Source organism: Xenopus laevis, chromosome 9_10S (assembly GCF_017654675.1).
Source record: "Xenopus laevis strain J_2021 chromosome 9_10S, Xenopus_laevis_v10.1, whole genome shotgun sequence".
NCBI lineage: Eukaryota > Metazoa > Chordata > Amphibia > Anura > Pipidae > Xenopus > Xenopus laevis.
In genome coordinates, this window is record NC_054388.1 from 12,709,301 (window position 1) to 12,770,248 (window position 60,948).

At 41.4% G+C, this 60,948-nt stretch overlaps 2 protein-coding genes across 3 annotated transcripts; both read left to right on the forward strand.

Annotated features, from left to right (window-relative positions):
* The first annotated feature begins 26,932 nt into the window (after nt 1-26,932).
* Nucleotides 26,933-32,266, forward strand: pck1.S (phosphoenolpyruvate carboxykinase 1 S homeolog). The gene is given in 10 exon segments (NM_001086477.1): nt 26,933-27,010; nt 27,820-28,060; nt 28,352-28,533; nt 28,630-28,833; nt 29,122-29,309; nt 29,516-29,678; nt 29,843-30,067; nt 30,231-30,362; nt 30,744-30,839; nt 31,116-32,266. Coding segments are annotated over 9 exon segments (1,869 nt in total). The 5' UTR covers nt 26,933-27,010; nt 27,820-27,836; the 3' UTR covers nt 31,571-32,266.
* A 9,123-nt stretch (nt 32,267-41,389) lies between these two features.
* Nucleotides 41,390-53,348, forward strand: spire1.S (spire-type actin nucleation factor 1 S homeolog). Of its 2 annotated transcripts, none has more exons than XM_041577791.1 (16): nt 41,390-41,756; nt 42,597-42,628; nt 43,005-43,187; nt 43,318-43,443; nt 44,536-44,601; nt 44,700-44,858; nt 46,553-46,630; nt 46,785-46,920; nt 47,938-48,068; nt 48,195-48,273; nt 49,293-49,435; nt 50,564-50,686; nt 51,010-51,077; nt 51,688-51,715; nt 51,959-52,101; nt 52,366-53,348. In XM_041577791.1, the coding sequence occupies exons 1-16, from the start codon at nt 41,504-41,506 to the stop codon at nt 52,553-52,555; spliced, it is 1,938 nt and encodes a 645-aa protein (XP_041433725.1). In that variant the 5' UTR covers nt 41,390-41,503; the 3' UTR covers nt 52,556-53,348.
* Nucleotides 53,349-60,948: the final 7,600 nt, after the last annotated feature.

A 60,948-nucleotide genomic window follows, 5' to 3' on the forward strand; every position in this document is an offset into this window, starting at 1 on the left:
GATAAACCTCACTTTCTCATTGATTTTTCCACAACGCCTAAGCTGAGCTTCCTACCAACAGCCCAAAGCTCACTGAGCATGTGCAGTGCCACTGACTTCTAAAAAAGAAAGATGAGCAGCTGCTGAGGGCAACACTGAAGGCCTGGATCATTACTGTTACAAAACTGCTGCACCTGAAGAGTAACTTGCGTCCTGGGCTGGCTTTCAAGAGTCGGAATAAGCAGTTTAGAAAGAGACAGGTGCTGCTTTCAATAGCAATTTGCACATAACCTTATAACCAGTAACAATTAGTAATTAATATTTCTCCTTTTTTTTATTCTCATTGTGTAAGATCCCCTTTAAATGCTAATAGTTCATTCATCCTTTCTTACCCCCATTACACAACTGCAAAGTCCCAGTCATCTTGCTAATGAGCTTGTGTGTGACTGTAATGCCTAAATAAAATAATCCACAGGCATTGACTTGCACCCGCTACCAGATAAATCGAAACCCCCTCTCCTGGCTCATGCTCTGCAATTAGCACCATGCAAGGGTTTAATTTTCACTTCTCTGCCACCTGAATGAGCGTCAGCTACTTTTGTACAAGCGTCTGCTCTGATGTGTGTAATTAGGGCCATTAAACCTGATACTGCTAGGGGGCCCCCCGAGGAGGGAATTGTGTCCTGAGAATAAATCCGTGAGCGATGAGTATTATTTTCCTGTATACACAAATAGAGAATAAGTGTGATTGGGAAAAATAAACCATAATAATAGATATAATGACTATAAGGCGTATACCTGTAGTAAGAGGCAGAATGTCAACAGATAATGACCTTTATCCTTTAAAGGATAAGTACACCTTTAAAATAAGTGCATGTAAAATTAATGAGGAGGCTATTCTAAGCACTTTTGTAATGTACATTCATTATTTATTTATTTTTAATTCCAAGATATTAAGGGACACATGTACTGTTAATATGAATGCATTTTGTTCCAGGAGCACCACCTGCTGGTCAGTTTCTGACCACCAAGTAGTCAAGGACGTTGTCAGGAGAAAGAAAGAGGCTGCTCTGATGTTCTGCTTAGGAAAGATTTGAGAACGGTTTCTAATTTAATATAGAGGGGAAAAGCCTTGCTCTACGAGGGAGGGGGCTATATTATATATATGGGAATACTCTTCCAATAAATATATGTAAAAGTATAAAGAAACCGGTTATCCAGAAAGCCCCGAATTACTCCCATAGACTTCATTTTATCCAAATAATCCAGATTTTTCCAAATGATTTCCTTTTTCTCCGTAATAATAAAACAGTAGCTTTTACTTGATCCCAAACTAAGATATAATTAATCCCTAATGAAAGCAAAACCAGCCTATTGGGTTTATTTCATATTTAAATGATTTTCTAGCAAGGTATGAAGATCTAAATTATGGAAAGATCCGTTATCCAGAAAACCCCATTCTGGATAACAAGTCCCATACCTGTAGTATATAATGGTTCTTCTGGCACTGAAAGGGGTCATATGGGACTGAGTGTCCCTTGGGGTGCCCTTTAAAGGAGAAGGAAAGGCTACAATTAAGTTAGCTTTATCAGAAAGGTCTATATAAATATACCAGTAAACCCTCAAAGTATTGCTGCTCTGAGTCCTCTGTCAAAAGAAACACTGAATTTCTTTCCTTCTATTGTGTACTCATGGGCTTCTGTATTAGACTTCCTATTTTCAGCTTAAATGTCTAGGGCTACGGCTTGCACATGCTCAGTTTGCTCCTCGGTCCCTTTTCCCCCTCCCTCCTCTTCTTGCTGTAATCTGAGCCCAGAACTATGAGTGAGCAGGGAGAGACTCTGGCAGGAAGTGATGTCACACCAAACTAATATGGCAGCTGCTTTCAAAAACAAACAGAAAGCTTCTAGGTATGGTAAAGCATTCTGCAGAATAAATATAGTGTTATAGCTTGCACTATTGTGGCTAATCTATTGGCAATAAACTGTCTCTGTAGCTTTGCTGCTCCGTTGAATCAGGACACAGCCCAGCTCATATCGTAACTCCTCTGTCCCTGTTGGGATTTAAAGGGCATCTGTGTAATATGGATTCATATTAAAAGGAATGTATACCTTTATATTCTTTTCACAGCTCTCACTCATTCTGACCTTTTCCCTTCTCATTAAATTAAATTTCTGCCTACTGTGGCCAGCGGGCAACATGAACAGCAGGTGTTGTTTTAAAGTGCTAATATCTTGAAAACTAGAAACAGATTTATGGAAGTTGCAAAAGTGCTCATTTTACATTACATTTGTTTTGAGGATTTACATTTCCTTGAAAACCGATGAAGAAAATGAAAACCACTCAAGTGCACAGAAAAGCTTTGAGCCAGTTTTATGTCCTCTTTAAATAATGCCAGATTCTTATGAGCATCACTAAACACGACTGCAGGAGATAAAACGTTACATTAAGGACAGATTTTCTAGTTGCTCATTGAACAGTTGCAGTTGTTCTGATATAGTTGCCCGACACTAATTCATGTCGGGATCTCTATAACCCTCCTGTTAAGTACAACCATAATGAAGCTGAAAGCTTAAAGGTCCAGGCCAGAGAAGAATACGGAATGGTTATTGGTTTAAAATGTATTTGAATAAAAATATGAAGCTGCTTCAGATTTTTCAATTTATCCTGAATTGTTGCTGCTCTAAGGCTGATCTGTCGGATGACTTTTCATAGGGCTGCCGTGCTTTGTTGGCTCAGTCTCTCAGACCAGTGACCAATCCCTGATTTTGTAATGTCTGTTACCGTAATTGAGCAATTCGGTTTTCTGCATTTCTCTATCTCTGATTTAATTCCATAATCTGCTCTTCAGTATCTGTAACTTCTATGTAACGGTGTCATCTCTTCTATCATCTCCTCCTGCATTCCTATATCTCCTACTTAATACCTTCATCTCCTTCTTAGTTGCTTATCTCCTACTTAACTCCATCACCTCCTGCTCCACAGTTCCTTCATCTCCTTCTCAATTATAATCTCCTCCTCATTTCCTCTGTATCCTTTTCCGGTATGTCCTCTGCCATTGATCCATCTACATTCCTCCATCTCTTCCTCTGCTATGTCACTCCTTTTTTTCCATGTTCTCCTTTATTCTTCTATTTCCTCCTCTGTTCCCCTGTATCCTTCTCTCTTCCTCTATGTCCTCTTCCATTCCTTCATCTCTTCCTCATTCTTCCATGTCCTCCCCCATTCTTCAACCTCCCCCTCTGTTCTCCTGTTTTACATCTCCATACTGCCTTCATTTCCAAAGGGTGAAGACAAACAGAGATACTAGAAGCAACGACTTATCATGGCTACAAAATAGACAGTAGGGATAACTGGCTGTACTAAAACAGTTCTCAGTATTAGCAGAGGCAGTTCTCAGTATTGTCTATGGCAGGGTATTTTGTAGCAACAAAAAGTAGTTGTTGCTAGTAGCTCCAGCGCTACTTTTTTATGTCCTCCTCATTTCCTACATCTCCATCTGCTCCTTTGCCCATTGTGGGTCTCATCTACAGTGCTGCGCAATATGTTGGTACTCTATAAATACATGTTTATAATAATAATCTACTTTTCTAAACATCATCAGTAATTCACCTTTGTGTTCACTTTGACCTTCTATCAATGTTCCTCTAAGCCAACTACTGTGTGAACACACACAAAATTTGAGGCCAGTGCACTCAACCAAGTGTGGTGCTAACAAAGATTTTTTTGTACTTATTCTGGGCCACTCACCTCTCTGCACATGCAGGGAGATCATTAGGATATGGACTGTTGGAATCCCCTTAATCTTGAGATGTTCTTTAGCAGACATTCTAAAAGTAAGGCTAGCAGTATAGGGTAAGCTACATCAGAGACTTTATTTCTACTGTGGCCCTGGATCTTGTAGCTCGTTAAGGTGGCGATAGACACACAGATAATATTGTACAAAACAATTATTCGTATGTTATTCGGTGTGTGTATGGTGGGAAAAGAGCCTACAGATATCGGCAGAAGACTTGGATATCGGTCAGCTCATCGTTTGGGATGGACGGAAAATTTTGATCAGGTGCCTTTGAAGGCATCCAAACATCGGCCATTGTTTTAGTGCTGAGTGGTCAGATACAGGTAGAATTCTATTGTATCTATCTGTATATCTGACAGTTCCAAGAAAGATCGTAATTGTTACGTCTATGGCCACCTTAAGTCTTTCCCTGCCTTCTTACAGCGCCCCCTATAGGCTTTTCTGTATATATTTTCTTTCATTATGTAAGAAACAGTTTTGGGTGAGGTTCCCCTTAAACCACTACTAACCCTAGCTCATACATAGTTCAATTTCCAGTTTTTAAAAAAAAAAAAAAAAAAAAACTATTTTCGGCAAAAGATCTAATTTAGTGACACATTTAATTCAGCCCCTCTCCAATTTATCTCCCAGTCTTGTATTCAGATTGCTGTGTGGTTCTTGGGGGCAGATTTACAAAGGGTCGAATATCGAGGGTTAATTAACCCTCGATATTCGACTGCTGAATGTAAATCCTTCGACTTTGAATATCGAAGTCGAAGGATTTACCGCAAATAAATCAAACGAAAAATCGAAAAAAACGATTAAATCCTTCGAATCGTTGTATTTGAAGGATTTTAATCCATCGATCGAACGATTTTTCTTCGACCTAAAAATTGCTAGAAAGCCTATAGGGACCTTCCCCATAGGCTAACATTGCACCTCGGTAGGTTTTAGGTGGAGAAGTAGGGGGTCGAAGTTTTTTTTAAAGAGACAGTACTTCGACTATCGAATGGTCGAATAGTCGAACGATTTATAGTTCGATTCGAAGTCGTAGTCGAAGGTCGAAGTAGCCAATTCGATGGTCGAAGTAGCCAAAAAAAATCATTCGAAATTCAAAGTTTTTTTTATTCTATTCCTTCACTCGAGCTAAGTAAATGGGCCCCTTAGTGTCGGTGGCCCTAGCAGCTGGATGACTGGTTCAATTTTAAGCAGGAGAGATGCCTAACAATGACAAATATCCAAAGCAGAGGTTACAGTTATGTGATTGCTATAGATCCAGGGCCATTAAGAAAGAAACTCTGCATTATTCTCCATGTTTCAGGGATCACATTGCCTTACTATACACAGTATTCTGTAATGACAGCCCTTTCCCCTAGAAAAGACATTCATTTTTTACTTTCCCTCTGTAAACAGATGTTATTTGGTGGTCTCTGTTAAGAGACAGGGGCTCGGAGCAGTCACCCCTAATTGCACTGGCCCTGAAAGCCATCTGTGTATATAGAGCAGACTCATCCCTCGCTGCCTTTTCTCCTTCAGATAATCCTCAGATTTACTGATGTCTCCTAATATGGTCAGGCACTTACCTAAACCCTGAGGGGGGACAGAGCTTTATGAATGAGCTGTGCATGACTCCAGAGCATGAAACTGCTCAGAAATCTCATTAAACCTTGGCACAGGGCGCCCATGAACTTAAATAAACAGAGAAAGATCCTTCCATCGGCCATAAATAACATGGGGAGAATTAAAGAAAAACAGCTGGAAATTTGCCTTGGTTTCTTCTGAAACCACCTAGGAAGGAGCAAGGTAATGGAACGAGGTCCCAGCATGCCCTGCAGAACCCAAAGACACTAGTCAATCTAGTTATAGAACACTGTTCCATTGCTTGTTTAGTAGTCTTGGGGTTAAAGGGCTCTAGAAAAACCCTCAAGCATTGCCAATAATAGACCACCCCCCTATAATACTTATTATTAGGCCTCCTAACCAATCTCATAGTTACCAGCATGGCAGCAACCATTGTTGTACAAGGGGCCCAATCAATATTTTATTGTTCCATATGGCACAGGGGTCCCAAAATGTTTTACGCGATAGCCGACATTGCACCCATTATAAAATCCTTCCTAAGGGCAGGGGCACACGAAGCTACTGGGGTAGATTAGTCTCCCAGCAACAAATCGCCTCTTTTTCAGGCGACTAATCTCCCCGAACTGCCTTCCCGTTGACTAGAATCTAAATCACCTGCGGGATGGCACTCGGAGTGCTTAATTTTACAAAGTCGCCCGAAGTTGCCTCAGGGCAGAAACACACGTTTCGGGGAGATTAGTCGCCCAGCGACAAATTGCTTCTTTTTTGTGCGACTAATCTCCGTGCAATGCCTTCCTGTCAGCTAGAATCCAAATTGCTGGCGAGATAGCACTCCGAGTGCTTGGTTTTCTGAAGTCGCCCGAAGTTTCCTTGTGAGGCAACTGCGGGCGACCTCGGAAAACCAAGCTCTCCGGCGATTTAGATTCTAGCCGGTGGGAAGGCAGTTCGGAGAGATTATTAACCCGAAGAAGAGGCGATTTGTCGCCGGGCGACTAAATTTCCCCGAATCTCCACTTGTGTCTCTGACCTTATGGCTCTTTTAACCCTGCACCCAGCCCATAGCCGGACAGGTTTTTATATATATAGGGTGGGTTAAGAGTATTTAAACAGGGAGAGGACAGATAACACTCAGCTAACAAAAGTAACAAGGGGTTACTACAACAAGGCAAGGTAATTAGCCAAATCTTTTAACCCCTTCCTAGTTCTCTATGGAGGTGACTAGCAGGCAAAAAACCTGTGCAGGGGTGTTAAAGGGCTTGTTCACCTGTGAATTAATAGATAGAATGATATAGGGTGTGATATTCTGAGACAATTTCAATTGGTGTTTATTTGTGGTTTCTGAGATATTGATATAAGAGACTGGAATATGAGGCCTGGATAGAAAGAGGAGTAGCAATAACAATACATTTGTAGCCTTACAGTGCATTTGTTTTTAGATGGGGTCAGTGACCCCGCATTTGAAAACTGGAAAGAGTCAGAAGAAGAAGGCAAATAAAAGACCTATAAAAAAAAAGTAATGAAGGCCAATTGAAAAGTTGCCTAGAATTAGCAATTCTATAAGATAACTTAAAGGTGAACCATCTCTTTCATTGAGAAATTATATATGTACTCCCATGTACTGGCACTGCCTTATGGTTTGCTGCTTGCAACTCCTTTTTAATCTATAGTATAAGACATATTGTCTATTTTGTAGCTGTGACTAGTAGCTGCTACTAGTAGCTCTGTGTGTCTTCACCCTTAGGGCAGAGACACACGTGGAGATTCAGGGAGATTTAGTCGCCCGGTGACAAATCGGCTCTTCTCCCTGAACTGCCTTCCCGCTGGCTAGACTCTAAATCCCCGGCAGGAAGGCACTCGAAACGCTTTGTTTTCCGAAGTCGCCCAAAGCTTCCTAGTGAGGCAACTTCAGGCGACTTTAGAAAATAAAGCAATCCCAGTGCCATGCCCGAAAAAGAGGTGATTTGTCGCCGGCGACTAATCTCCCCGAATCTCTACATGTGTCTCTGTTCTTAGGGCAAACGCTACTGACTGCCAATGAACTGACTGAGGTATTAGGGCAGTGGCTGGCGGGAAGATTTGTCGCCCCCCCAATAAAACTGCACAACTGCGGGTGACAAATTTAGAGAAAATGCCTCTCCATTGGAAATGTGATGGGCGAATCTGTGGCGTTTCGCTTCGCCGAAAAATCCGCAAAACGACGCCGGCGTCCTTTTTTTTATGCCAGCGCACATTCGCTGGTGAATTTTTATGCCGGTTGCGCGAATTTATTCGCTGGTGGCGAATCGCCTGAGTTCGCCCATCATTAGAAATAACTGAAATTGCTGGGGGTTGTTCCGACTTCACGATATGTAGGTTTTTCCACCGGCAATTTTGAATTCTTTCCAATGAGGAGACATTTTCAGAAGATTTGTCACCCACAGTTCTGCATAAATAATCCCATGTGACAAATCTCCCCTGCCGGCCACTGCCTTTAGCAGATTAATCAATGGAATTATTTATATGAACTGCTGCTGTTTATATTGGCATCTATTTACTGATTTATATCAGTATCCCCTACAAGAACTGCTCAGCAGCGGAATAACTGGTTATTGGGCCCCACAACAACATAATTGGGTCCCTAAACTCTGAGAATAAAACATTCTCCATTAACATATCTATTAATGTCACACTGCAGCAGTTGTAGGGTCGGTTTCCTCTATAGTAATAGCCCTGCTTTTCAGTAAAATGATCAGAAAGGTGTGGTGTCATTCAGATGAGATATATGTGTATAATTCATCCAAGTTAAAAATAATAATAATAATATTAGCTAATTATACTGAGATCTGTGGTTTGTATAACGGCGCCATCTAGTGGCTCGATTACAAAAGGAACGGAAAGGGCAATTAAATTGACACAATTCACCATGATTTTAATCCACGGGGCAATATTATTTCCGAGAAATGATACTAGGGGCAAATGTATTTTTATTGCCTGCAAATGGAAAGGGTTGGAACTCCCAGCGCCCACTGACAGCTTTGGATTATACTGGTCAGACCTTGAGTTATAAATGATAGTGTGAACTTCAAGTACAGACGAGCCTTAAACCTTTTCAAAAGAATTTGGTTGGCCTTTAAATAATAAATCAGTTTTTCTGTGCATGGGAGTGGGGGGTCCCATATAATTGTATTGCCAGCACTAGCCACAAGATGCACACCTCTAAAATCACTGGACATTCAGCTGCTGTGCCTTGGAGTGAACTATACAGAAATATACACCTGCCATGGAATTCCATGTGGCTCTGCTGATACATAGCAAATGGGATAGAAGAATACAAGGTCCAATGCAGGGAGACCAATGCATTTGAGTTGAAGAGGTTAATGGGTCTCTCTTACAGAAAGTAAAATGGATCACTTATAACTGACTTATATCCCAGAGAAGAGAACTGTATATTGGTGAACTTTGAAAGAAACTGGAATAACATGGAGTGATAAAAAAGAGCAAACGTACTGATCCCAACAGAACTTGAGGCTCCCATGTAAAAGGGACTTGCTGTCCTGCCACAAACTAAAAGTTAATTTAGCCAGTGTTTCCCCTTTAACCTCTTGCAGCCGACTAATGAAATGACGTCTGTTTTATTCTGTTGGGTCTCCCGTGGAATGTCTTTCATGTTGTCTTCTTTGCTTGTAAATCTCAATTTCTGTTGACCTTTTTGTTGCTATAAACCATTTTATTTTCTTTCTCTGCTTTGTCTCTGATCTGTGTCAGCACCCAAGTGCCTCCTACTTAGTCTCAGCCCAGTCTGGAATTATTTATTACAGTGAATAACAGTTACAGTGACCCTGTTATATTTTCATGGGTACTGAGGGCACAAATAAGCACTCACCCCAAATCTCCCCCTAACTGGCCTTCAGGCTGGGCCCCCTTAGCTCATAAGAAGGTTACAGATTTATAGAAACATTGGGGTAACAGTCATCCTGCTATAGTTCCAGGGGTACCGAGGGTACAAATAAGCACTCACCCCAAATCTCACACTAACTGGCCTTCAGGCTGGGCCCCCTTAGCTCATAACAAGGTTACATATATATAGAAACATTGGGGTAACAGTCACCCTGCTATAGTTCCAGGGGTACCCAGGGCACAAATAAGCAGTCACCCCAAATCTCATACTAACTGACCTTCAGACTGGGCCCCCTTAGCTCATAACAAGATTACAGATATATAGAAACACTGGGGTAACAGTCACCCTGCTATAATTCCAGGGGTACCAGGGCACAAATATATAGACACATTGGGGTAGCTACGACATATTATAAAACTAGTGAAATGAAAGTGCAGACCAATGGGAATGTATCTGCTTGTCAAGTCTCCCAAATATTTGTAGAACTTTATTTAAGAACAGTTTGAAATAAAACCTATAGGTGTTTAACAATGAAAATGTTTCAGAAACCAATAGGGGAAGAAATCCTGGCACAGACAAAGGACTCCCTCTAGTAATGAGCAAGAAGCCACATTAATAGTCTGATGTCAGGCAGTTAGGGAAAGGGCAGCCCATAGGGACTTGAAGGCTAATCTGCTATTGATTATATGAGTATAGCCTTAATAGCCTTTATAGAGTTTAAACAGTAATATGATATTCCTCCCAAGCCACAGTTCAAGGGCACATGCTGTATTATTAATTCATTTTGCATCGATTTATCTTCGACAAAAAAAAAGAGCAGCTGCAAAAGCAGATACTCATCACTAGGGGGCGACATCCTCATAAAAACATTAAATTCAGCAGATGACCAGAGTGAAATTGTAGGAGCAATGCTGGGCAGCCAGTACACCTGGAAGGGGAACCAGCAGGGGTGGTCTCTCCTAAGCGGCCACTAGGGGGCATCATAAATAGAGTGAGGGTAGGTAAAGGCTCTGGGGAGTTTATTTAGCAAGTTACCATTAGGGGGAGACTTTTTTAATATCTGTTCATGTGCATTTCCACTGGCTTCAGGCTGTTTTTAAAGACTAAATAATAATGTGCTGGGATAATAAGAACGTGTCACCCTTTAGGGGAGAGTAACCGAAGCAGTGTTTTTCTTCTTTCATTTACAGAAGATCAGAGAGGTAAAGGTGAGGAGCCTAAAGGGAGCTAAGAAACCAACATGGTGCCTCATTATTATGCACACAGTGATCTGCCGTTAAAGGATAAGGAAACCTTAAAAAAACTGAATGTAAAATTGCTCAGGGTGCTTTTCTAAACCCTTTTGCAGTTTATGATTATTATTTGTTTCTATTTCAGAGCTATTTATGTTTTTTTAATTTGCAGTTCCTATAATTCAGTGATCCCCAACCAGTGGCTCATGACCAACATGTTTCTCACCAACCCCATCGATGTTGATCTCAGTGGCCTCAAAACAGGTGCTTCTTTTTTCCAATTCCAGGCTTGGAGGCAAGTTTTGTTTGCATAAAACAAAGTAGATCCTCCTGTAGGCTGTCAGTACATCAAATAGCCAACCACAGCCCTTATTGTCTGTCTGTCTGTCTATCTATCTATCTATCTATCTATCCATCTATCCATTATTTATCTATCATTTATCTATCCATCTATCTATCATCTATCTATCTATCTATCTATCTATCTATCTATTTATCTATGTATCTTTGTATCTATCCAGACATCTATCATCTATCTATCTATCTATCTATCTATCTATCTATTTATCTATGTGTCTATCCAGCCATCTATCATCTATCTATCTGTCTATCTATCTATCTATCTATCTATCTATCTATATATCTATCTAATTATCTATCTATGTATCTGTCTATCTATCATCTATCTATCTATTTATTATTTATCTATGTATCTTTGTATCTATCCAGACATCTATCTATCTATCTATCTATCTATCTAATTATCTATCTATCTAATTATCTATCTATTTATCATTTATCTATCTATCTATCTATCTATCTATCTATCTATCTATCTATCTATCTATCCATCCATCTATCTAATTATCTATCCAGACATCTATCTATCTATCCCATCTATCTATCTATCTATCTATCTATCTATCTATCTATCTATCTATCTATCTATCTATCTATCTATCTATCTATCCATCTATCCATTATTTATCTATCATTTATCTATCCATCTATCTATCATCTATCTATCTATCTATCTATCTATCTATTTATCTATGTATCTTTGTATCTATCCAGACATCTATCATCTATCTATCTATTTATCTATGTGTCTATCCAGCCATCTATCATCTATCTATCTATATATCTATCTAATTATCCATCTATCTATCTATCTATCTATCTATCTATCTATCTATCTATCTATCTATCTATCTATCTATCTATCTATCCCATCTATTACTATCTATATCATTCTAGCCTGGGAGTCACAGAGCTAAGGGAAAGGCTGGGAGTTGCAGACGTGATCTCATGTTAGTGTTACACGTTTAGGAAGGAGCAGATCTGTACTGACAGGTGAAGGCCTCCTACTCTCTCTAGGAATGCTGGCCATCTGGTTCATCACTGGACATCTTCCCCATTGTTTGTCAAAAAGTGAATAGAATATAATGTATAAATATCAGTGTAACCCTGTGCAGCCCTGCAAGGGAACACCTCTGATTAATTAACTAACAAGTCTGATCTAATTACAGTATGTGATTAGAGACAATGAGCCCAAAAACAAGCTCTAGGGGAATGTGGCACAGACACTGCTGGCAGCACTCGATTTTATATTGAAAGGATCTGACTAATGATGCCAGTTGGTTGGGTCAGTGGAGCTCAGTTACTGAGCTGTTAGTTAATAAAGTGAGGATGTGTCTGTAGGGAAGGGAAGTTCTGGAACATGAGTTGTTTATCTAATGAAGTGGAACAAACCTGAGACACAAATATACACGTTTATAGGCCGAGCTTCATGCTTGTATTCTCTGACCCGACCCTGAATGGCAAGAGCGAGGCTTATTATTGCTCATACTGTAGCACTCATTTATCAACAAAGAGCAAAAAAAATACACATTTTTCTACTGCCGCCTGAAGCACCAGCCCCCCCCCCCTCTCCTGCTCTGAGCTTAAAAACTCAGTTTAAAGGGGGGGCGCATCACTAGCGCAGTCAACGCAACAATGCGCTTTGCACTAGCAGGGCCGAATTTCAAGGTTAAAACCCGGAAATTTCGCTCTTAAAGTTGCAAGAGTTGCCACCTGATCGAAAGTTCTCACCTTGTCTCATGGCAGTTGCTGCCCTGCTGTGTTAGACCCAAGATCTTGGTGCAGATATCAGAAGAGCCGTTAGTAAACGGAGCACAAGTGGGTGCAGGTGGCATGTGCTTGGGATTGGGCAGGACATGGGTATACACTTCTATGCTCCTTCAGTTGCGTTCGCTTTAAGTGGCACAACATTGAGTGCCTAGAAACTCAAAAGGTGCTCAAGGCACAATTTAGGAACAGGGCACCCTTGCCCCAGCACCAGCATAGATGAGAGTAGGGGAAAGTGCATTGCGCATGGCATATTCACTGGCACAAATATTCTTCCTTCAGGACACAGAGTTTGCTGCTCCTTCTATAAGAAAAAGTATTGCACCCTCTAACCATAGTTAGATATACTTTTATAATAATACATCATTAAAAACAATATGGCATCTCCCACCCACACAGATATTCAGAGAAGGTTTGTGTAGATGTTATACTTCTCTGTGACCAATGGCCTTTCATCTGGGATTCTTTTGCCTCAATAACACTTTGTTGTTTTGGCCTTTAACCCCCTTGCTCAGGTACCATCATGTCTTGTGCGTAGGGTTGCCACCCAGCCGGTATTTTACTGGCCTAGCTGGTAAAACACCTGCCAAGGCCGGGGTCGGTATTACAAATTTACCGGCAATATAGTTTGTAATACCCTTAACAAAACCCCTTGGCCCACCCCCAATCCTCTGGAAACATAATTGTTCATCTCCTTCTAGTGATGTGACATGGCCCCACCCCTTTTACATCACACCCGCCCCTTTTCATCACGGCCCACCCCTTTTGTTCACGCCCCCACCACCGGCTGGTAGAAAATTTATGAAAAGTTTGCAATAGGGATGCACCGAATCCACTATTTTTGATTCGGCTGAACCCCCGAATCCTTCAGGACAGATTCGGTCGAATACCGAACCGAATCCGAATCCTAATTTGCATATGTAAATCAGGGGTGGGAAGGGGAAAACATTTTTTACTTCTTTGTTTTGTGACAAAAAGTCACAAAACATATGCATATGCAAATTAGGATTCGGATTCGGCCGGGCAGAAGGATTCAGCCGAATCCAAATCTTGCTGAAAAAGGCAGAATCCTGGCTGAATCCTGAACCAAATCCTGGATTCGGTGCATCCCTAGTTTGCAACCTACGTCATGTTCAGCTAAAAGTCCCTTATTTATCATCTGTCCAGAAAAGAAACATTTGCTAATAAAAAGCAGATCATTAGAGGGGGAAGTGGAGAACTTGCCACCAGCCACAAAGAAAAGAGCAAAGGCCTAACACACAAGATTTACTTGATCCGATTTTTGTTCATGGCAATTGGACTGGATGGTATAGAGGGGGATTATACCCCTAGAAACTTAAACTGCAAAATTATACAGTAAGTATGAAAGTATTATTATTATTATTATTAACATGTATTTATATAGCGCCAACATATTGCGTAGCACTGTAAAGTAATGTGATTATACAACTAAATCACATGAATTATAGAACATATGGAGTTACATAAATCACAATCAATACCGGTACAAAAGGTGAGAAAGGCCCTAAGCAAAAGGTACAGGTAACGATTCATTATCTGGAAACCCGTTATCCAGAAAGCTCCAAATTACGGAAAGGCCCATCTCTCATAGACGAAATTTCAGCCAAATAATATAAATTTTTTAAAACAATTTCCTATTTCTCTGTAATAATAAAACAGTACCTTGTACTTGATCCCCACTAAGATATAATTAATTCTTATTGGAGGGAAAATCAGCCTATTGGGTTTATTTAATGTTTACATGATTTTCTAGTAGACTAAAAAAGATCCGAATTACAGAAAGATCCGTTATCCAGAAAGCCCCAGGTCCCGAGCATTCTGGCTAAAAGGTCCTATACCTGTATCTTCATTTTAAGGGTCATATTCACTAAAGGGCGATGTGACCGCTTTCAGGCACTTTGCCAATCTACTAACAGGCGTAACTTCGCTAACAAAAGAAACTGACGCTAGCGGCCATTCACACTCTATCGCCAGGCGAATTTTCACTTTGCCGAATGGACGTTACTCCGCAAATTCACTAAGATGCGGATTTTACTGAATGTTACGTTACCTTTTTCTCCAGACTTATACGCTGATATATTTCCCTTTTTTCAGAGTGATAGCCTGCAAAAGTCTGTAAAATTATTTTTGGGTAACCGGGTTCCTTCATACAATTTTTAACATATGGAACATAAACTATACAGTGGGCTTATGTGTAGGGCATTATAACAACTCTATTTTCTTTATTAAGGTTCCCTGGACTTGTGTAATGTAATGTATTTGCTGCAACATATACGTCCATTTAACTTTATAATTAGCGAAAAATTCGCCAGTGTTCACTGCCCTGGACGCAACTTCATTTTAGTAAATTAGCGTTGTCGGAGTGAATTTTCGCCTGGCGAAGTGTGGCGTTGGGTACGAAGCCTTCGTTGGCGAATTTTCACCCTTTAGTGAATGTGCCCCTCCCCAAATGGCTGATCTGTTGCTTTAACCTTCCATCAGTGCAACGCTGTATATCTGTTGTGAGACTACACTTTATATTGGATCATAAGAGCTGACATAAACTCTTTATTATGTTCAAAGGTAAAAAAGGAAAATGTTGCTGCTGCAAATGCTCCCAGGGGCCGATTATATAACGATCAGCAAAACAACCCCCCTTTGTTCCAATAAGGCAGGTAAAATAAAAAATAGGGCAATAAAGAGAAAGCCACATACCTTTACTGTTCTGCATAAACTGATAATGTGTCAATAATACAGTCTCTGCTTCCCCAGCTCTGTATGTAATAAAAGTTTTATTGCAGAAATGTTTCGCTCCAGGCTATGAGCTGCGGTGCCTAATCGATTGGGGGTGGGGCCTGTATAATTGACACAAGGAGAATGTGCAGGTAGGTACAGGTGCACAACTATACACTCGGGTAGGTGGGACAGACGTCACTTAATTTAGATAACTGGCCAAACTATTGATTGATGCTATTTCCCCTTTAAATCGATTAAATAAACGATACCGCCAGTGTACAGCCAGATTAAAGGGATAGTTGACCTTTAAATAAACTTTTTAATATTATGTAGATATTGCCATTCTGAAACAATTCTCAATTAGTCTTCGTTTTACTTTTTTTTTTACTAGTTACTTTACTATTTGTTCAGCAGCTCTCCATTTGGTATTTCAGCAGCTCTCTGGGTTACTAGGGTCTTATTTACCGTAGCAACCAGGCAGCGACAATAACAATAAGACTGTAGCCTCACGTCGCATTCCTTTTTGGCTGGCGGGGGGTCAGTGACCCCCATTTGAAAGGCAAATAATTCAAAAATGATTTAAAAAAAAACAAAAAAACAATTGCAAAGTTGCTATGAATAGGACAGCATTCTATAACATACTTTGCATTACATTAACATCAGACCTGCCAGTAAGGTTGCCACCTTTTCTGGAAAAAAATACCGGCCTTTACTATATATTTATCTTTTTTCTCTATTAATAACATTGGGATCAACCATCATTTTTACTGCCCAGGTGGCAACCCTACCTGCCAGCGATATAATCAGTGGTTTAGTCCAGGTACTTCCCACACTCCAAAAACATACAGGACTTTAGATTGTAAGCTCCACTGGGGCAGGGACTGAAGGGAATGATGTAGAATGATGTTCAGCTAAAAGCCCCTTATTTATTATCTGTCCAGAAAAAAAAAAGTACAGGTAAAAGATCCATTATCCGGAAACCTATTATCCAGAAGGCTCCAAATTACTGAAAGGCCGTCTCTCATAGACTCCATTTTATCCAAATAATCCAAATTTTTAAAAACAATTTCCTATTTCTCTGTAATAATAAAACGGTACTTGTACTTGATCCCCAATTAAGATATAATTAATACTTATTGGAGGGAAAATCAGCCTATTGGGTATATTTAATCATGTTTACATGATTTTCTAGTAGACTAAAGGTATGAAGATCCAAATTACAGAAAGATCCGTTATCCGGAAAGCCCCAGGTCCCGAGCATTCTGGATAAAAGGTCCAATACCTGTATCTTCATTTTAAGATTCACAACAGGGCGAAGTGACTAATGCTGGCGAATTTTACCACTTTCAGGCACTTTGCCAACTTACAGGCACAGACGTAACTTCGCTAGCGAAAGAGACAAACTCTAGCGGTCATTCGCACTCTATCACCAGGCGAATGTTCGCTCTGGCGAATGGACGTTACTCCGCAAATTCACTAAGATGCGGATTTTAGTGAACGTTCGCCAGACTTGCCTTCGCCAGCTCAGGCCAGGCGAAGTGCATTGGAGTGCATAGATCTTCCTCAATTTTTAGTTGAAAATTTTACTAAGTCCCAAAAAACTGTGGTGTCTTTTCCTTTTTTCCTTTTTTCAGGCTGGAAAAGTCTTTAAAATTATTTTTGGGTAACCGGGTTCCCCCTGAACGTAATGATGTATAATCACTGTACAGCACTGCGGGAGATGTTGGCGCCATATAAATAACTAATGAGTAAATCCCCTTCCTATTACATCCTACTCTTCCCCATCCTCTTCTATACTCCCCCCCCTTCCCCTTCCATCCTGCTCCCCCTTCCTATTCCAACCTACTCTCCCCACTCCCCTTCCTTATCTATCCCACTATCCTCCTCCTTTCTCTTCTAGCCTACTCTAACCTTCGACCATCCTTCTCTCGCCCATCCTTGTCTATCATACTCTTCCCTTTCTCTTCTATTCTACTCTACCTCTTCCTCTTCTATCATACTATCTTCCTTGAACATCTATTCTACTCTCCCCCTTTAACATCTACTCTACTCCTCCCTTCCATTTCTACCCTACTTTCCCCCTCCTTGTCTATCCTACTATCCCCTTCCATCCTCCCCTCCCCCTCCTCTTCTATCCTACTCTCCCAGTTCCTCTTCTAGTCTACTCTCCCCCTTTTTATTCAATCCTACTCTCCCCTTCCTCTTCCATTCCACTCTTCCATTTCCTCTTCTATATTATTATCCCCCTACCTCTTCCATCCTTCTCCCCCCTTTCTCTTCTGTTCTACTCTCCCTCTTTCTCCTCTTTCCTACTCTGTATATAAAAGAGTAAATGTTGTAAATGCCTCTTTTCCAGGGTAAAAATGCCAATTGTACAGTAGCTTAGATGGTCCATTCTCCCTTCTCTTAATATAATTGTTTCTTATTGACCCTTTTCAATATCCTCAAGTCTGTTCTGTACAGTAGGGGCCAGGTACTAAGGTCTAGTCAATCTATTATTCCTAGGCTGCCTCTAAGCACGTTAAATCCTATTGGTCTTGTGCAGTTGCCAATCAGTCACTGAGAACTACAAGTCCTGTGGAATATCATAGAACATTATCAATGAACCTTCAAATGAAAGGGAATTTATTTATCTGTGTATCATATCGAATACACATAACAGACAGCCTAATCTACACGGAACAGCCAGGAGTGGCAGTTATGAGATTTACTTACATAAAAAGTGACATGAACTTTTTGGTACATAATATGAACTTGGCCAATTAAGTTAATTACCAATAAACCATAGAGGATATGAAAAATACATACCAAGATATAATATGCTATGAAATATTCTTGGCTCTACCATGGGCTATAAAAAGGGGAAATAGACTAAAATAAGTTGAATAGACTGTGTAAAAGATCTTTGTGTGTATAAAGGGGAACTGCACCCAGCACCCTAGGGATGCAGAAATCCTGGATTCAGTTTGGGATCCGGCTAAACCCAACCATTTTTTTAGCAGGATATGGATTTGGTTGAATTCAAGAGCCAGGCCCAATGGAATCCAAACCCTTTATAAAGCACAATGAGCAAACGTGTACAGTCAATTTCTGGTGGCGTTTCGGCAGCGGATTCATTTCGGTATTAGTCCAAATTCATTAAATATGATTTGGGGATGTGGACGAATGCTGAATTAGAGGGTTTGGTGCATCACTAGTAATGAATTTATACCGGGAATCTTCTGATTTGAGGTAGCGTTCTCCATTTCTAAACTGAATTATCCTATCTCTGTCTTTGATGTATTAGCCATTAATCTTCCCAGGTCTGCTGGAGTCAAATTGTTCAAATACAGGATTTTTCACTGGTCTTCACATTGGGGTAACAGAGTGACTGTTACCCCAAAGTGCTTATTTGTGCCCTGGGTACCCCTGGAACTATAGCAGGGTGACTGTTACCCCAATGTTTCTATATATCTGTAACCTTGTTATGAGCTAAGGGGGCCCAGCCTGAAGACCAGGTAGGGGGAGATTTGGGGTGAGTGCTTATTTGTGCCCTGGGTACCCCTGGAACTATAGCAGGGTGACTGTTACCCCAATGTTTCTATATATCTGTAACCTTGTTATGAGCTAAGGGGGCCCAGCCTGAAGGCCAGTTAGGGGGAGATTTGGGGTGAGGGCTTATTTGTGCCCTGGGTACCCCTGGAACTATAGCAGGGTGACTGTTACCCCAATGTTTCTATATATCTGTAACCTTGTTATGAGCTAAGGGGCCCAGCCTGAAGGCCAGTTAGGGGGAGATTTGGGGTGAATACTTATTTGTGCCCTGGGTACCCCTGGAATTATAGCAGGGTGACTGTTACCCCAATGTTTCTATATATCTGTAACATTGTTATGAGCTAAGGGGCCCCAGTCTGAAGGCCAGTTACGAGGAGATTTGGGGTGAGTGCTTATTTGTACCCTGGGTACCCCTGGAACTATAGTAGGGTGACTGTTACCCCAATGTTTCTATATATCTGTAACCTTGTTATGAGCTAAGGGGGCCCAGACTGAAGGCCAGTTAGGGGGAGATTTGGGGTGAGTGCTTATTTGTGCCCTGGGTACCCCTGGAACTATAGCAGGGTGACTGTTACCCCAATGACCTTGTGCTTCAGGAAAGCTACAATCTGCGCTGCAGTCTGTAGAGATAAGCAATGGGAACAACCTGTATGTCTATGTGGGGAGAGGAGGTTCCTAGGGAAGGGAACAGCTGTTTGAGAGGAGACGGATCCCAGCAGCCAATGAACAGAGACTCAGTCCGATTTAATGATTTACCTTAATTAAACTCCATAGTGTCATTACTTAATAGTGATTATTATATGGTCGTAACTAGGGAACCTACCCTGCGGCTGCACGTGGCCCAGGAGAAAATGGCCTAGTGAGGTCCTAAGTAATTTGTAGCTTCAGTGTAAACTGGATAATTTCTAAAAATGTGGTAGCCTAAAATAACAATTGCATGTTTATGAAGTTGTATTTTTTCTGGTTCCAAGGTCACTGTATATATAAAAATAAATCTACAGTTCACACATTAAGCTATGCCCTCACACTGTACTAAGGGAATCAATATGGCACCTCCTTCCCATATGTATAAATACAAATATACAGAGAAGGAATGTTCTGGGCACACAATAAGCTATACCCTCATACTGTACTGTCTAAGGAAAACAATATGGCACCTCCTTCCCATATGTATAAATACAAATATACAGAGAAGGAATGTTCTGGGCACACAATAAGCTATACCCTCATAGTGTACTGTCTAAGGGAATCAATATGGCACCTCCTTCCCATATGTATAAATACAAATATACAGAGAAGGAATGTTCTGGGCACACAATAAGCTATACCCTCATACTGTACTGTCTAAGGGAAACACTATGGCATCTCTCACTCATATGTATAAATACAAATATACAGAGAAGGAATGTTCTGGGCACACAATAAGCTATACCCTCATACTGTACTGTACTAAGGGAATCAATATGGCACCTCCTTCCCATATGTATAAATACAAATATACAGAGAAGGAATGTTCTGGGCACACAATAAGCTATACCCTCATACTGTACTGTCTAAGGAAAACAATATGGCACCTCCTTCCCATATGTATAAATACAAATATACAGAGAAGGAATGTTCTGGGCACACAATAAGCTATACCCTCATACTGTACTGTCTAAGGAAAACAATATGGCACCTCCTTCCCATATGTATAAATACAAATATACAGAGAAGGAATGTTCTGGGCACACAATAAGCTATACCCTCATAGTGTACTGTCTAAGGGAATCAATATGGCACCTCCTTCCCATATGTATAAATACAAATATACAGAGAAGGAATGTTCTGGGCACACAATAAGCTATACCCTCATACTGTACTGTCTAAGGGAAACACTATGGCATCTCTCACTCATATGTATAAATACAAATATACAGAGAAGGAATGTTCTGGGCACACAATAAGCTATACCCTCATACTGTACTGTCTAAGGGAAACACTATGGCATCTCTCACTCATATGTATAAATACAAATATACAGAGAAGGAATGTTCTGGGCACACAATAAGCTATACCCTCATACTGTACTGTCTAAGGGAAACACTATGGCATCTCTCACTCATATGTATAAATACAAATATACAGAGAAGGAATGTTCTGGGCACACAATAAGCTATACCCTCATACTGTACTGTCTAAGGGAAACACTATGGCATCTCTCACTCATATGTATAAATACAAATATACAGAAAAGGAATGATGTTTTGGGCACACAATAAGCTATACCCTCATACTGTACTGTCTAAGGGAAACAATATGGCACCTCCTTCCCATATGTATAAATACAAATATACAGAGAAGGAATGTTCTGGGCACACAATAAGCTATACCCTCATACTGTACTGTCTAAGGGAAATAATATGGCACCTCCTTCCCATATGTATAAATACAAATATACAGAGAAGGAATGTTCTGGGCACACAATAAGCTATACCCTCATACTGTACTGTCTAAGGGAAACACTATGGCATCTCTCACTCATATGTATAAGTACAACTATACAGAGAAGGAATGTTCTGGGCACACATACATGATTACACTTCACTTTGTATGTTAGTTCTATTTCTGCCAAATCCAATGTAATGTTCCTGTTCAATATAATTAACCGCTTATTTAGTGGCTGATGGGTTAACTCTTGGCTCGCGTCACACCTGTTTCTTTTTCCACCCTTTCACCTACTTTCATTGCCCAGGAGCCACAACAACTAAAAGTTCTTTTAAAGAAAAACACGGCCTTCAGTGCCGCACTGTCCCGGAAAACAACACATCTTGTTGTCTTATTCCCACTGCCCAGAGGCACAGGGGCAAACACCTATTTTTGTGGGACTTTGGACACTAGCAGCACAAATATTTAAATGTGGCAAAGAAAAGAGCATTGGGTTCATAATAATCCAGAGAATTGTCCAAAGTTCTGCAAGTCTATAGTGTAATCAAGGGCAAATTCTACAAAATTTGCTGATTTTGGCTATCATGGTATGCTGGAAATTATATCTCAGCTAAAGGACTGAAAGTTGGGTAGCTTTACAGCTTAACACTATAACCCCCATTATACTGTACATATCTGCCCTAGAACAGTCAACCAACAACTGTCTTATCGAGTGCAGCAAATTACACATTTGCTATTTGGATCACAAAGGCAATAGATGAGCTTTGTTTGCTGGGCTGACTCCGACCTGCAGGGTACCTTCACGTAAATAAGGGTGTGCCCCAAAATCTCTGTTGATGTGTAAGAGATCTGTAATAAGTAGCGTTCTAGTCCTACCATAGACATAAAGAGGGATGAGATGGTGATCGGATGATTATCTTATATTAGAGGACACAGAAGGGGAACCCACAAACAAGATGATGGAAATAAGGCTGATTATATGACCCGTCCCCACGACCATGACACCTGACAAGTATTACTAGTGAGCCCCTTTATTCTAAATCCATTTATTGAACATGGCCCCAGCATTTCTGTCTCCGCACCTTAGTTTTATTGGTTTTGGGTTTGTAGGCTCATATTTTACTTATACCCCTGCTCATTTCAAATACAAACAGCATTTTACATCACAGTGGCCCCGGCATTTCTTAACACAGTGGCCCAGCTTTTTATAACACAGTGGCCCCAGCATTTTATGACACAGTGGCCCCAGCATTTCATAACATAATGGCCCCAGTATTTTATGACACAGTGGCCCCAGCGTTTCATAACACAACGGACCCAGTATTTTATGACACAGTGGCCCTAGCATTTTATAAAACAGTGGCCCCAGCATTTTATGACACAGTGGCCCCAGCATTTCATAACACAACGGCCCCAGTATTTTATGACACAGTGGCCCCGACATTTCATAACACAACGGACCCAGTATTTTATGACACAGTGGCCCTAGCATTTTATAAAACAGTGGCCCCAGCATTTTATGACACAGTGGTCCCAGCATTTCATAACACAGTGGCCCCAGCATTTCATAACACAGTGGCCCCAGCATTTTATGACACAGTGGCCCTAGCATTTTATAACACAGTGGCCCCAGCATTTTATGACACAGTGGCCCCAGCATTTCATAACACAATGGCCCCAGTATTTTATAACACAGTGACCCCAGCATTTTATGACACAGCGGCCCCAACATTTCATAACACAGTGGCCCCAGCATTTTATGACACAGTGGCCCCAGTATTTCATAACACAGTGGCCCCAGCATTTTATGACACAGTCCTAGTATTATATGAAACACTGTCTAATTATTATGTGAAGCTGAGTGACCTTAGCAACTCATGGCCCAGTAATCCCACTGATTTATAACACAGTGGCCCCAGCTTTTGATGGCACAGTAATCCCTGTCATTTCATGGCACAGTCAACCCAATATTTCATGGCAATCTGATCCCTTAATAACATGGCACAGTGACCCCAGCATTTCATGACTCAGTGCCCCATCATTTTATGGCACAGAAAGACCTTGGCATTTCATGGAGAGAGGCCCCAGCAAAATATGAAGCAGTGGTCTCTAAATTACATTACAACCTGGTCTCAACATTTTATGGCACAATGCCCCCTTTTACTTGGGAGCACTGATAGAGTTGCAAACCTCATAGTTTCTTCCCCACATGCAGAACCCACTACCTCTTCCCTAATTGTAGTGCAAGCTGCCTCCTCCCTGCCACCAGTTTAACAAGTGATTTGTAGCACGGAATGGAAATTTCCCATGTAGCTTTACAGGGCTCCCCTGTATCCCCTGGTGCTGCTTCCTTGCGTGTTGGTGTATAAGGGGTCTCGCACATCCCACCCATGTGTCACCACTCCATTATAGCAGTGCTCAATGCACAGGCACAAGACTTTGCTCATTCATTGGCAGTAACATAACTACCCCCCGTGGGCCCGGGTGCAGGCCGTCCAGCAGGTAGGGTTGCCACCTTTTCCTGGAAAAACTACCGGACTTTTTTATATTTATCATTTAAATATAAATAAAGTAAGTAGGGCAACCATAATTTTTACCGGCCAGGCACTTACATTGCGCAGTGTGGGTACAGCCCCATTGACAATAATTCAGTGTGTTTACTCCTGCACTCCACTGAGGCTGAACAGATAAAAAGCGAAACCCAGGGGGGTGCAGGTAAAACCGCTTTATATAGGACAGCAACTAGCTGTGACTCTCCAATAAGCTGCTTCTATGCAAATACCACTAATAAGAGCCCCACTCAAATGCCCCAGTTAACCTTTTGTTTGCTGAAGCCTGCAATCATCTAAGGCATTATTTTTTATTCTATTTCATTAAGAAATCCTTGCTAATAATGTCCTGTTACAGAGGTGCATGTAGCAGGGCGCAGCTACCCGGCAGACAAGGAGCAGAACAGCACAGTCAAGCAATAGGCAATGCCTTTTATCAGGCAGAACTTTTTTGGCAATAGCAGCCACACTCCTTTAACGAGCCTCCATGTCCCGTCCAATCAGCTGGCTGCAAGCAGACTGGGCCTACCTGTATGTTCTGCAGCCCTGGCCCATCCTCCCCTTGATGTCACAATTGGCCCCTCTGCCTGGGCAAAGTAACAGCCGGGCCCTCTTGCATCAAGTTTCAACTGGGCCAAAGGTGAATGAGTCCTGTCAGCGCTCTGTTGGCTGCAGAAAAAAACAACATTGGGAAACTCAGTTAATTCGAATTGATTGTCTAGGAATAAAACGAGTATTAGATTTCTATCACCAAAGGCACCTATGCTGCCCAGGGGGCAAACTGGCAAGGTTTGGGATTCATTATTTCTGCTTGGAGTGCCCCCGAATCAGGATTCCAGGCACTTTTTGCAGGATCTGAAACCTTAGTGATTCCATTATCCCAGTGATTGTCAGAACCCAGTCCAGAGCCTGAGTGAAAGCTACATTTTTGGGGAGATTCTGCTGGTCACAATTGAATATCAGTCTGCTCTGTAGTTACACCACTGTGTATAGCACTGATACTTCTTGTAAACTCTATAACGCTCTTACTGTCAGATACTCTCTCCTTGTACAGCATTGATACTCTCTCCTTGTCAGATACTCACCAGCTACTACAGCAGTCTGTTAAACATGTGCTGAGTTAATAATGAATTTAAGTACTTACAAGTCTGTCAGCAATTGATTCAGTTGCCAAAAGACTGCTCTGCAATCAGTTCAGCCACTGCAGGTTTGGTTAGGGCAAAGAAAGTGCAACTTCTACACAACAACTTCTGAGTTCTCACCTGTCCTGTAGCTGTGTGCATAGAACCAGCCAGTGTCATGGCACAATGGGCAGGGGATGTTAAATGTTGAATGTGTTGTATCCTCCTTGGATATTGAATCTCATGTACTGATCTGAGATTCCTCGATGAACCTGTTGTACTTACCAGGACTCCTGCATTTAGGTTGGTCACCATTAAGGAACTGCACCTTTGGGCCCTGGTGCACTGCTGAGCAGAATCTGTTTTATACAATTTACAATTAGACCATATTCTACTCTTACTCCCTTCCACTACAGGGAGAGGACTGCCATTACCAGGGTTCAAATAAAAGTGACTGCCCAAGTCCTTGCTTACAGAAGGGCACTGCAGTAAAGCAGTTGTAGTTAGGAAGAGTGGGGTTGGGTTGGGAAAGATGGAGAAAATTGGATAAAGTATATGCGAACACGAGGATAAGATGGAGACAGTAGGGCAAGATGAAGACAATACAGCAAGATGGAGACAGTATGGTAATATGGTGAAAGAAGAGAAAGATAGAGACAGTGGGTCGAGATGAAGAAAATAGGAAAAGTCAGTAGGGCAATATGGGTACAAGAGGGCAAGATAGAGACAGTAGGACAAGATGGAGAAAGTAGAGCAATTTGGTAAAACAAGGGCAAGATAGAGATGGTATGCCAAGATGGTGACAGTAGTGCAAGATGGAGACAGACAGAAGAAGATGGTGACAGTACAGCAAGTTGGAGACAGTAGGGTAATATGGTGAAAGAAGAGAAAGATAGAGACAGTAGGGCAAGATGGAGAAAATTGGACAAGATAAAGTAAGTAGGGCAATATGGAGACACAAGGGTAAGATGGAGACAGTAGGGCAAGATGAAGGCAATAGAGCAAGATGGAGTCAGTATGGTAATATGGTGAAAGAAGAGAAAGATAGAGACAGTGGGTCGAGATGAAGAAAGTAGGACTAGATAAAGTCAGTAGGGCAATATGGGTACAAGAGGGCAAGATAGAGACAGTAGGGAAAGATGAGGAAAGTAGGACAAGATAAAGTCAGTAGGGCAATATGGGTACAAGAGGGCAAGATAGAGACAGTAGGGAAAGATGGAGAAAGTAGGACAAGATAAAGACAGTAGGGCAATGTGGGGACAGGAAGGCAAGAGGGCAAGATGGAGACAGTAGAGCAATTTGGTAAAATAAGGGCAATATAGAGATGGTAGGCCAAGATGGTGACAGTAGGGCAAGATGGTGAAAATTGCACAAGATAAGGTCAGCCAGGCAATGTGGGTACACAAGGGTAAGACGGAGACAGTAGGACAAGATGGAGACAGTAGAGCAAAATGGAGACAGTATGGTAATCTGGTGAAAGAAGAGTAAGAACTGCAAGCACTGGAAGAATTCTGGTTGCATTATTACACCTTCCCTACCATGTATCATGGTGCTGTACAAGTCAACGTAACAAGAGCACATTTTCCCTGGATCAGCAGATTGTATTTTGCCAGAGCCATTTGAGTTTAAAAGTGTTGATTTATGATTTTTGTTTGTGGCCAGCAGAACTTTGGCTGCAGTGTTCCCCTGGAAGGCTATTAGTGTCACAACAAGGTGATAATGAGCCTAAGCACTGCCTGTACCCTCTCCTGTCACTTGTTAAATCATTAAACTCTTAAAGGAATTTTGTTGTTTTAAAATATCTGCTGTGACAAAGCATGTTTGTGCCTCTGGGAACAGGACAGTGAAATGACGTTGGGGCAAATTTACAAGAGCTGTTTTTTCCCCTAAGTTAAAAAAAAAGATAGAAAAAAGGGAGGGAGGGGCAGTGTGGGGGAGGCGGGGCTTAGACTATTTAAGTAGATGGAATCCTTACTGGCATCACAAGAAGAGAAAGAGGAAACAATAAGTAGAGAATTCTTTCCTAGAAGAAAGAAGAAATCCTATTTCCTAAGGTGAAGGAATCTACAGTGAGTATCTACAACTATATGTCTGAATGGTTCAATTATTGATAATGTATTAATTATTATTGGTATATATTTATATTATTGACTTCAAGTTGCTTCTTTTTATTGGACTTTCCTATACTGTATATAATATTATGTTTATAAATGAATATATTGTTACAAAAAAACAACACTGCAAAACACTATTATTTCACCTTCTGCTAAATATGCCAACCAAGGTGCAGTTAAATCAAGAAACCTCAACTTTTAGAAAAAAGAAATCTAAATACAAATTAGAAGTCAAAGGGGATTATTTATTAAGTTCCGAATACCCGAAATCCGAAAAAATTCAGATTTTTTGGACCTAAAAAAAAAATCCGAAATTTTTCCAATGGTATGTAAACCCTGAATCCGAAACCCAGGCATCTAAAAGCTCTCGAGGTCCTGTATAAGTCAATGGCGAAGGTCCCAGTTTCTGCGCTGATGTCTGTACTGATAGCCGATGATTTCGGGGGTTTCTGAGCAAAAAACTCGGGAAAGCTCTGGAGTTTTGCCTAACCCTATTTTTTCTGGCTTTTTTCTTCATAAATAAGGTCCATTCGGGAATTCTGAGTTGCTCGAAGTTGGATTTTAGAAATACTGAGATAAATTCGGGCCTTGATAAATAACCCCCTAAGTGTATGTTGGAAAACTGGGGTATCCACAAAGAACTAGTGAACAACAGTGTTCCACCAGTACAGTGTGCTGTTTATTTGCTACACTGGATAGATCAGCTCTTTCAGGAGAGTAAGAAGAATATACTCACATGGATATATTGTTTCCACCCTATACAGAGTCTATAGACCCCACCATGCTTTACCAGATACAGGCAGAGCTGCAGATCACTGGCACAGTGAAACAGGGCAGCCTGAATATGCTCAGCCCCACAGTACAGAATTATATCCTCACTAATGCCAAGATCTGCCAGCCAGACTATATCCATATCTGTGATGGCTCCGAGGAGGAGAATAAGAAGCTTCTCCAACTGATTGAGGAAACTGGCATGATCACCAGACTGCATAAGTACAAGAACTGGTAAGTGGGTGCTATACATATATATATATATATATATATGACTAACTCATATCTACATACCTATCCATTAATATCTTCTTTCTTTCTTTCTTTCTCTTTCTTTCTTTCTTTCTTTCTTTCTTTTTCTCTCTATATATAAGCTACACATCACTATCTAGCTAACCATCTATCTGTCTGTATCTAGCTGTCTATCTGTCTATCTATCTCTCTGTATAGTTCTCACATGTTATATATAGATATATCAGAATAAGGCAGTGCTCACAGATGTATGCCCTCTCCCCCCTGGTACAGCTGGTTGGCACGGACAGATCCACAGGATGTGGCGAGGATTGAAAGTAAGACAGTGATTGTCACTCAGGAACAGAGAGACACCGTACCCCTGGCTAAAAGTGGGCAGAGCCAGTTGGGGCGCTGGATGTCAGAGGAGGACTTTAAAAAAGCCTTTAAATCCAGATTCCCTGGTTGTATGAAAGGTGAGCGCTACATACCTTCTCACTGGAAATGTTTCCATATATGTGGAAGCTACCATATTTGTATTTATTTCTCTTTTCTTCCTCTCGTATACACAGGTCGCACAATGTACGTCATCCCATTTAGCATGGGGCCAATCGGGTCCCCGCTGTCCAAGATTGGGATTGAGTTGACTGATTCCCCATATGTGGTGGCCAGCATGAGAATCATGACTCGGATAGGAACGGCTGTCCTGGAGACTCTGGGGGATGGAGAATTTGTGAAGTGTCTACATTCTGTTGGCTGTCCTCTTCCCCTGAAAAGTAAGTGTCTGACCTGTATCCCCCAAAATGTTATTATACAATATACTACAACTCCCAGAACTCCCAACATGACTTTTAACAGCCACTTGACATTGTACTTCAACAGCAACTGAAGGACTCTAGTAATCTTGCCCTACCGTCTCCAACATTTCCTACCATCTCCAATTTTTCCTACTGTCTGCATCTTGTCCTGCTGTCTCCAACTTTTTCTACAGTCTCCAACTTCTCCTACAGTCTACATCTTGTCCTTCTTGTCCCACATCACTAATTTCCATTTCATCCATCTAGAACCTCTAGTAAACAACTGGCCTTGTAATCCTGAGCTGACTCTCATCGCCCACATACCCGAACAGAGAGAGATTATTTCCTTTGGAAGTGGTTATGGAGGAAACTCCCTGCTGGGGAAAAAGTGCTTTGCCCTTAGAATTGCCAGCCGAATCGCCAAAGAAGAAGGGTGGCTTGCTGAGCATATGCTGGTAAGAGGAACCTTCCTTGTAAAACTGTAGTCATGTTGTAGTCCTTTCTCTCAGTAAGTCCTGCCCAGCTTTATGGCTGAGATTCTAGCTGTCTTTAAACAATATATCACAGTGGCACAGATCCTATCTGATACCCACACCAAATAGTTTAAGTTCTGACAAAACCATATGACAGTGACCATCACAGTTTGGATGCTTCTTTGCAGATTTTGGGTATCACCAATCCTCAAGGAGAGAAGAAGTATTTTGCGGCAGCATTCCCCAGTGCCTGCGGGAAAACAAATCTTGCTATGATGAAGCCTTCAGTTCCAGGCTGGAAGATTGAATGTGTCGGAGATGACATTGCATGGATGAAGTTCGATGAACATGGTACGTATAACTGATTAATTATACTTTAAGACTAATATTTAGGCACAGGGATGTACATGCCAACCTCCAGGGTATTTTTGATTAAGCCTCTGACATGTATTTTCCATACAGTAATTTTTCCAACGGGTGGCCTGACACTTTTCTCACTTGATATTGATCTGTAGGAAACCTAAGGGCCATCAACCCAGAAAATGGCTTTTTTGGGGTCGCACCTGGCACATCTGCAAAGACAAACCCATATGCCATGGAGACCATTCGAAATAACACAATTTTTACCAATGTGGGAGAAACCAGTGATGGAGGCATTTATTGGGAGGGCATTAACAAGTGTTTGGATCCAGGAGTCACCTTGACCTCTTGGAAGAACAAGGAATGGACCCCAGAGAATGGTAAGCATATCCATCATGCACTTCAACAAATAGGAAGGGTTGGCTTTGCCATGATCTCTTTAACCTTCTCCTCTAGGTTTGTGGCTAAACTGTAACTCCCAGAAACCCATGCATATAAATAATATATATTTTATCCTATATACATTTCTTCTCTCTCTTCTAGGGGAACCTTGTGCTCACCCTAACTCCAGGTTCTGCACACCTGCAAGCCAGTGCCCAATCATTGACCCTGAGTGGGAGTCCCAGGAAGGTGTACCCATCGAGGGCTTAATTTTTGGAGGGCGTAGGCCAGCAGGTTAGTGTTTTATATTTTCTATATTACATATCACCTTAGGGTTTCTGCTATATGAATCTATAAAAACTGTACCAGGAGCAGTGATTTGTTTGGGACCCCCATATTTGCAATCCAGTCTGCAGTCTTTTATCTGTTTCACAGTTCCCAGAATCCCCCTGTCGGCTGAAGACTGAAGTAATGAGTAAAATAAAGTTTGGTTGCCCACATAGACAGTGCCCTAGTGAGACTTAAACCAATAACCTAGGAAAGAATGAGGTCATGGGTTCAATTCCATATTATTCCACCCCTTTAATTTTCAGACTTCAAAAAGAATACAGAAGTTGCAATTTTTGAATGTGTTTCCAAACCTTTCTTTAATGCTCCTGTTCTGGTGATACACAGGTGTGCCACTGGTCTATGAGGCTTTGAGTTGGCAACATGGTGTTTTTGTTGGATCTGCAATGAGGTCTGAAGCAACGGCGGCAGCTGAACATAAAGGTAAATGCATATCACAGATCTGCATTCCTCCCTAAAAATGAAAAAGTTTGTTCAGATTATGCAAATTCATATGTTCCTATTGACAAATCAAAGTTGGATGAGGTACCAGGGGCTCAAGTGGTAGTTTTGAAATGGAGCAGCCAGGAAATTTTGAGATGGCTGGCATTCCTATAACAACTGAATTAGCCTAGGATGCATTATTCAGGCCTAATGAGGTCTATTTAGATAACAATATGAAAGGAAAAATGTCTAACAAAACTTAACATTTCTTAACAGGCAAGGTTATCATGCATGATCCATTTGCCATGAGACCTTTCTTTGGTTACAACTTTGGGAAATACCTTGCTCACTGGCTCAGCATGGAACACTATCCATCCACCAAGCTGCCAAAGATCTTCCACGTCAACTGGTTCCGTAAAGACAAAGAAGGCAACTTCCTGTGGCCAGGCTATGGGGAGAACATTCGCGTCCTCGAGTGGATGTTCAAAAGGATCAATGGAGAAGACTGCGCCAAAGAGACGCCCATCGGCTTCATCCCGGCTGAAGGTGCCTTGAATCTGAAAGGACTTGGTGATGTCAACATGGAAGAACTTTTTGAAATATCTAAGGAATTCTGGGAAGAGGAAGTGAAGGACATTAAAAAATATCTAGATGACCAAGTCAATGCTGATCTACCTTATGAGATTGAAAGGGAGTTGTCTTCATTAGTGGAAAGGCTTAAGCAATTGTGAACAAGAGTGGTAGGATCTGACTTAGGTCTTAGACTTTCTAAAATAGAAGTGGGCAGCATGCCGGCAGCCTTGGCATAGTGTATTATAATTGGTGATGGTTGGGTCACTATTATATAAGCTGTGAACAAATCGTTTTAGAGTAGAAGTTTAGGATAAAATTATTTTGTCTTCCTTACTCAATCACAGTCCTCTGGGGTGATTACACTATGTGGGGATCAAATCAGATTAGTAGGGTAGACCCCTTGTACTGTATTTTTAGGAACACTGTCTTACTGTAAAGCACTTTCGTGTTGATGTGTACCTTCTGTTTCCTTTGGTAGGAGAGTTTTTTTAGTGTGAATGTACAGTGCAAGAGTTTAGGGTTTAGTGTGTGCCTCATCTAGTGAAATAAGACTTGTGAGTCAATGCAAATCATCACTGAAACAATGAATTCATACAAAGGGGACACAATAAAGCTAAAAATAAATATATGAATGAGGAAGAGTGTGAAAAACTCTTTGGCTGTGTAATTCAGAGGAAGCCGAGGAGGAGGAGAAAGGGCAAGTAATATACTAGACAATTAGGAATTTTTTTTAAATTAAATATACAAAAATTGTATATCAACTTTTTATATCCTATACATTATGGTATATGTTCTATTGTACCTGTTTTTGTTCAATGTGAAATTTCAATACAATTTTTATAAAAAAAAAAAAAGAGTTTGTTTCTTGGAATTTTCAGTGTGGGGGGTGGGGAGACTTTATCCAGCACCCATCAAATAAAAACTGCCATCTACCTTTTTACAAGGGTGTATCAGGATATCTTGTAAATATTACCAATGCTGTCCTTTTTGTTTAAAATCGAATCATCCCTTGCTGGTCTATAATTAAGGTCCATCATTAGACTTCATACAATGACCAAAAGTGAAACAATGGCCATACACAATGCAAATTCTAGTGCAAATTTAACATTAAACCTAGTAATACAGAAAACCCCAGACGTACAAAGGGCTTAAAGAGGGCTATATACAGTATAGATCAGATAAAAAAACATTGGTTTAAAAAGTAGAAAAAAATCTTTATTCAAATCAGCCTTACGCGTTCTGTGTCCAAAGACACTTAGTCATAGGCCTAATGGCAAAGTGTCTTTGGACACGAAACGCGTAAGGCTGGAGATGACGGTTTGAATAAAGATTTTTTCTACTTTTAAACCAACGTTTTTTCGTCTGATCTATATGTTGCCTAAACCTTCTCAACATTGTATACGGATTATCCGCTCCCCTGAGCTGAGGGCTTGGGGATGGAGCACCTGGGCCACTTTTCGAGTTATTTTACTACAAGTGGATACAGTAGTGTAACTAGAGGGGGGCGGGCCCTGGTGCGTGATGCGGAGCCGGGCCCCGCCCCCTCTGTACGGCCCGCATTTGTCAGTGGCGCACAGGCTGCCGAGGGGCCCTGAGGGGGCGCGGGCCAGCTGCCATATTAGCTTGGTGTGACGTCACTTCCTGCCTTAACCTTTCCCTGCTCACTTATAGCTCTGGGCTCAGATTACAGCAGGGAGGGAGGAGGGGAAGAGGAGCAAACTGAGCATGCTCAAGCCCTAGCCCTGGAGGTTTAAGCGAAAACAGGAAGTCTGATACAGAAGCACAATAGATACAGAGTACACAATAGAAGGAAAGAAATGTGGTGGGGTTTTTTTGACAGAGGACTCAGAGCAGCATTACTTTGAGGGTTTACTTGTGTATAATCGTTTCTGATGAGGCTTACATTGTTTTAACCTTTCCTTCTCCTTTAAAGAGGACCATACACAGGCCAATAAAAGGTTGGCCCTCCTACAGGCTTCCTAGACTGCCGTCTGGCTGAAAATCTCCCAGATATCAATCGGACAGGTTCATAAATCCAAATGTAGGGCCAGCTTTACACAGTTGTGAACAGAACTCCAGCCAATAGAAAGATTACACTGGAATGAGCCCAACATGACTAACATTCGTCTCCCTGGGCTCAGGTAACATTAGCCGTGGTCATGGTCAGAGTGTCAGGATGGAGTAAGTGCAGCATCAAACTATAGGAACATGTTGCTGAAGACCAATTTCTGTTGTAAGAAAGTTAAATACTAGTTGAATATGTTGTCAATAGCTTGTTGCAATACTAGTAGTCCTTGCAGCCAGTCTACAGGCAGACTCTCATTAAATACACCCCTGTTATTTATGGATATTTCTCGCTCGCTGATGTCAATCTATGAAGCAATACTCTTTCATTGCACAGATCTTGGCTCACTTACATATCTGCTTGCACTCCACATTCAATAAAGCAAATATTTGCCTTGCTGTAAACTCAATGATCTGAGAAGCTATAACCATCTCTATACTAAAGGGCAGTTGTTTGTAAATTCAACTTTTAGGCTTGGTTAATGCCTCATTAATGAAATTGTGCCCACAAACAACTATCCCCATAAATCAATATCTATCTGCACTTTCTACCCCAGGGGCTATTGATTACAGAGGGAAGCAGATTAAATCCTTTCTACCTGTAAATGTAACAAGCGGACATCCCAGCTGCTGCTACAATTTATTATTATTATTATTATTATTATTATTATTATTATTATTATTATTATTATTATTATTATTATTATTATTATTATTATTATTATTATGTAGCAATTTGTAGCAATTCAAGGACACTTTCTCTTTATCCTTCATGTTTGCTTTGTGGCTGTCTAATTGGAAATATTTAGAGATATATGCTTTATCAATTTCTTCTTACTTTAATTCAATCTATTATTATCACGTGTTAAAAGTGCTAATTAATGGGTGTATACATTCAACATATAAACATCTAGAACCTGTTACGATTTGTTCAGCCTTACCTCTATCATTGTCTGGGCTTGCTTAATTTACTTATTGCCTCTTCTTTTTCAGAGATGAAAGATGTGACCATTGAAAACGCTACAGTAGAAACAATCCCTACTAATTACATTTCTGCAAGAACAGTCCCATACATTCACGTGAATGGCAGCATAGATAGTCCCCTGTACTAAGCACAATTCAGCAAGAGCAGCCCCCTAAGTTTACTCATAGGCTGTACAGGGAGATACCATAAAACTATGGCAGCATAGGTATTCCCCTGTACTAAGCACAATTCAGCAGGGACAGCCCCCTAATTTTTCTCATAGTCTGTACAGAGAGATCCCATGAAACTATAGGTATTCCCCCTGTACTAAGAACAATTCAGCAGGAACAGTCCCCTAAGTTTGCTCATAGTCTGTACAGAGATCCCATAAAACTATGGCAGCATAGGTATTCCCCTGTACTAAGCACAATTCAGCAGAAACATCCCTCTAAGTTTGCTCATAGCCTGTACAGAGAGATCCCATAAAACTATGGCAGCATAGGTATTCCCCTGTACTAAGCACAATTCAGCAGGAACAGCCCCTAAATTTGCTCATAGTCTGTACAGGGAGATAACATAAAACTATCGCAGCATAGGTATTCCCCTGTACTGAGCCCAATTCAGCAGGAATAGCCCCCTAAGTTTGCTCTTAGCTCCCTCCTGGTGCAGGTGACCCCGCACTCACAATGGATATTATTTTTTTAAAGGACTTTTGTTTGCCCCAAATGGAGTGGGAGATCGATTAGCCTACAACTCTGCTGGAGGAAACTATTGGGGGGGATAACAGGTGCCCATTAAGTCTGCTGGACAGACATACAAACACTGTACTCAATAGGGCTGTAGGCACATTTATACTTCTGTCTCACGGGGTGCAGGCAAGCAGATGGCAACCGGGAAACAGATTCATTCGAGGTGGAACCCAAAGTAGGTTAAAACTTCGTCTTTATTAATCCAAATAAAACAATTTGTACACGAGGGCAGGGAGAGTAGCTTGACGCGTTTCGTGACCAATACGTCACTTCATCAGAAGCTCAAGCACCTCCCTTCAAAGATCACATTTATAACCACCACCAATAAAGGAAAAGATTCACCAATTAAAAGGTCACAGTAATTGCGTGTTAAGCCAAATCTGAATATACTTATATTACATTTATACTTCTGGACAGACATATTGGAGGAAAGCAGTGGGGATACAGTAGTGAGTGATGGGAGAGGCAGGGTACAATGAAGAAAGATGCTGCTGAATTGTAGGATATTACTATTGTACAACTATAACCTTTGTATTTTGTCTTTTTTACCATTTCCACATATTGAATCTTTTAAATAAAACTCTGGGTCACTCGGCTCAAAGAACCTGCTGTGCCAACTTAGGCAACCAAGTAGAACGCTCTGTACGTGTTTCCCCCCATCTGTGGAAACACGTTCTCCCACCCACCTTCAGCAAGAAAGGAAGATCCATTGGCTTGCACTCCTGACACTAGGATTATTTAGCCTTTAAACATGCTTTGTTCTGCACAGACACTGCATATTATGGTTTTTTTATTGATTTATATAGCACTGACATGTCCTGCAGTGCCGTACAGAGATTATATATCATTTCCATCAGTCCCGGCTCAAGGTCGCTATCACAGCCACACACAATAGGGTCAGTTTTTATAAGGAGCCAGTTCACTAATTTTCTTTAAATCACATGAGAATGGCTCTTCCCAATACCCAGTGACATTTGGACACCAGGAGACTCAGCACTTTTTATATAGAGCATAAAGCAATTTTCTCTTATTACCTAATATAGATTATACATACAGCGAAAAATTAATGGCGGCCCTCCTGCTGGGGTTCAACTACGGTTTGCCAGTGTGTCTTTAAGGGGTGTTAATGGGCCCCCCATAGTGCGGAGTTCTGCAGAAGAACAATGATAGGCAGAAAGAGTAGGGGCATAGCAGTAGGGATGTAGCGAACTGTTCGCCGGCGAACTTGTTCGCGCGAACTTCGACCGTTCGCGTCCGCCGAATGTTCGCGAACGTCGCGCGACGTTCGCATTTTGAGTTCGCGTTCGATTCGAATACAAATCGTTCGACCATTCGACCATTCGAATTCCTTCGACCGCTAAAAATCGAACGATTTCCATTCGTTCGAACGATTGTAAGCATTCGAACGAATGAAAAGCATTCGATCGAATGCTTCGATCATTCGATTCGAATGAAAATCGTTTGATCGAACGATTAAAATCCTTCGATCGTTCGATTCGAACGATTTTAGCGGGTGTTCGAAGTTCGCGAACTGTTCGCGAACGTTCGCATTTTTTGCCGGTGTTCGCGAACACCAAATCGGCAGTTCGCTACATCCCTACATAGCAGGTTTAAATGGCTATATAGAGGCAGAAGAATATGAGATTTAAGATTAGGCATCTGCTTTGAGACCACTGGGAGCAACATCCAAGGTGTTGATGCTCAACATGTTGGGGACCACTGCTTTATATCAATGCTTAACCAGCCTGATGCCCTGCAGATGTTGGACAGTTCTACTTTATCTAATGATACTTCCCCATGTAAAGAAGCACCCACCCAAATAAAGGCTGTGGATAGGTAGGTTGGATTATGCATACTTAGAGCCGTGTAAGCGATGTATAGAGCAGTGTAAGGGTTAAGCAACCAGGGGCAGGAGAGGGGTGTGAGCTGCAACAAATCAGAGACCAGTACAGATCTGGCTAGGAGCCAGCTATAATCTAACCTTATATTGCATCACTCATTTCAGTGCTGGAGAAATTAAATAAACTACTGATATATACGATTGATAAGTAACAGGGGGTAAAGGGCAGGCCTGAAGCCAAGAGCTTACAATCAGTCAGTGACAATCAGTCTATGGTTTTCTGATTTCCCGTTTAACTTTTAACTCTATAAATATTTACTCTTTTAGCTCTGGCCCTTGCTGTCAATAGGGAAGAAACCGGCTTTGAGTATCATGAACTCAGCTGGCAGTCAAACAGATAGGAATAACTCTGCTCTGAAAAACAAGGGACAGAGTGCAACGTGGGCGATTTCATGTTGTGCGTCTGTATTGTGTGAACAAAGGAAAGAAGTGCAATAATACAGGGAACTGGCTGGAACCGAATTCACAAAATACAGAGGTCAACAAAATAGTAAATACGAATCAGATTGGTCCATTGAGTTGATTGGACAAACTGTCCAAAGCTTTTGAATTAAAGCAGAGCAGGCAGAAACCCTTCCAACACATTCTATTTGTCTCTGTCACTATGTATCTGGCACATATCTTCTGCTACTAATCCTTATTTCTGTAAGAATATGACAACAGAGCAAGCAGTAACCCTTCCAACACTTTCCTCTTTTCTCTGTCTCTATATATTAGGTACCTATCTAGTGCTACCAATCCCTATTTCTGTAGGGGAAATGAGACAGGGCAGGCAGTAAACCTTCCAACACCTTCCTTGATTGTCAGCAATATTTGTACCATCAGTTGCATGTCGGACTGAGCTTTTTTTTTATCATATTAAGTTTTCAAAAAACAACATAAAATGTTATATATTAAGAATCTATCTAGTTTTACCAATCCGTATTTTCTGTAGGGGAAATGAGAGCAAAGCAGGCAGTAACCCTTCCAACACTTTCCTCTTGTCTCTGTCCTTATATATTAGGCACCTATCTAGTGCTACCAATCCCTATTTCTGTAGGGAAATGAGAGAGAGCAGACAGTAACCCTTCCAACACTTTCCTCTTGTCTCTGTCCTTATATATTAGGCACCTATCTAGTGCTACCAATCCCTATTTCTGTAGGGGAATGAGAGCAGAGCAGACAGTAACCCTTCCAACACTTTCCTCTTGTCTCTGTCCTTATATATTAGGTACCTATCTAGTGCTACCAATCCCTATTTCTGTAGGGAAATGAGAGCAGAGCAGACAGTAACCCTTCCAACACTTTCCTCTTGTCTCTCTCCTAATATATTAGGCACCTATCTAGTGCTACCAATCCCTATTTCTATAGAGAAATGAGAGCAGACAGTAACCCTTCCAACACTTACCTTTTGTCTCTATCCCTGTATATTAATCAGCTATCTAGTGCTGCCAGCCTGCCAATCCCTATATCTATCAAGACAGACCCTCTTTCACAGTTATAATGCCATCTAGTGGTTAATTTTGCTTACATGTGTCTGTAAGTGACAAAGCTATCAAGACTAGTACAAAACACCGATAAAACATGTTTTTGTCCCTGTGTCCCATAAGCAAATATGAGGTACTGCACATGGGATACAATGATAGGACACCCCAGAAGGAGTTTATTGCCAGTCCTGGGCACTGCTATGAATGCTGTCCATGGTGCTGAATGTAGAGCAAAGAACTGTTACTATGGACACTGAATTTCAACAGCTGTGTTGTTTAGTAAAAAAAAAAAAACTGTGCCTAGCCAAGAATTTGGGAGCCATGCAGCGCACGTTGTGAAACACACAGTGTCCACTGAGCAGCGCATACTTTTGCAGTTTGTCTCTGGGCCATTTCACAAATGTAAGGTCAATTATACAATATACTCACTGCTGGCCATTGCTCTTTACACCATATGCACATTGCTGACTACTGTACCTTATATCATACACCACACTAACAGTATTGGTAATTCCTTGGAGATCTTTGCTTTACCTCCTGCCAAACTACACCCATCATATTTAAATGCTACTAAAGACAGATTATTGGGTCAATATGTGGTGTGTAGTATGTACGAATTCATGTTGAGCTCACCAGGTCCCTGACCCGGGCCCTGCTCATGGTATATACATACAAAGCAGCAGTTTTAGGTAGGAAGAGTAGGGTACAGTAAGCATAATAGAGCAAGATGGAGACAGTAGGGCAAGACGAAGACAGTAGGGTAAGATGGAGACAGTAGGGCAAGATGGAAACAGTTGTTTAAGATGGAAACAGTTGGTTAAGACAGAGACAGTAGGGAAAGATGGAAACAGTATTTAAGATGGAGACAGTAGGGCAAGATGGAGACAGTAGTGAAAGATGGCGACAGTAGGGAAAATGGAAACATTTGGCTAAGATGGAGACAGTAGGGCAAGATGGGGACAGTAGGGCAAGACAAAGACAGTAGGGCAAGATAGAGACAGTAGAGCAAGATGGGTACAGTAGGGCAAGACGGAGATAGCAGGGCAAGATGGAGATAGTAGGGCAAGATGGGGACAGTAGGGCAAGACAAAGACAGTAGGGCAAGATAGAGACAGTAGGGCAAAATGGAGGCGGCAGCATAAGAATAATGCAGTAGTAGTGATGGGCGAATTTGTCCCATATTGCTTCACAACGAATTTCATGAATTTCCAGCGAAATTCGCAAAACGGGCAAAAAATTCACTGGACTTTTGACAACGGCGACGATTCGCAGGTTGGTACCGGCAACATTGGATGCCTATTAAAATCAATGGGCGTCCGTTAATTGGCGCTGAAAAATCTTTGACGCCGGCAGTGAAATGCGCAAATTCGCCGCAAATTTACGCCTGCCGAATAAATTCACCCATCAATATTCAGTAGGCAAGATGAAGACAGTAGTAAAGACGAAGACAGAAGGACAACATGAAGGCAGTAAGGCGGATAAGTAGGGCAAGACAGAGGCAGAAGGGCATTTGAGAAAGATGGTGAGAGAAGAGTAAGATGATCTCGGGCAGGAACTGATGAGAATGATGTATAAGTAAGTAAATAATGATAATAAGATACAGTATCAGCAGTATGGCAGCTCCCATACATATTTCTTAAAATAAATAGGGAGGCAACGCTTTGCAGGAGGTGTTACAATACAAGACAGCTGACCCAGCAGCTGATGTGATTCCTAGAAGGATTGGGTGCCCTGCGTGTTTAAGATGTGAGTGTTAAGGGACCCAATAAATTCATGTTATGCCACTGCCACTTCCCATCTGCTTTACGTAACAGTTTGAGAAACAGAAAGTACATCCCAGAGCCTGCCAGGTATTTTTGGTCCATAAGTCAATACTACCTGGACTGGCACCTTGCCTTAATGCCCACTGCAGCTCCAGTCCCAATTCTGTTGCCCAGTCTACACCACACCTACTACCACCTCCTCTACTATTAGTCTGCATGCCAAACCCCCATCAAATGTTCAGTACAGCTGCCTCTTGCTGCTCACTACTGAATGGTCTCCGCTTATTCTAGGGATGCACCGAATCCACTATTTCGGATTCGGCCGAATCCTTAGCTAAAGATTCGGCTGAATACCGAACCGAATCCGAATCCTAATTTGCGTATGCAAATTAGCGGTGGGAAAGGAAAACATTTTTTACTTCCTTGTTTTGTGACAAAAAGTCGAGTACTTTCCCTCCCCGTCCCTAATTTGCATATGCAAATTAGGATTTGAATTCAGTTCGGCCAGGCAGAAGGATTCGGCCGAATCCGAATCCTGAACCGAATCCTGGATTCGGTGCATCTCTAGCTTATTTACTGCCCAGCTGCACAACCTCTTAGTTGCCTACCCCTTCGTCTAACCCTGGCACATTTAGATAAAAGAAAAAAAGATAAAAAAAATCTCCTATTAAAGTTAGTAGTCATTTTAGCCTAAATATAGGCCACACTATTTTCTATGATGCAACCCACATGGACTACGAACTGTAGCACAGATTGTCAACATAATGTAAATGGCAAATATGAATTTGATATATGTCTGGGTAGAGCTAGAGGCCTGTTTGTCGTGGTGGAGTCCAAGAAAAAGCAGATTTTTGGGGGGCTGTGTTATTTTATTTATTTTTCCTTTCATTTTATTTTTTGCTCCGACCAATTTAAAGTATTACTTTTGCCATGTTGTCCTATATTTATTATTATGGTGCAGTCTTCCTAAATGCAACTGGCGCTCAAGATGTGTAACTGGGTTTATGGCTGCTGAAGGGTTAATGGACTAATTGGAGCTGATGTCCAACTCCTGTTTCTATAAGAGGGTGGGAGGTGAGGGCCCTGTGTAAACTGTTCACACAGACAGAGAGTGAGAGAGTGGTGTTTATAGAGAAATTTACACAGAGATAAAGGGGAAGAAATCCCCCAACTCATTCTGGAAATATGGATGAAAACAGACCCCCAGGGGGTTGCAGTAAAGTGACCCTAAAGGCGATTTTACAGGGTTATGGGCAGCCAATCAGCGAGGAGCAAGCCTGGGCCCTGTGCTATCAGTGCTGTATCAAACTCAAGCAGATATTTTGGGGTGCAAAGCAGGTGCCGTTTGTTTGTGGGGTGGAAAGCATTCATGTTCACCAAGATGGCACCGTGTCCTATGTGCCCTGGGTCGGTAAGGAGCCGCGAGGTGCCCGTAATGGTAATGTTTCACCTTCCTATTTCTACATATCAAGGGCAGGGTGACACCTTGCTCATTTATACTTAGCCTGTATTAAATTTATATAGCCTGGCTAAGTTAATTTGTCATTATACTGGATTTTCACAAAATGATTTCTGAGCAGGATTTATCTTGCCTCCCTGACTCTCTACCCAGGACTGCCACTTAAACCCTTGCCTACATCAATATGCTGCCTGGCTAATCAATAATCTAGATCCATGCAACTGGGCTACCTTGAAAACAAAGCAGTCTGCTTTCAAATCGGCTGCTAATTAGACATGTGAAGTATGAATTTAATGTGTGGTGAGATGCCTATCCCTAAACCTACTGCTGTTATGTTTTAACCATGATATTGGGCATAAATACAGTGCATGTTGGTAACTTTAAATGCCACTGGGCAAAACTATAGTTTCATAGTTGCAGCCACACTGGGGCACTGAATCCTAAGGAGACCTCATGCGTACAAATAATCGGGCGTTGGGGGGGCCTATCTGAGTTTTTAAAATGTATTTGTACAACCAATGCCTGCATAGTATGAGAATAATTTTGTGTTGGTTTTTTTTTGGATTTATCATGGAAATATTCAGCAGTCACTCAATGGCAACTTAAACCTTATTTATGTACTTTCCAAGCCATATCATCAGACGTTCTAATAAAGGCTAGTAATGGGAGATGTGGAACTATCCGGTGCTGTTGAACAGTTCTAATGTACATATCTTTGCCTCCATCTGTAAGCGAGCAGACAGGTTTAAAGGGCATACAGATATAGTAGTCATTTCCACCGTCTAGAATTAAAGTGATAGTGTAACGTTCTCATTTCAGGATCCCACGACGTGAATCCGTCTGAGAGAAAGGTAAATTTGTCCTTTTTCTCGAATTCCTGTAAGGATTTTGTTTTATGTCATTCCTAAAATACAATTGTGATGCTGAACGCAAACTCCCAACCAGCTGGGTTGCAGAAAGTGTTGGCCACCTTTCACTGGCAGGTTATGGTGCCCAAGATGTGCCAGTACTTAGATGTATAGTCTGTTGCCTCACTCTTGGTACATGCGCCTTTAAGGACTGATATAGTTTGACCTTTTTCCTGAACCCGTGAACTAGGAGTAGAGCTAAGACTAAGTATTGGGAAGTACTGATTGGGTTGTACATGTTAGGGCAGCACTGTTAGAATCGGCACAATGCTGAAATGAATGAAAAATAGAGACTTAAATTCTTTTTTTACTTTTAAAGCTCATTGAACACATTGGGCAGGTCATATATGCAGCACTGGACTGGGGCCTGACCAACGACATGGAACGCGTCTTAAGTGAGCCCCTAGATAAACTTCTGTACGGAATGCTGGGCCTCCATGACATCACTATGGACTACAACCTACATTTTCAGTGTCCCATCACACTGAAGGACATCATAAAGGTACAGCCTGGGGATGAACTTCAAGTCAAGAGGGGGTGGGTATACTGAGAGTTACAGGTGATGAATGGCAAGCTGGACATCTAATTTTATGTCCCCCCTTCCTAGTTAACAGAGCTTTTGTTTATTTTAGCAATGCGCTGAAAGATTGTTCACCCCCTCGGAAGCCTCCAGCCATTACAGAGCTGTCTGCCGGGTCCTCTTTGCAGAGCACAAAGAATTCTGCAACCTCCTCCTTACCATAGAGAGGTCTAAACAGGTAAGTGTCCTTTCTTACCCTGCTCTTATTGGTTTACTGCCTATAACAATAAGATGAGCTTGGTGCATGCATTGCATATGTACATTGAGGCCAAAGCAAAATGCCCATGAAGCCTAAGAGCAGTGCTGTCTAACTGGTGGCCCATAGGAACAATATAGCCATCCAAGGGATATTTATAGGCCTTGAGCTTCTCAAGGGCCCTAGACATTATTAGAAGTGTAAGAGAAGGGCTGTCAAGCTAGTGGTCAGTAGGGCTATATGGACCCCCTGATCATTATCGAACGTGTAAGGGGGTGAACCATAATGTCTACTAGAAATTGATTGAGATGTTGTATGCTGATTGCTTGTGTGTGTATGAGAATTTTGAGTTGTATTTGAAATATGGGTGAATGAATGTGTTAATAGTAATTTGATAAAACTGCCACTAGATAGAGTTCAGGTGTAGTGTTCCCCTTCACCACTAGAGGAAAATAGAGACAGGTGGTGGTGGAAGGTATAAACGGAGGGGTTCCGCTCAGGGTGTGGTCTTCAGATCCTGCAGGTATAGGCAGTCGGGTCTTTTAACTACAGGCACTAGTTGCCTTAGCCAGACAGGGCTAGTTTGTAAGAGTGGCTTAGTAGCCATGGTTCAACCACAGTAAGGGAAAAGTGTGAGAATAGGGACAATGTGGACAACCCAGGCTAAGGTGACTGAAATTCCTACCTGGAAAGGTCAGAGTTGGCACTGGCATGGTGTCAAGCTGACTGAAGGAGGCAGGTGGCACAAGTCAAAAGTCCTAGCTGGGGCGAAGTGGAGGGTCGTAGGACGGACTACTTGACCAGTAGGTGATGCAGCTGAAAGGCTAGGCTGGGTTCACAAGTCCAGTGTGGTGTGGGGCAGTATTGAGTGCCTGTTAACCTGATGGAAGGACCAAGTGGTGTTGTGAGTAACACTGCTACAATTTTTTAAAAAAAAATTCTATTTAGTTTTCCTTTGTGTACTGTGCCTTTAAACTCAGAAGGGGCCCTTACAAGCAGGTACTATGCTTGTCTTCAGATATCCTAATTACAATCTGTATTCACAATGATATTCCTTTTGGTGGCTTATTGTAGAGCCTGAGAAAGCTGGAAGTAGAACATATTTTGGATAAAGACGCCATCATTTTGTACGACAACTGGGTGAGTTTTTTTTTTTTTTTCCTTACTGTTCCTTCAAGCACACCAGGCAGATTCTATGTGCACATGTGGTGGTGCAATTCTATCACTATTCCTTGCAGGGAAACCTATGGAGCAATGTTATAAAGGAACTTAGGTTGGGCATCAGGCTCCGCAACTCCAAGGAGCACGTGGGCCTCCCTGCAGAGTATGAACTTACTCCATTTGAGCTGCTGATGAACGATATCCGGGCCAAGCGATATACCCTTCGGGAAGTCAAGGTGAGGGGGTGGGTCTCTATTTGTGTCCGGGGGTTAATTTGATAAGTGTCTTTGGTCCCTTTGCTGCAAAAAGCAAATTATTTCATCCTCCTAAATCTGTGTTTTGGTTGATGGGGGGTCAGTGACCCTAGCAGCCATTTAGCTTTCTTTAAAACTAATGACAAAACAACTCAACTAAAACAATTCTCAGAATAGATCCATCTGCTGTATATAACTAACTTCTAGCTAATTTAAAAGAAAACCACTCCTGTAGTTTCACTAATGTCTTTTAACATGTGGTCTGTTATGTTTTGGGTAGCCGAGGATGAGTAGAGTATAACAGTGCTTTATTAGCTGGCTCTCATTCAGCCATTACACAACAGTAACTTTCACTTTTAAGCTACCAGGAAGTATGCACAGTATAAGTATGAGCACTGTGACATCTACAGGCCATTTGCACAAACACCACATATTCCCCCAACAGTATGAAAGCATTTGGGCAAATGCAATAATATACATTACTCACATCCCATAGTCCTGGGTCCATGCAGGTAGTTTTCGGATTTTCTCAGAACCCCTTATAGGTTCACTTTCTTCCCTATTGCAGTTGACATCAGGAGTAGGAAAATGTCCTTTATCAAATGGAGCTTCTCCAAAGTCATATCTAACAGCAGCAAGATTACTTACATTCCATATGTGTCCATCAGACAGTTCATGTGTTTGGTCCTCGCTGGCGTCTCACTTCAAGTGGTGTAGTAAATTTAGATTGTCCTCATTTCAGTATTCCTGGTTTCTTAATTCAGACTAAAGATCCAGGCTGAAAATGTACTTCTCTTGCACCACGTTTTCTGTCAGTATAAGCATTGAATTTGGCTTGTTGATGTTTCACAATGTCAGCAGTAGATTTTGCAGGCACAGTATTTTGTGGAAGTTTGATGTCTGCAACATGTAACTGAGTGTGCATCTGTCTGCCATGTAATAGCAGGAGATGATTGGGTTGTTACATGGCACGTTTGGCTAGTAACTGTAATAGCCTTTGCAAGGGTTAAATCCTGCTCTAGGAGCAGTCTCTCTCTACTGCGAGGTGAGTTCGTTTTTTCCACTGTTTGGTCTCTTAGCATTTCATCTGTTAGATTCCCAAACTCACAGGCAACAACCAGCTCTCTCAAAGCTGCTACAAATTGTTCTGTGGATTCACCAATTATGTTGTTCACGATGGAGGAATTTATATCTTTCAGCAACCACATACTCTTGGCACAAAAAAAGTTCTTTATAGCAGTAAGAGCAGTTTCATAAGTATCATCAGGTATTGGTAATGTATAGAATATACACTGTCCCTCTGCTCCCAGGCAGTGAATAAGTAAAGCACGCTTTCTAGCAGCAAAAATCTCCCCTTGGTCAGCAACAATAATGTAATTTTCAAACATACGGATCCAAGCAGTAAAAGATATGGTAGGCTCACCAGGGTTTGGAAGAAAAGGTGCAGGCTGCTGCAGAGGTAGAAGAGCCATCTCGTCGTCAATTATGTTTTGGGTAGCCGAGGATGAGTAGAGTATAACTGCTTTATTAGCAGGCTCTCATGCAGCTGTTACACAAGTCAGCTTTCACTTTTAAGCTACCAGGAAGTATGCACAGTATAAGTATGAGCAAAGTGACATCTACAGGCCATTTGTATAAACACCACATGATCCCTCTTGTTTTTTTTCCCCACTCAGGACAGTCCAAAAAGAAAAATGAGTCAGAGTGTGGAAAACTTCATCATGGACTTTATCCGTTCACAGCCCCTGAGACCAGTAAGTATAAATGTTTTTTCTGGGGCAATTATTGGCAGCAAACCATTGGGTTGTGCATTTATTTATATATACTCATTCTAGAAATACCAGTTATCCATGCAAAGTGTTATTTCTGCATTACACTTTGAGTTTACAATTCTTTTCCCCCTTGCATGTGCATCAGGCATCGGAGCGCAAACTGAAGGAAAAGTCTCAAGAGGAGCCCAGTCTGCATGAGCTTCTGATGAGTGAAATTAAGTCTGGCAAGAAGCTCAGATCAACACGGAGAAGAAAGGGAAATTCCCTTCAAGGTGCCATTTTTCCTAATAGTTACTGACTACAACTGCCAGGGGGAGGTGCCTCATTTTGGATTTCATTTTTTTTTTTTTATTGCTGCTAATGTCTTGTGCAATGACCAAATGCACAGAATTATCTTGTTCCTGTTACCAGGAACCTTCTCTGTATAGTGGGTGTCCAGCAACAAGGTCGTACATAAGGTTGCCACCTGGCTGGTGTTTTACCGGCCTGGCCGGTAAAAATTATGCTTGATGCCAATGTTATTAATAGGAAAAAACGGCAAGAATATAGGAAGGCTGGTGTTTTTTTCCAGAAAAGTTTGCAACCCTAGTCGTACATGGGATTTTAGCACAGTCCATGAAAATCATAGAAAGCAGTGAGAGATCTAAATGTGCCCAGGGAGTAGAACCGGGGTGCCACACACTTGACCCGCAGTATAAAGCTCCCAATAGGCTGTTATACACTTATACTACATTGCTTAGATCAATAGTCCATAAGCACTTAGGCAAATAATGGGAGGACTTGGCATTCAATTCCAAAGTCCAATCGGCCTTGGTACAATACTAGCTCTTCTGGTTTCATTCATAAGGACTCCTCTAGATTCCTTATAGGGCTCTTCACTCATCTACTGCTTGGGATACTATTATGGTTTGCCTCTGAACCAACATAACTCTAATTTGTTGATTTATGACAAATTAAGTGGAGAACACAGACCTAACAAGGTGGTGTTTTGCTCCTCATTTTTAGGTTATGTAATGCAGAGTTGACTGCTTTGACCCAGTGGTGGCAATAGAGCAACATGGTGATGGGAATACTATACATTTTAAAAGCTGAAGGTTACTGGCAGTTGTAATGTAACCAAAGAACTCTAGGATGGACAATCCAAGGGCCCCTACAAAGTCTGTTTTATTGATGGTCCGGATATGTCCTTAGCATTTATGTTCAAATGCTGTAGATTTTCTACTACATTTTCTGTTGGGTGAAACACTGTTTGAGTGTTCTGATATCTCGCCCCCCTTCTTCCTCACCAGATGATGACGATGATTCATTGACTTCACAAAGTTTCACCCAAAGTGATGATTCCCTTTCCCCTGTTGGCTACAGAGTGAGCCATGTGAGGAGCACCCCTCAGGCCTTCGATCTGGGCGATAATGAAAGTGATGTAAGTGCTTTTTACTGAAAGAAGGTGGAACTTGGATTGGGCATTGGGTGATGCATATTAAGCGCCTAAACTTTTGCTTGTTGCATCTGGGGTTCATAATATGTTTAGCACTCCCTGCATTACTAGGTGAAAATCAGCTGGCAGTCAGACAGCTCTGAAACATCATCGGACAACAAATTTGCAGACCTGACCTCAAGCAGTACAGGTACCAAATGACTAACCTTTAAAAGTCTGTTGAAAGGGGTGGTTTTATTATTATTATTATGTATTTATATAGCGCCAACATATTGCGTAGCACCTTTCAGTTAACTTTTAGTATGTTATAGAATGGTTAATTCTAAGCAACTTTTCAATTGGTTGTCATTTCTTGGTTTTTGAATTATTTACCTTCTGACTCTTTCCATACTCCAGTCTTTATTCAAGGCATGGTTGCTAGGGGAATTCGGACCCTAGCTACCAGATTGCTTAAAATGCAAATTGAAAAGCTGCTGAATAAAAAGCTAAATAACCTTAAAAAAATGAAACTCAATTACACATTGTCTCAGAATATCACACTCTACATCATATTAAAAGATAACAACCCCTTTAAAGGGAACAGCTATACAGTGCTACCTGGGGGGTAGGAATGGTATAACAGGCATGTGTCCACTCTAGGGCACCAGTGGGCTTCATTACAGTATATAAAGTCTCATAACTGCTAAGATTTAGAATTTCTTTTTAAATATTATAAATCAACATGTATTTCCCACTGTGACAAACTTTTGCTGTTGTGTTTTTACTTTAACATGGCAATTGGGTCACAATAGGCCCTTCTACAGTACTTCCAACACAAAATAGAATGTTTAACCCAACATTTTTGGATTGTAACAGATGTCCAAAATGCAAAATTTAAAAAAAGGGGTCCATTTTATTTATATAGTCATTCCAATGTTAAGCAACATGCCTTTTGACATTTTCTGCACCCTAATAAATGAACCTGTTCAGGTGGGGTACTAGAAGCCACGTTTGGTCAGTACAAACAGTGTTCCAGTAAGTGACCAACAACACCTTGCACCTGAATAATTGAATGCGAATTTATTATGAAGGTGTGTTTTTTTTTTTTTTTTTATCATATAGAAATTGGCTTAGAATATTGGCACACATCTCCTGTAATTCAAGGTCACAGTAGCATAGAACGTCTGTTGTAGTGCCTTCTGACATGCCGATATTGACACAATTTTGCAGATCTGATGTTTGTTCCAGTGCTGACGTCTTCCCAAGTGGACCTTAAAAACAGCAGCTTCCTAAACTATGATGTGTTGAAATATTCATCCCACAAACGCTCCAGTTCTTATGAAAGTCCCCTTCAAAAGAAACACTCTGAGCGGGTAGGTGCATTCTGAAATTGAATGTTCTTGCATTAAAGGTAAAGGAAACCCCCTGGGCGCAAAAATCCTTCCCCCCTGGCCTACCTGTCCCGCCGGGCAAGTGCCCCAAACTTGTTACTTACCCTTCTACGCAGGTCCAGTCCACGGAGTTCACAGGCACCATCTTCTCCCAAGCGATCTTCTTACTGCTTTGACCGGCGTTTTTGGCGCATGCGCAGTAGGAGCATTTCGCTGGTACGGATCTACTGTGCATACACCAAAAGTCCAGTTTTCTTCGTGACTTTTGGCGCATGCGCAGTAGATCCACACCAGCGAAATGCTCCTACTGCGCATGCGCCAAAAACGCCGGTTAAAGCAGGAAGAAGATCGCTTGGGAGAAGATGGCGCCTGTGAACTCCGTGGACTGGACCTGCGCAGAGGAGTGAGTAACAAGTTAGGGGCATTTGCCCGGTGGGACAGGTAGGCCAGGAGGGAGGGGGGGCAACACAGGGGGGGGAGGGTTTTTGCGCCCAGGGAATTTCCTTCTCCTTTAAGGAGGTTGTAACTGAACAGTGGCGTAACTAACTGAACAGTGACGTAACTACCAGGGTTGCATAGGGTGCAACTGCACCAGGGTCCGATGGGGCCCGTGTCCAGCGAGGAAAAGTACACAGCCAAAAGTATCTTTTTCTTTGTCTTTTTTTCACCCGTTCTTTACAGGCACTTAGAAACAATGGGAGACTAAGAGGGGTGGGGAGATGCCCTGTGTGACCTCAGCTATGCGATGTGTAATGGTAGGAAGGGAAAAAGGCACCAGTTTTAAGTTAATGCGTTCAGGACTCGGCTGCAGGATTTAAGGATGGTCCTTTTCTACTCTGCACTGCAGATTCCCCCCCCCCCCCCCGCTCCTAGACTATTTGTGTAATTTCCCTATGAGTTTTGGGGTATTTATACATGGAATTGTGACTACCATCCTTCTATTAGGTTTGGAGTATTTATACATGGAAATGCCACTGCACCATCGTTCTATGAGTTTTGGGGGGGGAGTTGCAAATTTTCGCTCCAGGGCACCTAGATGTCTAGTTACGCCACTGTAACTAAAAGTTTAAAGGCAGTTTCTACAGTCTTTATAATCTAAATTCCCAACAGAGTTGCCGCTATCCCAAAGTCCGGCCAGTACCTACTATAGCTGAACTAGTGCCGACTCGCCGTGAGATTGTGAAAGCCGAGATGGTCAACTTCCTGCAGAATTATGGATTCTCTGGGAGCAGGGTAATGTATTATGCAAAGATGCCCTTTAGAATTTATTATTGTATTAAAATAAGCCTATTTCATTGAGACTCGGAAATAAATCCTGTCGAGACAATGATTCACACTATGGATACTGCCCATCTTCTATTTCCTATGGAATCTAATTGCTGTATGAGTCGAGTTGGCTCACCTCCTGGGTGGCCTAATAAAAAAAAAATTAAAAAATTAAAAAAAAAAAAAAATACACTTGCTTGGTGATCTCCGTAAACAAATAAGTCTTGCATGTATGGTCAACTTTCAGGTAGCTTCCTCCCATTTGTTCTAACAAGGATCGATCTTTTTAGATTTGCTTCTGCTGCCACAAGAAAAGGTTATTCTTCACCTGGCCCTACACTTGTAAAATATGCGAAAGGTAATATACATTTTACTGGTCTTTCTCACCTTCCAGTCCATGGGGGAATGCTCTTAATTCAGAGATGGGGTTACCATTGGTCAAGGCTACTGGAGAGAAACTTCGACCAAAAAAAAGTGCATGGATGAATCTGGCATTTGCGGGATTATTATTGTATTTTAATGTCTAAGCCTTGATGGTGTTTTCCCATTTGTACATTGTCTAATGATGGTAATTTAAATGTTTCTAATGGTTTACCATTAGAAAATCTACCTTCTAAATGAGTCTTTCCCTACCTTATTACCACATAGGCTGTGTCCTAGCAGATTTGGCACTTGATTAAGCTGTTTGGGGTATGGTGGGCTGCTGTGATGTCATTTTAAATGGATGTATTATGGACAGTTTGGGTGGCTAATGTGTTTACTAGTCAATACAATGTTTTGTCTTTAAGCCCGGTGTCATGGAAGATGGCTCTGATTTCCAATTGGTTCTATGTGTCATAATATCCCCATTCTGCCACTGGGGTTATTGAGGCTTAAATTGCTCCATCAGTCTTACCAATTACTAACAACTCTAGCAATATTTTCCTTTCTCTTCTAACATTTTTATTTTTATTTTTTTTTTAAAACAGGGTGATCTGCCCAGAGTGCTGTGTTGAGGTAAATCACTGTTTAAAATTTTTCATGAGACAGGGGGTGTTGCCCAAAGAATAAAGGTTGTAGCTAAAAGCTGGAATAAAAGAATAGGCATGTGGCACATTTCATAGTTATGTCTGAATGGTTGTTTTGTTCTTCATATTTTGCCAGTCATTAAAGTAAAATTATAAGGATTCATTTAGGAAACTTAGAGTACTTGAAATATGACTCTGGAAGGTACTCCATACAATAAATGTCTTTATTTAGATGCTGATGCCTTTCAAGCAGTGTATGCACCTTCCACTCAGCTTCTTCAAGACTCTGGTCCTGACCAGGGATGATGATCCATCATGTCAGGAGCAGAGAACCCAGTTGTTCTGTAGGGAAACATTACAGTGGGACTGTTCCAGGTAAGCAGTTTGACCTTCTTATAGCCAATGTTCATGGTCATTAGAACATAATTTATGGAAGACCAGGTACATTTGTTTTTATTCATATGGCTATATTGTTGCCATATTGTTTCCTTCACGTTATAGGGCAGCTTATAGGCACAGAATATGTCTGTGCGTATATTAGATCTATAGATAAGAATGAATGTTATATTGCCAACCTTGAAATAGTCCGGTTTCCATTAGCTAGGCCTGCAGCCATAATAAATGCCTTTTTCTTTTAAGTGTCCCATTGGTGTTTGAGCCCCAGGATCTCTCGGATAATATTCCATTTCACAAACGAACAATGAAAAATTGGACATGCATGGACATCTGTACCAAATGTGAGGACTTCATCTTGGATACAGTGGAATTGAGCTATCCAAGTAAAGACACCAGCAATGGGCTCAAGTCCAGGTGTTCATCCCATTCCTAAAGTCCACCAAAGCTGTAGGGTTCCCTTTTGCAAGATCCAGCGATAGTGTTGGCATAGTCCTTGACTATAAGACTTGTTTTCCATTTGGACAATGCAATGATCATATGAACTTGACGGGACAAAGACTTGACCTTCTTAAAAGGGTATTTTATTATTTCTATGTCTTCTTGATGTGATGTATTTGTCGTGTGTACGTTTTTATGTTTTCCATGATCGGGTTCCTGAGAATAAAAATTGTCAATGTACTTTTGAGATCTCCGAAAACACATTCAGCTTTTTTTTCCTGTCTGTGCCTCACTACACCTGAACGTTGGGCAGTAATCCAGACGAGCCCACTGCGAGAGGAAAATGCTGGAAATGTCAGCTTTCACTTGCTTTTCTTTCCTTTTTGTTATGTTTGTTTTTGTTGCTTGTGCACAACATTGTGAATTAAGCTATTATTTTATATATATTTTATTAAACTTTTATTCTTGCTTGAATTTTCTCAATGACAACACGGAAAATGAGTCACAACACTAGGATTACGATGAATATTTTTTGAGTATTTCCACAAGTTCAATCACTTTGTCACACTTGACACTAATATGGTGATGTGCTGGTACAACTTTTTAATTTTTTTTTTTTTTTTGTCTTCCCCTTCCCTGAATGTGTTTTTCATGTTCCACAGTGTAATCCTGAAGTATTTCTGCATTTTTATTCCGCCCTTCTCGGAAGTGCTTGAGAGCAAATTTTTGTTTTTGTTCTGTGTGTATATATTACCAACCACAAAATAAAGAGCAGGAATATAAGTGTTGCCGTGATTATAATACTGTTTATTTCCCTAAGGAATGCTAAGACCAGGTATGGGCTTAGAATAATTATGGGGGTGGAGGGATGTTTATATTTGTGGGTTTTGTGTTTCTGAAAAGGGGCCCTCCAACCAATGGTTAAATTGTGTAACCCTTTACACTTCAAGAACTCAACCCTTTAGTGGAAGTGAAGGCGAAGAGGATGAGTTTGAGCCCTGACCAGTGAAAGCTTAGGTTTTTAGAATTAAAGGGCATGTAATGGCAAAAATAAAATCCATCTTTACTTTCTTTAATAAAAAAGAAACTTATCTCCAATATACTTTAAAAAATGTGAACCTGACTGTATGCAGTGAAATTATCCCTTTGTTTACTGCTGTGGATAGGAATTGTCAGACGGTCCCTAACTGCTCTGCAGGGAAACAATCATACTTATGAACAGCAGGGGGAGCACCTGTCTTCCCAGCCATGCAGAACTCAAGCAGCTTTGTTTGTTTCCCTGTAGAGCAGTCAGTGACTGTGTAAGAGATTTGTATTGGATTTTATTTTTGCCTCTACATCCCCTTTTCTTGTTTTCAACTCCAGATGCAGGTACAAAGATCATGGAGCCAGATATAAACAGATAAACTGGGATTCTATTTGGAGGATTATTTTGCTGCAGCCACTGGTTCTGCAGAGTTGGAGAAAGTTTATATTAAACAATACAAAAACTATAAAATCCACATTAGATTACATAACACAGGACCCAGTGCAGTTTGTATATTCTGATTATTCTTGCTGTATCGGCTTCTGGCAGATATTATTTCACTTGTGCTGTTTTGATAATTTATGATGATCCCTAAGCAGCCCAGACCACACTGAGCATGTGCACAGTCTTGCAAAGATGTTTAACAAAGTTACAAGATGGTGACCCCCTGTGGCCAACTTTGAAAGCATAAACCATTTGTTTGATTAGGCTTGTGGTGCAGTAAGTTCATGTTTGTTTAGTATACAAAATACAGCATTTCTAGCCTTATTCTATTTTAGACTTTACTTTCCCTTTAAGAAGTAGAATAAAAGTAGACTGGATCAAGGAGGGGCTTCCTGTTGAAACTCTTAAATGAGTCCAGTAGTCCATCCGCTCCGTCTGAATGAAACTCAGTGATGACCCTGAGAAGGGCCGTATGCTGTTGGCAGAGGTGTCTTATTCGAACATAATTTACGATAAATTTTGGCTTCTGCCCACCGCATCATTGCATCCACATTCCCTGAAAAACTTGCTTTCAATGATCTTAGGCCTAGGGTTGCCACCTGTTCATTTTTGACCCAAACGGTTTTTGTAAGGCCTGTTCGGGTCCAAACTTTTCGGGTTTCAGCCTTATGAAACCAGAACAATAATCTGGCCAATACATGAAAAGCATCTGAATACAAAGATACGCACCTCCTCATGGCTTAGTTACTATCAAGTGAAGTTCATTTCTTACTATTACAGATACAAAAAAAAAGCAAATCAATCAAAAATACGTTTTTTTTCTAAATTAGCATTGCTGTAATTCAGAGCTTTCTGGATAACTGATTTCTGTATAATAGATCTCACTCCTGTAATTAAAGAATTGGGCTTAATCATCAAGCAGAATATAGCTAGAGATAGGGTTGCCACCTGTCTGGTTTTGAACTGGGCATCAACACTTTAAAACATTGAGAATACTGGATAGAAATCCAGCCCGTTGCATCGAAATGATGTAATAACCTTGCCCTGGTGTCATAACTCCACCAACATCATTGTGCCCACCTCTGATGTCATCATGCCTGTTCCCACATTGCTGCCCCACCCCCAATGTTATCTGCCCTTCCCCCCCATGTTCAGGTTTAGCCATCAGCAAAGGTGGCAACCCTAGTTAGGCCCCAACCCTTGAAGTGCCCCGAAGCCTTTTTATGTTGCCAACCGGTAAAAATTAGCAGGTAGCAACTGACAAAGACATTTTCTGCCTCCACCTCATTTTATGATGTCATATGGGTTTTATAGTTTCTTAATCCATGATATTCATCAGTCAGTGAGAAAGAAACCAGGGCTCATTGTGTCTGTCGGTTACTTTAACTATCAGTTACCTGGGCCCCCACCGCAAGCCCCACCTACAGGTCAGCCTTCCCCACCACACAGTAAAAAAACAAAAAAAATATTGGTGGCTAGGGTTCCCACATCTTAATAAAAAATAAAAATATATTGGTCAGGGCCCCCATAAAAAAAACATTTGTGGCCAGGGCCCCCCCCATTAAAAAATATTGGTGGCTAGGACCCCACATGCGAAAAAAAAATTGGTGGCCAGGGCCCCTTAAACGTCCATGCCTTCCCAAAGTCAGCAGCTCTCAGAAAGTTGGGGGGCCTGGCTAATCAAGTAAGTGTGGTGTGGCCGGGCCCCCCTTACCCTTGGGCGCCCTACAACTCTCCCCCCTGTCCCCCCTCCTGATGGCTGCCCTGCTCTGGAATCTGGATACTTGAAATGTCAGGGCCTATTTTGAATCTCAGTCCCAACTATTGCCTATGAATTGTCTGAGCAACCTGAGGTGGGGATTCTTGGACTCACCTTCAGTGATATCCAGCATGGTTTTACTGATATTTAGGCTTCGCTCAAGCTCACACAATTACAGGTTTTTATGACCATTCCAGCGGGGTTGCACATGGCCAATGTTGTGACTCTTTCTTCATCAATTCCTGGATCAAAAATGAAGGATTTTAAGTGTTGGTTAGTTAGTTTCATAGAGTTCCGTAGAGACCGTGAAGCATAAGCCTTTGAACCCAGCAGCTAAATCCATACCTCCCAACATTTTGGAAGTAAAAAGAGGGACAAAAAATTTTTTCCCGCATGTAGCGCAGCAATTTTTTGACCACACCCCTTTCTGTGGCCACACCCCCTAATTACCATGTTTGTTTTACAAAATTTGGCAGGTTATGAATGTTTGAAAATATTTCTCCTTATCTAAACTGTGTTTTTGTTTCTCAAAATTGTTACAAAGTATCTTATTTGCACCTGTTAGCTGTTCTGGGCTCTCTGCTAAAAGCCAATTAAGTGAGAAACTTTGTTTCTTTTTCTGGTTGTTCAGTGCAGAGAAAAGAGGGACTTTCCAGTACAAATGAGGGACTGCGGGTTGAGCTGTCAAAAGAGGGACTGTCCCTCCAAAAAAGGAACAGTTGGGAGGTATGTAAATCTCCAGGCTTACAGTGTTTACCTTTGTTCACAGATCTTATTTAAGGAAGGGGATAAAGCCCACAGTGCAAGACATTCCTGGACCAACCGGATAAACACAAAAGGCAACTTGCAATGCCTCTTAGACTTTAATTGTTTTTAACATGTTAAACAGTTCATTTGTAGGTGAATTTCCACTTTAATATGCAGCATTATAACACCAGGATTAAAAAGGATTGGATCAAGGAGCAGTCCAGAGCCCTCCACTTCACCCAAATTATCGGCAACTTATTCACAGTCCCCTTTAAATAGAATCATAGTGTGTAATAGATTTTAGGTACCGGTTCCACTGCCTATATCCCTACTGCCAGCCTCCGGTGTATAGTCTGGGAGGGAACCAGCGACATCTTGTGGCATATTTTCATAAATACAGTGTGTTCTTTCACTAAACTATTGCTAGCTTCTTTATTAGACTCTGTTCCTTTATATGGTCACAGAACCCCTCAGTGACTTCTAATATCCTTATTATTTACAGTAGGGTGTACATTATCCCTTATAATACATGAGTGATACTCAGAGTTCCCTGTATAACTCAGCCTGCAACCTTGTGCCTTTATATGGTCACAGAACCTCTCAGTGACTTCTAATATCCTTATCATTTACAGTAGGGGGTACATTATCCCTTATAATACATGAGTGATATTCAGAGTTCCCTGTATAACTCAGCCTGCAGCCTTGTGCCTTTATATGGTCACAGAACAACCCCTCAGTGACTTCTAATATCCTTATCATTTACAGTAGGGGGTACATTATCCCTTATAATACATGAGTGATACTCAGAGTTCCCTGTATAACTCAGCCTGCAGCCTTGTGCCTTTATATAGTCACAGAACCCCCTCAGTGACTTCTAATATCCTTATCATTTACAGTAGGGGGTACATTATCCCTTATAATACATGAGTGATACTCAGAGTTCCCTGTATAACTCAGCCTGCAGCCTTGTGCCTTTATATGGTCACAGAACCTCTCAGTGACTTCTAATATCCTTATCATTTACAGTAGGGGTACATTATCCCTTATAATACATGAGTGATATTCAGAGTTCCCTGTATAACTCAGCCTGCAGCCTTGTGCCTTTATATGGTCACAGAACAACCCCTCAGTGACTAATATCCTTATCATTTACAGTAGGGGGTACATTATCCCTTATAATACATGAGTGATAACCAGAGTTCCCTGTATAACTCAGCCTGCAGCCTTGTGCCTTTATATGGTCACAGAACAACCCCTCAGTGACTTCTAATATCCTTATCATTTACAGTAGGGGGTACAATATCCCTTATAATACATGATACATGAGTGATATTCAGAGTTCCCTGTACAACTCAGCCTGTGCCTTTATATGTCACAAACCTCCTTTATGACTTCTAATATGCTTGTAATTCACATTATGGTGTACATTATATTGTGAATGAGCCTCTTCCTTATAGTACAGCTCCTGTCTCTGCCATCTCTCTACATCAAGGAATAAATCATGGTGCAAGATAAGTTCCATGCTGTGCAGAGCAGATAAGGATGGATCTTAATTCATCTGTACAAACCTGGTTTGATGGACCACAAATTAGTCAAGGGATCTTTTTGTAGCAAATTCATCTTACTCTGTTGATACAAATCAGGATTCACTTCACTTGCAGTTTTCTAATTTACACCTAGTGATGTGCGAATTTGGGGCGTTCGCAAAAAAATTCAACGGCGCCGGCGTCTCGTTTTTGTTTGGCAGGCGCGAATTCGCGGCAAATTACCGATATTCGCAGCAGTTTTGCCAATTTATTCGCCGGCTGCGAATATCGGTAATTTGCTGCGAATTCGCGCCTGGCAAACAAATTCGCCCATCGCTATTTACACCACGTGCAATGTAGATGGCTTTCAATTGGCCCATTGTGTTTTAGGAATAAGTAGATATCTTTCTCTGTAAAGTCAAAAGCGGTTTTGCTATAGAACTAGTTGAGCTACAAAAAAAACAAACAAACTGATGGAAGAGTTGGTACATTGTGTTTAAATACCAGACTGGGCGCAGACATGTTCATGTTTCCAGTTTCCTAGCACTTGGTTATTGTAATGAGATCATCTTTATTATCAATCGATCGTTAAATATTCTTCCATTTTGTGGCATGGCTTATAGTGAACTGGCCTATTGAGTGCAGCAGATAAGACATGCTATCTGTCATTCTGCATCCCCTCCCTAACAGTTGTTGTATACCTTGTTAGACATAGATTGGTTCCTTTTATGGAGAGCCACATCCCTAACGTACTTGCTAAAAAGATCTAAAGATTGTTGCTATAATGGATTCTTTGTGCTTTTATTTTTCCTCTGCCCTGAAGTTGGCCTTGAATATGCCGGTAGCTGATTGTCTGTGTAAGAAATCAATGAGGTTGGACTGGCTGGGGAAGAAGGCAAACTATCTGACATCTTGATCCTTATTGTACTGGTAAATACAGAGCCAGATCATCTCCTGGGTCTTTACAGTAATTACAGGAGTCAGTACAGCAGGCTGATTAGCCACTATCATAAGCTCTTAGAAGGAAATTACGATATAAAGCAGACGCTATAGCTTTAACGCTTGCCATAGGGCTGCTGTATACGAAGTGTGTATACCCCTGGTTTCATGTATATTCTTTCTGCTGAACCCTCATTCTGTGCATTTGGACCTGCACATGCTCTGGGGCGTTTTATACCTCCCAACATTTTGGAAATAGAAAGAGGGACAAAAATTATTTGACCACGCCCACTTTGTGCCCATCCCCCCAATTACCAAAAATGTTCATTTTACAAAATTTGGCAGGTTATGAAAGTTTGAACATATTTCTGTGTTTTTTTTATGTGTTATTAGAATTTTGCCAATGAAGGTGAATTGCCCTTTAAGCTGCAAGTTACAGTTTTCTAAACAGACCTGCTTATCTTAAATTGTTACAATTGTTTCTTTGCTTAGCTTAAACTGTTACAAAAGTATTTTAATTTTGAAATCTGACATGGGGCTAGATATATTGTCAGTTTCCCAGCTGCCCTCAGTCATGTGACTAAGTGCACCTACCACGTATTCTGGGCTGTTTGTCAATTAAGTTAGAAACGTTGTATCTTTTTCTGTCCCTTCAGTGCAGAGATCAAAGAGAAAGTCGGAACATTTCAGTAACAATCCGGGACTGGCGGCTGAGCTATCAAAATTGGGACTGTCCTGTGAAAAACGGGACAGTTGGGAGGAATGGTATGTGTCCAGAAAGGGGTGCCATAAAAGGGAGAACGTTTCAGACAATCGGTGCATTTTGGATTTGGGTTTTAGATGTTTTTAAAGCTGCAGTCTTTATAAATCACAAGTTACAGGATGGAATATGTGCCCCAAATGTATCCCTGGTATTCATGGCTGACATGGGTAGCAACTGGAACTAATATAGGGGGCATGTTTCAAACAGTAATATCAGGAATTGGTTTCCTGTGGGTCTCTGGGTAGGAGCTCAACCAATGACAGCAGAAACTGTTCAGAACCTCCCAATCCTACGTAGGAAAGACAATATCTAGGCCACGGTGCTGCTTACTAAGGGCCCTTGGACAGGTCAGGGGGAAAACAAAATTATTTAATGGGTGCTTGCAATTAACAGGTAGGAGAATCAGAGGTGTGCACTTTAACCCTTAGGAAGGGACACCTATGGGCATTTAGGGATACCCTGTATTTTGTGTATGCCACACTACTGCTGCAAATTGGGCCTGTGAGAGGAGCCAGGTATATGGTTTCCATTTCACTGCCCTTCTGCAAACATCTAATTAATGTTGTGAACCCCGGCAGGAATAACAGTAGTTATAGACACAGCTATGCAGATACAGTGGGTCATTTATCAACACTGGGCAGTAACACATGGAACCAATCAAATTGCTGCATTCATTGTTCTACTGGCAGCTTTCTTTAAAAAGCTATTCACTGATTGGTTGCTATGGGTAACTGCCCATGGGCCAATTTGCCTAGTGTTGATAAATGAGCTAGCATTTCTCATTAGCTGCCGATTATACGGTGCCTAATGTGCATGCCAGTCGGAATCAGCTACATTGGAACTAGACATTATGGCTGCGGCCTATCCTTCAAAAATACATACTAATTGGCTAATAGGCAGCTAGAATCCAGCATGGCAGCACGGATATCAACCAATCAGGTCCTGACTGAGAATTAAAATAGGCCCTGGCATTTCAGGAACACAGAGGCCCAATCAGCCCACATAGAGGCCCAAACAGCCTCCATCAGCCCACTAAATACTGACTTTCTATGGGACCTTATAGCAGCCGCTCTGGCATTTGCCAGAACCCACAGATTGCCAGTCCAGGCTGCAACCAATGCAGCCTGCAGTAACCAACTGGATTAGTCGTTGTTCCCAGTAACATAACTAGAGGGGACGGGCC

Coding starts and splice junctions, on each gene's coding strand:
- spire1.S (XM_041577791.1), top strand. CDS start 41,504: ATGGATGAAAACAGACCCCCAGGGGGTTGCAGTAAAGTGACCCTAAAG. Junction 46,631..46,784: donor GTTCACAGCCCCTGAGACCA/GTAAGTATAAAT, acceptor TCCCCCTTGCAT/GTGCATCAGGCATCGGAGCG. Junction 48,274..49,292: donor CCTGACCTCAAGCAGTACAG/GTACCAAATGAC, acceptor ACAATTTTGCAG/ATCTGATGTTTGTTCCAGTG.